Genomic DNA, 72089 nt, shown 5'->3' on the forward strand with positions numbered 1-72089 from the left:
CCTGAGAAGGTATGGCAAGGGGTGGGGAGTGGTTCCGGGCAGCAAAACACAGCCTCCATTTCAACAAATGTAATTGTATCTCTGTTGGCTATCTTTTATCTATTACTTTTATCGATCTTTAGTATATATATTTTTAAAATTCTGTTTATCTTCATTTCTCTCGTTACCAGTTTCTAGTGTCGTGTATTCCTTCCAAGTTAATCTTCATTTGTTTTTTTTATTATTATTTCCTTAGTCCTGTCAGTTTTTGTTTCATAGCCTTCTGTTATTTCCGTGTTCTTTTTCTGATTTATACTGTTTCAAAGGTTTAAATGTTTTCTTTCAGCTCATTTAGAAATACTAGGTCAGAGTTTTTATCTGCTTTGTGTATGCATGTTTCTGTGCGTTCACATCCTATGGGTCTTGTCTCTCAAGGTGTTACACTCACCTTTTGATGTTTATTTTGCTATCATACTTTCTGGGATTTGATTTCTCTGGATTCTTCCTCCATCTGCTACTATCTGAACTTTCCTTTTCCCTTACCCACAATCTCTCTTCCCTGTTCAATTTGATTTCTGAAATAAGCAGTTTTCTTTCTGTATGTGGAATTTTTTCTTCTGGAAGAAAACATATGGTGGATAGTTGTGAAATCCTTAAGGGATGAGTTCACCACAGCTCTCTCTGATCTCTTGATGATTCTGTGCAGTTTTCTTTACTTATCTGTAATTCAGAACCTGTGATCACTTCTTCCAATGTTTCAATTGCTCTCAAACCTATTTTCCCAGTTTGGTCAAGAAATAATGATATCTCAGAGTAGGGTGATGACAGTAAAGATGAAGAGAACTGAACATTAAGAGAAACATTTTGGTGATATAATCAAGAGGAATTGCTTATGGTCTAATGTAGGAGAGAAGAGATGCTCAAAAATGGTTTTTGGCTTAGGCAATTAGATGGTTTTACAGAAATAAGGGAAACTAGATGAACAATTGGTAATGACAGAAGGCAGCATTCTATTTGGCTATATTAAGTTTGCAGCGCCTATTAGATAACCATGTATATATATCAAATAAATAAATCTTTGAACTGAGAGAAAATGGTCTGCTTAGATGTCCTTCGGGAAGCCTTTTCTGAATGCCCTCTTCCCATCCCATTAAGCTCATTACCTTTGCTACCCACAGCGTCCTTCATCACTTTGATTGAAGCCTTTATAAAACTTATTTTGTAACTGCCTATTTATTGGTCCATTTCCTCTGTTGGACTGTGAGCTTTTTGAAAAACAATGTGTGTTCATTCTTTTTTCAAGTTCCTTCCTGGCACAATGCTGACAGTCAGCTCTTATTTGTTCAATGCATGCACACAAGACAGTAAATTCTATTTTTCTACAGCTCCAGTTTTTGAAAACTATTTTCCAGATTTGCCCAGTACTTGCCTCCCTGTATCTTCTACCCAGTTCAGGATTTATCTCTGAAGTTAGATACTTTTAACTTATTCCAAATATTCTCTTATATATTTGACTTAGACCATATGTGATTTTCATGTCTGGGTGAGCATATTAGTCTTTCAAACCAAGTACGTAATGAAATCCTCAACATTGTTTTCACATATAATATCTTAAATTATGCTTCCTCAAATATGTTTTTGTATTGAAATACCCAAATGTAGGATTTACTATTTATATCATTAAATTTCATCTTAGTGAGTTCAACACTTAATTCCAGAAGTGGAGATCATTTGGGATCCTGCACATAAACATCTTGACTTACATATACTCTTACCTCTAAATGCTCAGAGGCAGAAGTTGGGAGCATAACAAATGTGCCAAAGTTGGGCTCCAGACCCTTTCCCCATTTTCAACCAGAACATTATGTATTTAGGTTAATGTAAAATTTGTTTTATGGTGAGGTTAACGTAAAATTTATTTTTGGCAAAAAATTGTCTTAAAATTTTTGAAAACCACTTTTCTAGAGCAAGTCACTGGTGCATGTCCCAAGACCGTAATCAATACTACATCCTTTTTGGTCTACTCAACACATCACCAATTTAAATGGTTTTGGTTTTTAAAGTTTGCATGACTTATCCACTATAGATTAAAAATGGGTGGATAATTTTTATGAATCATTGTATCTATTTTTAAAAGATGAGAGTAATTTTGTATCTTAGGGAATATTTTTATAATATATAGTTTTGAGTCCTCTCCAACTTTAAATACAAGCTTCTATGAAAGAATTCGTCAATTTAACAGATGCTGGCAATTCAACTGATCTTATCTTGCACTTTGTGAAAAGGTGCTGCAGTTCTTGGTGTGCTCAAAAAAGATCACTGGCCAATTTGTGCTTGGTGATTCGCAGTCTATGTATTCTACTCTAGTTCTTCTTTCCCCTCTCCTTTCACCAATACACCAAATGTATTTAAAAGGGGGGATGATATTGTAGCATAAAATAATCTTACAACAACAGTCTCATGGAAGAAAAGTGGATTTGGGAAGCATCTAATTCCATTTAGGACTATTTACTCAACTAGGTATAAACCCAATCAATAATATTATGCTTCAGCTTACATTTACTATTTTATTTAAATTGCAAAGAACAGCTATTAAATGCCTTGCCCAAATGCAGACATGTCACCTATTAAATACTTTGCCTAAATGTAGATATGTCACCATCTAAATTTATTTTGTTATCTTTAAAAAATAGAGACAGGATCTCACTATGTTGCCCAGGCAGTTCTTAAACTCATGGACTCAGGTGATTCTCCTGCCCCAGCCACCCAAAGTGCTGGGATTACAGGCATGAGCCACTGTGTGGAGCATAAATTTGTTTTTTGATAGGATTAACACATGAAGAGAACACAAAGCCTACTTCTCATATTCCTAGTGATTCCAAGTTGGATTCTAATGGTATTCTCACAAGGTCACAGAGCAACTTGATGGTGCAACTGAGACCAGAATCCTGGAATTTAGATTCACAGGCCATTATTACACTGTCTGCTATCCCATTGTGATCCTCAAATACTTAGTGGTACTGCTCATAAATAAAGGGAGCACCAGCGTAAAAAATTTGTCAAAATCAAACAATTCAAAGGTAACACCCTCTGGTCCTCTACCACTTACCAATTCTTCCTTCTTCGGTTTCAACCATTTAATTGGTCATATTTTCCTAACCTTAAACTGAGTTTGAGACTCAGTATCAGCCTCTGTGAGATAAGATATAGAAAATATAAAATTATTACAACTTCACAGTGTGATCTCCTCAGAGGTATTAAGTGCCAACTGTTTAATTATTGCCCCTCCAACTCCCAAAATAATAATTTTGGATGGGAAATGATCATTTACATAAAACAATATGTAGAAATTAAAACACTTTAATATAAACATTTCCAGAATATAGACTGATCTTATATCAGTACTTTTTGAGACCGTTTTAAAACTATATATCATCTAAGTTTATTATAGACTGTTTCATTTTCCACTTTCAGAACTAGAAAATGCAAAAATACACTGCAAATTAGATTTAACAAAGAAAAAATCAGTTTAAGTTATTTCATACATATTCCTTAGAGAAAGCTGAGACACATAAACACAGAAAAACAACAATAAAATACCACCAACACTAACACAAAACCAAGCAAAGAACTGATTTTGTAATGCTTGGTAATTCTGTCCTTTAAAATAAATTATCTCCCATGAATAAATAATTCACTATCACAGCAATTTGATGAGCAGAAGTAGAGACAACTTCATTTAGGGAAATTACATTATATGTGAGATATGTGAGAAACATTTAATAATTTTTTTTCTTTTTTAAGAAAATGAAGGAAAGTAACTTGAGGAAAAGGCATACTGAATACTTTTACTTCACTTGGCTTTTTTAGAGATTAAAGTAGCCATCCACCTAGAAAAATTACAATAACATGAATTTTATAAAACCAAACTTTTTTTCCTTCAACTTTGAAGGAACAGAACTAAAAAGTTGAAAATCCTAGAGTAGACTCATCCCAAATCACTGTCTCTTCTGTCTTTTCTTGAGTAGGTTTCTTTTTCTCTTAAGTTCTTGTGTTCTCATGTTAGTGTTGTTCAGAGGCTAGGTTTAGGCTTTTGTTGTTGTTTCTTCTTTCAATTAAATTTCAAGTTTTTTTAAATAGCTTTCCTGAAGTGACACTGACTGTATCTACCTCTCCTTTTCTTCATCTGATCCTCTTGCTTTTGTCTAAAGTCCATTTTCTTAGCTGATTTCCTCAATTAATCCTTGGGCAAACAAAACTAAAAGTTCAATACCCAAGAATAGACTCATTCCAAAACACAGATTCTTGTCTTTTCTGTAACAGGTTTCCTTTTCTCTTATGTTCTCCTTGAGTTCTTATGTTCTTTCTCAGAGGTTAAGTTTGGGCTTTTTTTCCCCTTCTTTTAATTCAATTTAAATTTTTATACAAAAAAAACCTAAGTGTCCTGAAGTGACACTGACTGTATCTACCTCTCCTTTTCTTCATCAGGTGTTCCTTTTTCTAAATCCATATTGACTGTGTTTTTTTTTTTTCAATTCAACCTTGGGTAAACAAAACTAAACATTCAAAATCCAAGAATAGACTCATCCCAAAGCATTTCCTCTTCTGTCCTTTCTTCAACAGATTTCTTTTTCTCTTTCCTGTGCTTACGTTCTTCTTTCTCGGAGGGTACATCATGGCTTTTTTTCTTTTTTCGATGCTTAAGCTTTCCTGAACTGACCTTGACTCTATCCTCCTCTCTTTTCCTTTGTCTGATGCTCTTGTCTTTGTCTAAATCTGTATCTTCGTAACTCTTTTTCCTTTTATGCTTGGACTGCTCTTTCTCTGGCCTTTCTTTGCCTTCTTCTAGGTGTCGTTTTCTCTTCTGATGTTTCCGTTTATGACCTGCTTGATGGTCAGCAGTATTGTTTTCTGAAGAGAGGTGCTTGTAAACTTCAGATTCTACACTGTATGAGCCAGAGTTATTTTCTTGCTGATTAAGGCTCAAGGGTACTGGTTTTTCTGGGAAACAGTCTCTGGTGAGTTGACAGTAGCTAATAGAATCTAGTCTCTGTTTGCTATCATGAGCTGGTAAGCAATGAGGTAACTGGTTTTCCACTACTTGTGAAATACTATATGGTCCTGAATAGGTCTGGAAAGTCTCACATGGGAGCTTTTGCTCCAACATTCTATGTCTGGGTCTGACATCAACCATTTCTCTGTTCCTGTGTGTTTCTACAGAGCTATCTCCTATCTTTCTGAAACAAGTTTTTGGCTCTAGTCCTCTGGCTTTCTGCACTTTTATGTAATCTTCAAGTTCATCTTGGAAAGAATCATATGTCCTCTTTGAATGGGTTGGTAGCCACTGAGGTAACTGGCTTTCCACTGGTGAAATATGGTATGGTCGTTGGTAGGTCTGGGAAGCCTCATGTGAAAATCTTTGCTCACACATTCTTGATCTGGGTCCAGAATCAACCATTTCTCTGTACCCATGAGTATCCACAGAGTTCTCTCTCATCTTTCTGAAACAAGTCTTTGGATCTAGTCCTCTGGCTTTCTGTACTTTGATGTAATCTTCAAGTTCATCTTGGAAAGAGTCATATGTCTTCTTTGAATGAGGTAACTGCTTTTCCATTGCTTGTGAAATATTGTATGGTGCTGGGTATGTCCGGAAAGTCTCAAATGGGAGTCTTTGTTCAAATATTCTATGTCTGGGTCTGGAATCGACCACTTCTCTGTATCTACGGGTTTCCAAAGAACTCTCTTCCATCTTTCTGAAACAAGTCTTGGCCTCTAGTCCTCTGACTTTCTGCACATTGATGTAATCTGCACACTCATTTTGGTAAGAGTCTTGTGTCTTCCTTGAATTCTTCACTAGATTGATAACAATGGATTCTCTGTAAAGAAGACAGTAGAAAATTCTTGTTATTAGATTATTTTATTCTAAATATTTTATTTGTTCTTAAAAGTATTAGTCTGAAAAAACAAAAACAACAAATTTAAAAACCCAAACAGATTTTAAAAACCTACTTCATTATAAAAGCTATAAATTGTGAATTTTTATGTCAAAAAAGCACATTGGACAGTGAGAACCTACCTCATTATAAAGCCATAAATCATGACTTTCTATGCCCCCCAAAAAGGAGCATGGAAAATGATATATCTCCTAGGCACCTCACAATTTTTATGCAAAAAAGAAAAGGAAATTTCCTTTGGCCCGGGATGAAAGGGAAGACGGGTCTAAAGTAGCAGATATATCTGATGTTGTTGTAGCACTAAAAATGTTAAGGCATGTTGGAATGTATGGGTGGGGACAAATAATATTTAATGTCCTGACAGATGCTCTGATTTGAATGTCATATCATTTTTAAAGTTTTCATTAGTTCCTTATATACATCTTATAAATGTGATATGTGTTTATTCTGTAATCTTGAGATTTTTAAAAATCTGAATTATAAATCTAGCCAGGTGTGGTGTGTGTGCCTGTATTCCCAGCTACTGAGGCTGAAGCAGGAGGATCTCTTGAGCCCAGGAGTTAGAGGCTGTACTGCACTATGATGGAACCTGTGAATAGCCACTGGACTCCACCCTGGGCCACAGAGCAAGAACCCATCTCTGAAAAAAAGGAATGTAAATGTAGGTTAATTGGGTAAGTCAGACAATTTAGCTTCTAAGTATTCGGATACAAATAATAGAAATATTTTCTACTAGAACAAAACAATGTAACAGAAAGAATAGGTCTTGATTTTATTTTATTCATTTTATTTTATTTATTTTCTTGAGACAGGGTCTCACTCTGTTGCCCAGGTTAGAGTGCAGTGGTGTGATCATGGTTCACTGCAGCCTCAACACCCTGGACTCAAGCGATCCTCCTACCTTAGCTACCCAAGTAGCTGTGACCATGGGTACATGCCACTAAACCTGGCTAATTTTTCTTTTTTCTCAGGTAGAGATAAGGTCTCACTATGTTGCCCTGGCTTGACCTCAAACTCCTTGGCTCTTCCTCCCACAGTGCTGGGATTACAGGCATAAGCCACCAGGCCTGGCTCTATGTCTTGACTTTAAAAGCATCAATACAAAGATAAATAGTCAAATACCCTTTGCTACCTGAACTAACCAATCTCCAACTGTCCATTCAATTCTCCTCTCCTTGAAATAACAGAATAAAATGGACTAAATATTTATTGAACTCCTACTATGTGCCAGGGCAGGCACCTTACACATATTATATTTCATCATAACAATCTTATATAAGAACTGACAAAAGTTATACACTTGGTAGAAAAATGGATCTGGTATTCTAATCCAGGTCCATCTAATAGCAAGACCTCTGTTCTTAACCACTATACATCACTGGAAAAATGGTGACTGGGTCACTGAATCCCTGGAACCAAGCAAACCTTCCAGAAATTCTCTGCATTTGTGTGGTTAGTGTGAGAGTGATCCTTTAGCATCTCTCCAAAGAACACTGCTCTCTAGTCAGGAGGGGTGCCAGTTAGCCAGGTTTGCCAGTACACTATCATTACTAGAACTAAAACTAGAACCCCTGAGGGACACTAGTATGCAATATGTTACAAATATTGCCAACCATACCCAGGTTAAACCCATAGGGACATGAATGCCTAAGAAGTTTGTAAAATACATCAAAGAGTGCTTGACTAGAAGCTCTGGTCTTTGGCATCATAGGAAAATTTTGGCAAAAATACTTACTTAATTTGATGTTCACTTCCTTGCATGTGGGACCGGAACATATCTAAAGATGTAAAAGCAATACTACAAATATGGCAAACATAGGTTCTCATACTAAATGCTGAAAAAACAAAGAGTTCAAGTTAAGAAGGTCAGTATAAATACATTTAGAATCACATGATGTTAGAACTGGACAAGAATTTATTAGAGACCATCTACTTGACATTTTCCAATAAAGATGGGGCCCAGAGAGGTCAAATGACTTGGTCAAAGTCACAGAGCAAGTTAGTAGTAGTGTTAGCCTCTCAGAGCCCACACCTCTTAATTGAATGCCCAGAATTCTTTACACCACACCACACTGCTTCTCTAGCTTAACTTCTTCCCTAAGAATCTGCTATCTGTCTACTTACTGTTGCTACATGGAGGTGCAACAGGCACCTGAAATTTAGCATGGCCAACCAACCTTTGCCTCTGAATCTCTTAACCAGCCTCTTTTTGTTTGCCCCAACTCTGTTTCCACCCAACCAAAACCTGAAACGTCCCAAAACATTAAAAACAAATAAAGGCAAATTTTTTACTCTCTTACCTGAGATCACTGCAGTGCCTTAGTTACCAAAAGTAATTTCCACAGATTTTAGAAAGGAGAGAGGTTCAGTGAGCCCCACTCTCAGGATAAAAGCTGAAAGCAAAATTCTAAAACAAAACTACTAGTTACCACTTCAAAAGAGTCAAAAGCTATACACTAGGAACTATATAGTAACTAGCACACTATTCCGCTTTGTAGGTAGAATTAGAAGCAAGGGATACATTAATTTTTTAAAAATCTCATCATCCTTCCACTTTATCTTTGACCAGAAGAAGGAAATTCATACATTTCATAAGCCAAATATAAAATCATTCTGACCCTAGGGAGGAGGAAATAAATTGGTACGTGCAAAGATTTTAGGGACAACCACGGTAATCTTTTAAACCAAAAAGTGACCTAATCATTTCAAAGAAGCTAAATTAATTATTATCAAGTATATTGGCCTTGTCTGAGCAAAGACTATTCATAGAAACAGGAGACTGCTTGCAAGGGGAAAGAAAGATGCTGACTCTGAAGAAAATGAGGCTGCGCACTACTGGCTATTGCGGGCCCAGGAAAACTCAGCAGGTTATGTCAAAATATGAATGAAATGTTCCCTCAAAACTATCCTTTTCTATGCTCTAATTTCATGCATACTAAGTCACTTTCTGATTATAATTGGTTTTTCATATTCTTTGATACCAAGAAAAGGATACCCTGGATGACAGACATCAAGAAAAACTAGGAAATGGAAATATGTATCTCCTCTTACCATAAATCAATACCAGAATGACAATACAATAACTTAAAGTACAATGTTTCCCAGACTTCTTTGATAAAAATCAACTGGGGTGTCAGTTAAAAATATAGATTCCCAGGCTCTCCCCTGGAGAACATGATTCAATGTTTCTAGGGCAGGGACAAGAAATTTCTATGATCACAAATATGGCAAATGATTATCACAGGCTTTGTGAGAAACATATTAAAGTAATATCTTTCCAGTTAGTTATCAGCCACTTTCAAGTTTGTTTGCGGTTAGTGAGTCCCTGATTTGAGGCTGATCATCTTGAAGATTTTGGACTTCTTGCAAAGCTAAGGACTAAACCCAGGAGAGTACATATTCACAACCTCTTTTAGGAAATTCGTACCATCTTTTACAGGTGCTGGAACTTAGGCTCAGATTAACTTTGCCAATACGATATATTTTGAGGGTACCCAAGTTGTGCAAGATAAGCAGGAGTCCTGGTTTCCTCTGGATTAGTGGTTCTCAATGCTGGTTACACATTAGAATCATACGGAAAAATTTAAAAATATTGATGTTACAGCTCCATGTCAGACCAATTAAATCAGAATCTCTAGGAGTGGAATTAGGCACCCTTACTTTTTGAAAGCTTTACACACGATTTAACTGTGCAGCCACTGTTGAGCACTTGCCCTAGATCAAGCTTGTCCAACTTGCAGCCCACAGGCCACATGTGGCCCAATGTGTCTTTGAATGTGACTTAACACAAATTCACAAATGTTCTTAAAACATTATGAGATTTTTATGTGACTTTTTTAACTCATCAGTTATTGTTAGTGTTAGTGTATTTTATGTGTGGCCCAAGGTAATTCTTCTTCCAACGTGGCCCATGGAAGCCGAAAGATTGGACACCTCTACCCTAGATTATTGAGCTAATAATCTTCATTATGACTATAAACTCAGATTATATTTCAGAGTTTTTACATATTTATTTAGTGCTTATAAAGTATACTGTATACAGTGTTCTCCTCCATTCCTGCTTTGTTTCTCCACAAACTACATCAGAAATAATATTCTAATAGAGGTAACATAGAGGTTTAGAAGAGCTGCCAGTCATGTATTAAAGATCCAGAGGCATTTCTAGAACTGTAGTCTGATTACCATTACCTTAGCCCTTGGATTTTTCACATACTGATGTTCTTTATCTTTTTCTAGGATTCAGACATCTCAGAAAATGATATACAAAAGTTGTGTAAACCCTTTCTGTGAAGATATGAAACCTATTTATGGCCCCAAGGTCAGAATTCCTGAATGAATCCTCCTGGGGCCTGCCTCCATTCTGTTTCTTATACTCTCCACTCTTTTATTTCAGAGACTATTCCGAGGTTCTGTTCTGTTCTTGGCTGTTCTGCTCTCAGCCCTTCTAGGATTCCTTGTTTCTGAGTTCACCCAGAAACTCAGGCTCCTTTATCGCTTGTACCCTTCAGAATCTTCACTAACCTGAAACTTGTGGGGCCTACTCTTCCCCTAATCATAACCCTATCTCATAAGTCTCTGAACTAAGGTCTTTGTTTTCAAAGCATAAATTGGGAAAGTGCGTGTCTAACACTGTTTTCAATCTTGGCTCCATATAAAAATCACTTAGGGAGTCAAAAAAGAGAAAACAAAACACAAATGTGTAAGTCCCAGAGATGGTAATTTAATTGATTGGAGGGTTGGCATGAGCAATGGGAGTTCTAAAAGCTCCTCACATGATTCTAATTAGTCAAGGCTGAGAACCACTGGTCTAACATCTTAAACGGGGAAAAGCCAATTGAGAGCTGCACATAATCAAAACTGCAGCTGTCAGGAAGAATTGCTAATGGACGCTGGGCTTAATACCTAGGTGATGGGATGATCTGTGCAGCAAAACCACCATGGCACACATTTACTTATATAACGAACCTTCACATCTGCACATGCACCCATGAACTTAAAATAAAAGTTGGAAAAAAACTGCATGTGAATATCGGATTTATGTTATAAAGAAAAACAGAAAATGTCCAATTTACCTATTTTAAAATTATGACAGGACAAAACATTTTTACAAACCTAACATTTGTTACAAACCTATTCTGCGATGGGTACTATATATACTACTTCAGTTAATTATTATTCAATCCTGTAGAGTCACATTATTTTCATTTTATACCAGAGGAATCTGCGGTGCAACTTGGCAAGTGACTGTATCTCCAAATCTATGTTTATCCCTCTATACAACACTGACTCTCAATAAACAATTTGCAAATATGAATTGAGAAAAAATTATGCCCTCATTACCATATAAAGCACTAAGAAGGATACTGCAGAATAAAATATAATCCTTTGTCTCAGAGAAGCTAATTCCCTTGAGGGGCTATAATTGTATCAATTGTCAATGAACAGTAAAGCCTATGAGAAATCAGAGAAAGGGGAGAACACAAAGAACTAGAACAGTAAGAGAAGTTGTGATGGATCTTTGAGGACAGAAAAGATTTGAATTTGTAAGAAAGCAGGTAAGGGCATTCCAGGGGATGAAAATAATATCAAGTATGGCAGAGACAGAAATCAGCACAATGTGTTGAATCCAAATAATTGGTTTAACAAATACTGAATACCTATGTGGCACCAAGCATCAGGTTAGATGCCAGGGATACAAGATGAATGAAACAGCCAAGTTGTTCACAAATCCAGTGTGAGAAAGATACATGAACAAAAAATTTCCGTCTCACTTGGTAAAAGTAAGAGAGGTATGTTTAAGAGGTATGCGAGCACAAAGAAGCAGGGGCACTTAGCATAATACGGGGGTCTGAAAAAGGCTACTGGAAGAGATAATGTCTTAGCTAAACTTGGAGGGATGATGAATAGTTAACCTGAAAAGAGTTGAGAAGAGTGTTTTAGGTACAAAAATTCATGAAAAAAGCATAGACGTGCTTACAGGAACTTCTTAAAATTTGGAATTGTTGTAGAGTAAAACATAAGAGAAAGAGATGGGAAGAGGCAAAATGGGTCAGATCAAAGAAATACTTATATGTTATGCTAAGGAGCCTAAATTTTTTATTCTGTGCTTTGGGAAACCTTGAAGTGGTTTATGTATTAAGTGACGTGGTTGGTCAATTGTGTGTTTTAGATGAGTCTCTTCTGTGGCTGCAATACAAAGGATTAATTAAAGAAGAGTAAGCCTAGAAGTAAGGAGATCAAGCAAGACATAATGAGGACATGGACTAGATGGGTCTCAGTAGGGGTAGAAAGAAGCAGGGAGATTGGTGTAACATTTAACTTTAAAACTGGCAAAAGTTAGCGACAGAATGACTGTGATGGATTGGGGAGAGGAAAGAATCTAGAGAAGTCTAAAATAATTCCCAGAAACCTAATTTGGTAAGTGGTTGGGTGGTGATCCCATTAACTGAAATTGGAACTTCAGATGTATGTGTTGTTTTAATGGGTGGGAGAGTAGGCAATGGTGAATAGTGTAAGTTTGAACACAGGGTCTAAGATAGCTACAAAACTTTCATGTAAAGGCATCCAACAGGCAGTTATATACAGGAGTATGAAAGGCAGAAGATAGGTCAGAGAGATTTTGGAGATGTCAGAACACGGGGGTGGATAGTCAAAATAATCAGAGTGGATGAAATCTCCTGAAGATAATGTATGGGTGGGCACAGGAATAGCAACACACTGATAAAACCCTGGAGAATGCCATTCTTTAAAGAAAGATGGTAGAGAAAGATGAGCCTATGAAAAGTCCACCAAAGCAAAGGACAGCAAATTATAAGAATGAACAGGAGAGAGTGATGTCAAAGGAGCTAAATAAAGATGTTCATTGGACTTACAAATTTAGAAGTCACTTTGCCACTGTGAGTAGTAGTTACAGTGAGGTGGTAGACTGGTGGTGTGAAGGCTGAGGGAATAAGCACCAAAGAACGGCAGTGAGTTGAGTAAATAATAAGTGGAGACAGTAAGAGTGTACTACATTTTAAAAATAACTTGGTTAAGAAGGGAAGGGGAGAATGTAGTAGTTAAAGGAGAACTAAGGGTTACAGGAGGATTTAGTTAAACCAAGATACTTGGTAGTAATCCACATCTGATGGCCAAATTTTTCTTGATGAAATCACAAAGGAGCTTGTCTGAGAAGTGTGAAGAGAAGGAGTGTAGCGGGGGAAGAGAGTCTTGAAGAATGATATAGGTTTAAAATTGTCGCTAAGGGGAAAGTGAAGGAAAAGGAAACAGATTAAGTAGGACTAAAGGTCCAAAGAGGTTACGTACCAAGACTCTGAAAACATACCCAATCTCTATAGTTTATAATTTTCCACAGCATCACTCAGTAGGCTTTATGCAGAAGTAGAAAATGTATAGGGTGGAACTGATCCAGGGTTGAAATCCTGCTACTAGGGAGTGAGAGAATAACAATGAGGTATAAGTAAGCTTTCCAGAAGGTTGTTACAGCATTAAGGTGTGAGGTGATGGTAGTAGAAATGTAATGAATGGCTACAGAAAGGAGAAATAGTTCTAAGATTTGATAAGATTTGCTAATGGATAGGATATAGATAATTAAGTAGTCAAAGACAGCCTCAAAGATTCAAGTGTAGGTGACTAATAAACATTGGAACTACTAGCAAAGACAGAAAACTTGAGAAATTCAAGTTGACTGTAGAGATTATTAATTCCGTTTTAGGTATGTTGAGTTATAGGTGAAGGTGAGGCATCTGAGTGCAATAATGGGGCCAAAAATTAGTAAGATAAACAAAACAAATATAATAAATAAAAAATACATACATACTTTAGTTCCATATCGTTATGGTAGCCATTCCTGTGCTAATAAGATCTGAGCTGGATGAGGGACATGAAGAAAGCAGTGAGAATGATGAAGAAAAAGAGAAAGATTAGATATGAGAGAAACATATATAAACAATAGCAGATGGAGAGGAAGGCAGACAGAAGAAAATGGGTGATGAGTGAAACAGTTAAGGTGGCATATGTTAAATTATTACCACTTACTCACTTGTAATGAGGGCATCTGCTGTTACTGTTCTTTGAAATTGTCATTAGCTAGTTAAAATTCTCCAGGTATTTTTTAATGTTCAAATGTTTACTGCTCTCAAAATGAAAGAGCCAAGGTAGGGTTGAAAAATCTATTGAGCTCTAGCTTCAGAGGCTAATGTAAAGTGATTCCAATGACTGGATTAAATTATGCTGATGATCATCCCCTCTCCTCCACCATCAGATGATAATTTCACCAAAATCCTTCTTTCATCATTCTAATAACATTAAAACTTCAGGGTGCCAAAATGGCCCCCCCATTTAGAAGTGACAGGAGTGCACACACTTCTCATAGTTAACTCAGTTCAAATTTACCTAATGCTAGAAAATTAGAAGCCCCTTATTTCAGATACACTCAACCTAGCAACAGGAAAAATACCTTAACAAGTGAAAGTTGTCATTTCTCTGAACATATACTCCTACTTTCAGAAGCCCTAGCACTTGTATTTCTACACTTGCCTAAATCAACATTCTTCATAATCCTAGATAAAAACACGTATCTCTATGTAACTTTCTGGGATATGCTGAATCACACTAAGTAGAAACCTGAAAGACCAGAAAACAGGAGAAGCACTCAACAAATAAAGATAATTAATAGTTATCTGATGCATGTATTAAGCTAATCTTTATTGAAGTGGTCCTATTTCTGTGCGAGTTTCTATCTATAGCACTGGAAATATAGATGAATTAGATGAAGTCCCTTGCCTCAAAGACCTTACATTCTAATTGGAGACAGACACATGCAGAGATACTTAGAAATGCAGGTTAAGGAAGCACATAAGATTAACCCTGAAGTAACTGAATGAGGGGGAGTTAGCCAGGGGAAGTGTTATAGGGATATTCCAGACAAAGTGGCAGCATGAACGAGGGCACAGACACAAAAAACAGGGTAATAGTTTCTGGCAACCATATGTAGTTTGCAGGTACTGACCCACATAGATCATGCCAGGAAGTAGCAGGGGATAAGCCTGGAGAAGGCAGGCAGAAACAAGATGGTGGAGAGCTATGAAGCTTAGATTTTATATTTAGAAGATGAAGGAACAATGAAGGGTTTTAAAGAAGGGGAATGACATGGAAATACTTACACTTTAAGTCAAACACTCTAGTGGTTAAATTGGGGGTGGGTTTGGGGAAACAAAACTGGAGGCAGAAAGAGTAGTTAGGAGGTTGTGGCAATCACTTCTCAAAACTTATTCAGTACAAATCACCTACAGATCTTGTTAAAATGCAGATTCTGATTCCGTAGGTCTGCAGTGGGGCCTGAGAGTCCTTGTTCTAACAAGTTCCCAGGTGATGCCAATGGTGTTGATCCACAACCCACACACTGAGTAGCAAACCTCTAGGAAAGATCTTGAGGACCTGAACTAATGTGTGAAGCGCAGGGCTGGAGATAAGGGGAGAGTAGTATTCAGGAGGTAGAAGAGTCACAGCTTGGTGCTTCATTAAATATATGAAGTTAAGAAGGTGGTGTTTGGGGGTTCATAGTTACCTGTGGGTTTCTACTTTGAATGACTAGGTGGATTTGAAATGGCTATGAGGCATCCAGGTGAAGCAGTAGCTGCCATTTGGATATGTGAATCTAATACTTGACAGAAAGGTCATAAGCATACAGATGAGAAATGAAATCAGGGAAATAGAAATCGTGTTTGTAGAGTAAGGTCAAGGATGAAACCATGGGAATACCTACATTTAGGTAATGAATAAAAAAAGAGCCCATAGAGAAAACAAAAAAGAAACAGAAATAGAGGAGAAGAACCAGAGCATAAAGAGTTACATATGACAAAGAATAGAGCTTCAAGGAGGAGAGAAGAATGAATGTTTTCACATGAAGGAGAAAGGCTGGGTAAAGAAAGAACTGAAAAATAATAGTGAGTGGAGGAAAAGAAGTGGGTGGAAGAGAGAATATGAAAGGGGAATAAAATACACTAGTAGTGAGAAGGTGCCTGTGGGGGGAAAAATGAAAAAAAAATATGGTTAGAAGAGCAAGTGGATCACTCCAGTCAGGATCAGTCTCTTTACTGTGCCTGAATTCTTGCCACTCTTAGCTCCAAGCCCTTTGGTTCATCCTTTCTTCTTCCCACTTCTATCCACTGAAAATCATCTAAATATATGAAGATTTTTCTGGACCATTATGCTTCACTTATCTAGTTACCAAAAATATGTACACAAAAATGCGCCTGTCGGCTCTTGCAATGAAGTATTATTATTAACCTAACTAGTTTACACGCTCGCTCCTTTAGGGAACTGTATTCCCAAGAATGACTAGCCTAGCACCAAAGAGACACTTAAAACATACTTAGTAAAAATGATATAACCACATGATATTAATTTAAAATGCTTCCTTATGTATATACCTAAGGATCCTTATTTACCTAAAATAACATGAAACCATGAGAATTCCTATGTTTGATTCTAAAATTAAGAGGGGTCATCTAAACCATTCAGGTTCTCATTTCCTAGGAAATGAACAGATCGAGTTAGATGGACTTGTAAGTCCTTATAAAATTCTATGATTCCATGAATACTATCAACCTCTCACTCAAGAAGAGTAAAATGGTATGTAAATAAGCTAGTATGTTTTATAAAACACAAACTTCCTATGAAAAAGTTTTGGGATAATTTTATGTTTACCATTTACATTTGATTTTGCTGGAAGAGATTTCTCTCTTATTTTGTCTAAAAATGTCTCCCAGGCTTCATTTCTTTTGTGTTTTTTTTTTCCCAACATAATGTTGTTGAGTCATTACTGGACTATTAAAGGAAGCAGGATAGAGCTTGCAAAATTTGCTCTGATTATTCAAACCCAAATCACTGCTGGGAGAGGAAGGCATAGTCTTGTCTTTAATCCCACCTGGAGGAGGCTTGACAGGAAGGGGCTTCAGGAATGTTGACTCTGCAGAAGTAGTAAGAGGCACTCCTGCTGAAATAGTTGTAATAAGAAGTGATAAACACATTTTCAGATATTAGAACTGCATTTATTGTAAAGTACTAGGGAAATTTATAATTCTCTAAAAACCCACTCCCTGGACTTTTTTTTTTCAACAGACAGCTGCTGGATAAAGCTTCTAAAGTAAAAAAGAATTTCCTTCTGTGAGAATGGAAGTGTGAATATGAATTTGTCACCAAGTTTGATATGAGAAGGAAGTAGTATTCTGTATTAGGCATTGCCTGATTATATTCATACAAAAATCAATGAAAGTATGATAGCCATCTTATGATTCTTTAAAATTAGTGAGGATAAAACATATGATATTAACTTCTAAGTTAGTCTTTCTTGAGTAACAAAGTAAGGCATCTATTCATTCTACATTTGTGATGTCTGCATCAGAATAAAATCTATGCAGTTGTTTAAGACTATAAAACTATACATGTTCCTACAATTCCAGTATTTCATAGCTCTTTTATTTATCCTCCTCTCTGAGCCCAAGTTGATAAATTTTGGGACTGAAGATAAAGCTTTTATAAGATGTTTTTTCTTTTAGGGCACACTGATTCTGTCTATCTTTTGAATGACAGGCAGAAAAAATGTATAAAAATTAGAGACTAAATTAAAAAAAATAATTCTGGCTTCATTTATTAAGAAAATAAAAGTTTTAATAACATATCTTGTGGCATTGACTTTGCTGGGTGACTATGAGTTCAAAATTGATGAGTTCAAATTATACTATGAGTTCAAAATTGATGTTGGTGAATTTTCCATGGCAGGCATGCCTTAGTCCTAAAGTGTTGAAGCTACAAAGAATGTGGTAAATTATTTACTACAGAGGATTAATCATCTTTTCTTGTTCTAGCACATCCATTTATAAAAATACAAGTTGGGTTTTCCGGGGTATACTCTGCCATCTTGGGCAACTTTGAGTCAGTTTTCTCATATGTGCTGGTGACCCAACATCACCAGGAGAAGGAAAGACGCAATGTTTTTATAATTCCCTGTATTTTCAGGATTTAACATAAAATAAGTACTCAGTAACTAACTGATGATGCTGGTAGTACTTCTTATTTATAGGAAGAAAGAAATAGGCTGTCATAATAGAAAGAGAGTCAGTAACTTTTTTTTTTTGCCTACAGTTAGTAGGAAACACATAACTACATTATGGTGAAGACATTGATTTGAACACTCATATGAGATAATGTTTTGGAAAATACTAACGCAAAAAAGACGCCAAGGGGAAGAAGTAAAAAGTGAAGATTTTATTATTTGATTAAAAAATGATGAGTTCATGTCCTTTGTAGGGACATGGATGAAATTGGAAATCATCATTGCCAGTAAACTATCGCAAGAACAAAAAACCAAACACCGCATATTCTCACTCATAGGTGGGAATTGAACAATGAGATCACATGGACACAGGAAGGGGAATATCACACTCTGGGGACTGTTGTGGGGTGGGGGGAGGGGGGAGGGATAGTATTGGGAGATATACCTAATGCTAGATGACGAGTTAGTGGGTGCAGCGCACCAGCATGGCACATGTATACATATGTAACTAACCTGCACAATGTGCACATGTACCCTAGAACTTAAAGTATAATAATAAAAAAAAGACATTATAAAAAAAAAAGAGTAAAGGTGGAACAAAGTGTCTACCTAAAAAAAAAAAAAAAAAAAAAAAGAAACTGACAAAGCTCCAGCTGCTTACTGTTGTTTCTTTATAGCAGTATAGCAAATCACTTGCTTTTGTTTGAATTTGGTGAACTGAAAAGGAGAGGTCACAACATTTCTTAAAAATCAAGTAGCAATTAAAATCTCCATGTTAAATGACAAAGACAGACACAGAGATTAACTGGGAAGAAGAATAATAATCAAGTTATTTCAACTGGGGTGAAAGTCTCCCCCACTAAAAAGGATATGGCAGAGTTAGACAAAACATGATAGGTAGATCCTGCATTGAAGATCAAGAGGTGAATGGAACCTTACCCATCTCTGGTTGAAATCCTGATGGAGATGCCTGATCATGTTCCTCCATTAATTGCTTCAGTTTTTTAGCATGGACCTTTCCCACATAGTGAGACTGAGCAATAAGTGGAGAGCTAAACATCATGTTGCAGAGATCACAAAATTTGTTTTTGTCCACTCCTTCATACCTATGCACCTGAAATAGGCACAATCTTGTTGGAAAGATTCAATAACTCAAAGTTTGGATTACAATACCAACACACATCACTCACCTGAAAATTCTCAACATGCATCTTCATTTTCTTACCAGGCACTTCATTTTGTTCCCCATGCATTTGAAAATAAAAACTAACATTTTGAGCATGTTTTTCACCCTGAAAAAAGATATAATATGACTTTGTTTATTCAATAAAAGAGTCATTCAAAATTTACACCTTTCTGAATTTGAGGATGGCACTCACGTGTGTTAATATATTTAGTCAAACTTGGTACAGACTCACATGATTTCAAATCTCTAAATGTCAGTTAAAATGAAAATAATGCTAAATTTAGAAGCCAATAACTTTTAGATTCTTGTTTTTGAAATGGATTCCTAATTGCTGCCCAATATCAAATATCTTCTTTTTACTTAGTTACAGATCTTGAGCAATGTACCCAGTTAAAAGACTATGTTTTTCAGCCTTCCTTTCAGCAAGATGTATCCATGTAACTAGATTCTGGTCAATAAGATATAATTTGAAGTGTTATGTAGAACCTCTGGGAAGCCTCCTTAAATGACTGGGCCATAAGCCCTTATTCTACTCTTCTTCCTTACTGATTTTGGAATTAAGATACAAAGGATGGAGTTTCAACAGTCATCTTTGGACCATGGTGACATTGAGGAGGAAAACCAGTTCATCAGAGCAGAAAGACAGAAAATGCCCGCCAGACGTGGTGGCTCACGCCTGTAATCCCAGCACTTTGGGAGGCTGAGGTGGGCGGATCACAAGGTCAGGAGTTCGAGACCAGCCTGACCAACATGTGAGACCCTGTCTCTACTAAAAATACAAAAATTAGCTGGGCGTGGTGGTGTGCGCCTGTAATCTCAGCTACTCAGGAGGCTGAGGCAGGAGAATCACTTGAACCCGGGAGGTGGAGGTTGCAGCGAGCCGAGATTGCGCCACTGCACTCCAGCCTAGGCGACAGAGACTCTGTCTCAAAAAAAAAAAAGCCTAGGTCCCTGATAATGTTATAAAGCTGTCATATCAGCCCTCTACTACCTCCCTTGCAAATTCTTTTATGTGAGAAAAGAAATCCTTCTGGGTTTAAGAGACATTAGAAATAATCACTAACAAATATATAACCAAATATGTAAGAATAACTAAGATGTTGGTGTAGGGGGAAGGGAAACTAACATTTCCTGAGCACATAATGTGAGATAATCACTCTCTCTACAGAATTTTATTTATTTTTAAAATTTAATTTAATTATACTTTTCCATAAGTTATTAGGGTACAGGTGGCATTTGGTTACATGAGTAAGTTCTTTAGTGGTGATTTGTGAGATTTTAGTGCACCCAGCACCCGAGCAGTATACACTGTGTCATATTTGTAGTCTTTTATTCCTCGCCTCCCTTCCACTCTTCCCCCCAAGTCCCCAAAGTCCATTGTATCATTCTTATGCCTTGCATCCTCGTAACTTAGCTCCCACATATCAGAGAGAACATACGATGTTTGATTTTCCATTCCTGAGTTACTTCACTTAGAATAATAGTCTCCAATCTCATCCAGATAACTGAAAATGCTGCTAATTCATTCCTTTTTATGGCTGAGTGGTATTCCAGTGTATATATACCACAGTTTCTTTATCCACTCAGTGATTGATGGGCATTTGCTTTGGTTCCACGATTTTGCAGTTGTGAATTGTGCTGCTATAAATATGCGTGTGCAAGCATCTTTTTTGAATAATGACTTCTTTTTCTCTGGGTAGATAGCCAGTAGTGGGATTGCTGGATGAAATGATAGTTCTACTCTTAGTTATTTAAGGAATCTCCACAATGTTTTCCATAGTGGCCGTACTAGTTTATATTACCACCAGCAGTGTAGAAGTGTTCCCTGTTCACCACATCCACGCCAACACTACTGTTATTTGATTTTTTTGATTATGGCCATTCTTGCAGGAGTAAGGTGGTATCGCATTGTGGTTTTGATTTGCATTTCCCTGATCATTAGTGACGTGGAGCATTTTTTCTTGTGTTTGTTGGCCATTTGCATATCTTCTTTTGAGAATCGTCTATTCATGTCCTTAGCCCACTTTTTGATGGGATTGCTTGTTTCTTACTGATTTGTTTGAGTTTGTTGTAGATTCTGGATATTAGTCCTTTGTCAGATGTATAGATTGTGAAGATCTTCTCCCACTCTGTAGGTTGTCTGTTTACTCTGCTGACTGTTCCTTTTGGTGTGCAAAAGCTCTTTAGTTTAATTAGGTCCCAGCTATTTATCTTTGTTCTTATTGCATTTGCTTTTGGGTTCTTGGTCATGAAATCCTTGCCTAAGCCAGTATCTAGAAGGGTTTTTCCATTGTTATCATCCAGAATTTTTATAATTTCAAGTCTTAGGTTTAAGTCTTTAATCCATGTTGAGTTGATTTTTGTATAAGGTGAGAGATGAAGATCCGGTTTCATTCTCCTACATGTGGCTAGCCAATTATCCCAGCACCATTTGTTGAATAGGGTGTCCTTTCCCCAATTGATATTTTTGTTTGCTTTGTTGAAGATCAGTTGGCTTTAAGTATTAGGGTTTATTTCTGAGTTCTCTATTATGTTCCATTGGTCTATGTGCCTATTTTTATACCAGTACCATTCTATTTTGGTGACTATGGCCTTATAGTATAGTTGGAAATCAGGTAGTGTGATGCCTCTAGATTTGTTCTTTTTGCTTAGTCTTGCTTTGGCTATGTGGGCTCTTTTTAGGTTCCATATGAAGTTTAGAATTGTTTTTTATAATTCCGTGAAGAATGATGGTGGTATTTTGATGGGGATTGCACTGAATTTGTAGATTGCTTTTGGCACAGAATTTGTAGATTGCATTTTCACAGTATTGATTCTACCCATCCATGAGCATGGAATATGTTTCCATTTGTTTGTGTCATCTATGATTTCTTTCAGCAGTGTTTTGTAGTTTTCCTTACAGAGATCTTTCGACTCCTTGGTTAGGTATATTCCTAATTTTTTTTTCTTTGCAGCTATTGTAAAAGGGGTTGGGTTCTTGATTTGATTCTCTGCTTGGTCGCTGTTGGTGTATAGAAGAGCTACTGATTTGTGTACATTAATCTTGTATCCAGAAACTTTGCTGAATTCTTTTATCAGTTCTAGGGGCTTTCTGGAGGAGTCTTTAGGGTTTTCAAGGTAAACGATCATATCATCGGCAAACAGTGACAGTTTGACTTCCTCTTTACAGATTTGGATGCCCTTTATTTCTTTCTTTGTCTGATTGCTCTGGTTAGGAATTCCAGTACTATGTTGAAGAGGAGTGGTGAGAGTGGGCATCCTTGTCTTGTTCCATTCCTCAGAGGGAATGCCTTTCAACTTTTCCCTATTCAGTATTATATTAGCTGTGGGTTTGTCATAGATGGTCTACATAATTTTAAAATGTGAAATATACCCATTGTATAGGAAAGAACAGGAAACAATATAATCGAAACCCATACCCACTATTCAGTTTTAACACTTTGTTGCATTTCTCTCAAATTTCCTTTAAAAGAGGTAAAATTTTACAGATACAATCCTATACCCTCATGCTCACAATCCTTTCTTCCTCTCTCTCTCTTAAAGTTGGTGTACCTGATTTCCTTTCATGCTTTTATTCCTTTACTACACATACATATCCATAAATAGTTTTATATATTACTATCTTGTAAAAATTGATTATAAAAAGTGGAATCATTTGATACATATTCTTTCCAAATTGCTTTTTAAAACTCAGTATTTTATTTATGAGATTTATTGATATTGATACATATAGCTCTAGTTCATTCATGCTATAATATTCTACTCCATATGCTACCTATCCAGTTCCCTGTTTAGGACAATTATGTTTCAGTTTATTTTGCTAACACAAGCATTGCTGCAATTAACATATATAAATAGATCTCCCAATATACATGTTCAAAAGTTCCTTTAGAATAGATACCTAGAAGTGGAATTCTTGGCCTTTAAGGAGTGTGGATTTTCAACTTTACCAGGTATAAAATTTTGAAGCAGTTTACATCTCCAAATGCAGCGATGAGAGTGTTTCCCTATATTATCTTGAAGTGTTAAGTGTTATTAGATTTTAATTTTTGCCAGTATTATGGTTCTTATATGATAGTTTATTATTTTAACTTGCATGTCCTGTGTGATCACTAGTGAAGCTGAGTATCTATTCTATGGACTGTTCACATCACTTTCCCATTTTTCTATTTGCTTCTTGTTCTAATTGATTTGTAGTCCTTTCTATATTCTAGACACGAATCCTTCGTTAGTTATATAGGTTATAAGTATCAACTAATGTGTGGCATATATTTTTAATTTAGTTTATGATTTAAAAATTTTTAATGTCATATAAATTTCTTCTACAGATATTGTGACTCATTTGAAAGCTATGACTTATTTTAAAGGTGAAATTGTTGTAGATATAGGAAACCAGGCTAATACAATAAAACAGGATAAAAGTCTCAAAACAAACCAATATATATGTGGAAATTAGCATACAATAGAGGTGCCACTACAAATCAATGAGGTAAGGCTGGACTATACAATAAATAGTGCTGGAACAACTGGCTATCCATATGAAAAACCTGTTGTCACCCTCCATACACGAAAATCAATACCAGATGAATTATAACATAAGAAGTAAATCTTCAAAGTTTTAGAAGAAAATAGAGGAAAGTATATGACAAAAGTGTATAGAATGGTTTATTAAACACATAAGCGCAGACACAAAAGAAATATTAATAAATACAACCTCATTAAACTTCAAAACTTCTGCAATACTGTTATATTTTACAATACTATACTGAGAGTCTGTATATCTTTTTTGTAAAAATGCATGTGTATATGTGTGTGTGTGTGTGTGCAGAAATCATATTGGAATCACAGAAGCAAAAGAGAAATTCAATAATGGTTAACTACAAGTGATAGAATTATAATTTATATCTATTTTCTTGTATTTTTGCCTGTTTTCTAGACTGAATAGTGCTTTATGATTCCATAAAAAGCTGTTTTTCCAATATAAATTAAAATGGTCCAAATGGATAAATTGTAGTTATCACAGAGCCCCTTGACTGTCTGTCTCTGTTACTAATTCTAAATCTTTGATCTATGGAGTCTAAAGATGTTCTAGGCACTCTCACACATTTGATTTCACTTAATTCTCACAAGTATAGTAAGAGGTTTTTACCACTCTCACTTTACAGGTCCAAGAAACATGCTCAGAAAGGTAAAGTGACTTGCCAAAGCTTATGTAACTAGTCAATGGTGGAATTAAGACTTAACCCTACCTCCTCTCAATCCACAGTCACACAATTTCCCTATCTGTAATTATAGTAAATTAATTTCAACCAACATTAGGACTAAAATATAATTACCAATAAGATTAGCAATGGGAAGAACAAGATGAGATGTTTAAAAAAGTAGAACTGGCATTACATTAGTTTTAAATGAATGTATCTAGTATTTTTGGTAACCTAGATACCAGATATGAAAGAAATCCAACAGCTCATCAGATAATGTAGAAACATGAAGCAACACCAAATGAAGGGAAAGAACACTGGATATGAAATAAGAAGAAATCATTTTTAGGCTTAGTCATACCAGTGATTAGCCATGGAGAAGTATTAATCCTCTTGGTCTCAGTTTTCTAATCTATAAACTAAGAGAGTAAGGACATTAAACATTCTCTATTTTAGCTCTAGGATTCTACATTCCTGTGTCTAAAAACATGTGGTTCAATCAAGTGCAAGACTGGTTCGTTTTGTTTTTATAGTCTTCATTTGCTGTTAAGGAAGACTCTGGGAGTTCTACATAATATCCCTTGATTCACATTAATAGTTTCCTATGCAAGCTTCATAATGCCTCACTTATATTTAATACAAGGGTGGATGGCTTGATGGATGCAAAGGGAGTGGTGTGAAGAGAAGAAAACAAGCTTTGGAGTAAAAGACTGAGTTTAAATCTGAATTCCCCAAACTTAAAGTAGTATATTACCATCCCTTTCTGAGCCAATCTCCTCATCCATCAAAGGAAAATACTACTACCTTTTTCACAGGATTCTCATAAGAATCAAGTAAGATGACTTACAGGAAGTTTACTTGCTACATTTAAAAACCTGCTTTAGACCCTACTTCCATTATTTTTAACCTACCTCATAATGTGAAATTCTTTGTGATTCAAACTGTAGCATCACTCCACATACTTGACAAAACTTATCTGTAAAAAGTTCAGCCTTTTCCTGTTCATTCCAAATGGCGTCTGTGAATAAAAAAGGGAAGACAAATATATCACATTAATAAATATTTAGAGGTATCATTTTTCATTCCTCAACTATATATGATTTCATATGATACTTCAAATTTGAGTGCTTGTGAGGCTACAGTAACAGCTTTTTGTTCGAGTGTACAATTTAATATGCACATACTAAGTATCCCTCTAATGTCAGATATGGCAAGAGTTATTTATTTAGTATGATAAGTCTAGGCAATGGCATTCTAAAGGAATCATTATGGGGGCACCAGTAACTTAATGAGCTTCATGGAATGACTTGGGACACCAGTAATTAAAGGCTGGATTTAAAAACCCAGCCTTGGCCAGGTGCGGTGGCTCATGCCTGTAATCCCAGCACTTTGGGAGACTGAGGTAGGAGGACCACTTGAGGTCAGGAGTTTGAGAACAGCCTGGGCAACATAGCAAGACACAATCTCTAAAAAAAAAAATTAGAAATAAAAATTAGCTGGGCATGGTGGCATGCGCCTGTGGTCCTAGCTACTCCGGAGGCTGAGATGATCACTTGAGCCCAGGAGGTCGAGGCTGCAGTGAGCTATGATTGTGCCTTCCAGCCTGAGCGACAGCAAGACACTGTTTCAAACAAACAAACAAAAAACAAACCTGAAAACCAACCAAACAAACAAAAAACAGCCTTGATATTTTATGTTTAACAGCAGACAATCCTAAGAAATGCTTTGTTTTAGGACTGTCATTTGTCACAGGATTCTCGTTAAGAATCAAGAGATTTTTACCACTCTCATTTTACAGGTCCAAGAAACATGAAGCTATGCCTTCAATGTTATCTAGAAATCACAAGGAACCACAAACTATCTTTGCCCATAGTGGGCAAACATCCTTCATCATTGTACAAACACTAGCCTACTAATGTGGCCAAACAAGTCTCACACAAGCCTCTCAAAGCTATAATGTAATGTTCGTATACATATCTAGAAATGTATGCTATAGTGTTTCTCACTGTAATAAATAAGGGGACATGCCAAAACTTTCTGCATTTACACTTGAGGTCTATAGTGTCATCTAAAATTCTTAAGAACTACAATGTATTCTGCTAAAGTTTATCCATTTTTTATACAGTATGAGTCACAAACATCAAAATTCTCATTGCTATTTGGCTATCAAAGTGAATAAGTTGGTACACATGCTTTCACAGAGAGATGTCAATTGCTTATTAAATGAATAAAAAGCTGTAGAACAAATACAATACATCCAATTCCCAATACTAACAAAAATTAAATATATGCACATATATGCACAGAAAAATCTGGAATAAAATAAACCGAATTTAAAAATGGTTAACTCTGGTAAGTAGGCCTAGAAAAGGAACAAGGAGAGACAACTTAATGTTTAACTTTCTGTACAACTGTCTTAATTTTTGCAGAAAAGAATGCAGGACTTTCTAATTAAAAAACTATTAGGACGGACATCATCAAGATGGTGGAATAGGGCTCTTCAGCACTCATCTCTCTACAGAAACATCAATTAAAATAACTATCCACAAATGAAAATATCTTCACAAGAGCCAAAAAACCAAAAAAAAAAAACAAAACAAATATGTAGGAGATTATATCAGCACCTGGGTGTAGCACAGAAATAAGGTGCATTCAAGAAGGTAGGAAAGAGAGTTTTACACTATCAGCATCAGCCCCCTACCAAGCCCAGCACAGAGTGGAGAGAGATACCCTCTGTGTGAGAGAAGGAGAGGGAAGTGAGCACTGAACTTTAATTCCAACTCCAAAACTGGACCCACCCCAGTAATATCCAGTGCTAGGAAGGCCCCCACAGCCCCAGACTTCAGGACAGTACCAGTGGACTCAGCCTCCAGGCCTGCTCCAGTGCCAAGCCGAATCATTCAACCCCAAGCTCCAGGCCTGCACAGTGGACTTGGTCTCCAGGTTACCCCAACATCAGGCCAACCTCAGCAGTACCATGCCCTCGACCATCTCCAGCACTGGACTAGCTCCCAAGGCTCCTGGCTTCAGGCCAGGGTCAGCTCCAGCACCCGGCCAACTCCCACAGCCCTAGTCATAAGGCTGGCACCTGCAGACTCAGCCTCCAGGCCAGCCCCTGGAGGGAGCTAATATAGGCCCCAAGAGGCTGGTACCCACAGACTGAGCCTCCAGTCCCACCCCAGAACCAGGCAGGATCCCACAGCCCTGCCCTCCAGGCTGGCTCCTGTAGCTCTTGCTGGAGCTCCTGCATCTCAGTGTTCCAGCAGACCCAGGGCCCACCCAGGCCAGTTCCAGTAGACCACAGTGCTCGGCTTGCCCCCGTGGACCCAGGTGCCAGGACCATCCCTGTGTGCCCAGGTCCCAGGCTGGCCCTGTGGCTCCAAGACCCACATTAGCCCCCAGGGACCTAGCCTCTAAGCTAGCCCTTGCACACCCAGCCTCCAGGCTTGCTTCTGCAGACTCAGGCTCCAGGCCAGCCCAAGTAGCTCCAGGCATTGGGCTAGCATCCACAATCCTGGACTCCAGATGAGACTCTGGTTACAAGTTCCACACTGGTCTCAGCACCAGGCCCCAGGCTCCAGAGGACCCAGGCTCCAGGCTTATTCTAGAAGACCCAGGGTCCATGCCCACTCCTGTAGACCCCAGTACCAGGCAGGACCCCTTGGACTGAGGCTCCAAGACCACCCCTGCAGACTCAGGCTCCAGGTCTATCTCAGTGATCCCAGGAACCAGGCACCTCAGTGATCATTTCAATAATCCAAGACACCCCAGTGCTAGGCTAGCCTCCATGGACTCAAGCTCCAGGCCCATGCCAGTGGACCTAGGTGTCAGGCCCATCCAGTGTTCAGCCATCTCCTATAGACTCAGGTTCAAGGCCTACCCCAGCACCAGGTGAGCCCCTGTGGACCAGGCTTCAGGTTGGCAGGTTGGCTCCTGTGGATACAGGCTCCAGGCCTGCCCTCGTCGACACAGGCTGTAGGTCCATTCCTCAAGACCCAATCAACAGGTCCACCCCAGTGGATTCAGGCTTCAGGCCCAACCCTGAAGACCCAGATACCAGGCCCAACAAGCGCATCAGGGATCATACCAGATGGCCTGCCTGGGAATCTCTGGATGGGCTGACTGGTGAAGGGCTTTCCCAGAAAAATTAAGTCTGCAAAAATTGGAATAAGTCCTTACGTTTCTTTAAATGTGCAGACATTAATGTAAGGCAATGAGAAACATGAAAAACCAAGAGACATACCACCACCACAAGAACACAATTTCTTAGTAGCTAACCTCTATACAAACGGTCTGACAAAGATTCAAAATAACTGTTTTTAGAAATCTCAATGAACTTCAAAAAAATAGAGAATTTAATGAAATCAAGAAAATAAATGATCAAATTAGACATTTAACAGAGGGACTGAAATTATATTTTAAAAGTATCAAATAAATTCTGGAGCTTAAAAATACAATGAATGAAATGAAAAATGTAATAGCATCAACCTCAGAATTGATCAGGCAAAAGAAATAATCTATGAACTCAAAGATAAGCTATTTGAAAATATACTGTAAGAGGAAAAAAAAAGAAAAGAATGAAAAGGAAAAACTAAAACAGAGCAGGAGTACCTATACCTATACCTATATTAGATAGAAACCGTTGAAGATATTTATTTTAAAAGTTATGTTAGATATCTTCACCTAAGTTAATTTTCAATATCATTACATGGACTAAAAAGGCTTACTTTTAAAAGTGCATACTCAAGAATAAATGTAACTAGAAACGTGTAAAAAATAACAATGAATAGTTACAAATTTATCTCTACTACATATAGTATCACCTCAATTATTTTTGAGATTGTTTTAGAATATGTGATTTATCTAACTTCGATTCTAACATCAGCAGTGTAAATAAGTTAATTAAAATGCATTTCATGACTTCCCTTTTTCAGGATTAACTACTATGTGCAAATTGAGCATAGTGGTATAATCTTGAACTTCCCATCCATTAAAATCTTTAATACGAATAAGTAAATATAGAAGGCAAAGCAAGATGGCAGAACAGAAAGCTCTACTGATTGTCCCCCAACCCCACAAGGACACCAAGTTAACAACTATCTACACAGAAAAAAATACCTTCACAAGAACCAAAAATCAGGTGAGAGCTCAAAGCACCCAATTTTAACTTCAGATCACTGAAAGAGGCACTTAAGAGATAGAAAAAAAAAGGTCCTGAATAGCTGATGCCACCCCTCCCCCATCCCTGCAGCTGCAGCCTGGTGCAGAGAGCATTTCTGGATGCTGGAAGGGAGAACACAGCAATTCTTAGGCAGTGAACTCAGTGCTATCCTGTTAGAGCAGAAAGGAAAAGCAGACCAAACTCAGCTGGTACCCAACCAGGGAAGGATCATTTAAACCAGCCCTAGCCAGAGAGGAGTTGTTCATCCCAGTGGTTCAAAGTTGAGTGCCTGCAAACCTTACCTCTGAGGGCCAAAGTGCTCTCAGTCTCTAAGTAAACCTGAAAGGCAGTCTAGGCAATAGGTACCGCAATTCGTAGGCGAGTCCTAGGGCTGAACTAGGCCCAGAGACAGTGGACTGGGGTGAGGGGGCAGGGCACATGACATACTGAGACACCAGCTGGGGCAGCCAAGGAAGGACTGAAATCACCCCTCCCTTAATCCCAGGCTACATGGTTTGAGGCTCCAAAAGAGACCTCTTCCTTCTGCTTGAGGAGAGGAGAGGTAAGATAGGAGAGGACTTTGCCTTGCATCTTGGTTACCAGCTCAGCCACACAAGGATAGAGCACCAGTCAGAGCTGTGAGGACCCTGTTCCAGGCCATAGCTCCCAGATGACATTTCAAGACACACTCTGAGCCAGAAAGGTATTCCCTGACTTGAAGGAAAGGACCCAATCCTTACAGCGTTCATCATCTGCTAACTGAAGAGCCCTTGGGACCTGAATAACCAGCAGTGATACCCAGGAACTACCTTGAGGGCCTTGTTGAGCCTCTGACACTTGCTGGCTTCAGGTGGGGCTCAGCAAATTACCAGCTGTGGTGCTATGGGGCAAAACTCCTTCTCCTTTAGAAAAGCAGAGGGAAAAGTAAAGAGGACTTTGTCTTACCCCTTAGGTACCAACACCACCACAGTGGGGTAGAGCATCAAGCGGGCTCCTGGGGTCCCTGATTCTAGAGTTGACTGTTGGACAGCATTTCTGGGACTGCCCTGGGCCAGAGGCGAGCTCACAGCGCTGAAATGTGAGTCCCAAGCCAGGCAGCATTCACAAGTGCACTTAAGAGCCCCTGTGCCTTAAGGGAACACCAGTGGTAATCTGGCAGTACACCTTGCCTTGTGGCCAGGGGTGGCCGTGGCTATGGGGTGAGGCTACTCTGCCTTTGGAAAGTGAAGGAAGGATAAGAAAGACTGAGTCTTGTGGTTTGAGTACCAGCTCAGCTGCAATACAATAGAATACCAGGTAGACTTCTAAGGTTTTTTTAACTCTAGTCGCTGACTCCCAGACAACACTTCTAGACTCACCCAGAGATTAGGGGACCTCGCCACCCTGAAAGGAAGGGCACAGGCCTGGCTGGCTTTGCTACTTGTGGATTGTAGAGCCCCAGGGCCTTGAGAAAACATAGGCAGTAGTAAGGGAGTGGTTACAATGGGCCTTAGGCAAGACTCAGCTCTGTGCTGGCTTCAGATGTGACCCAGCATAGTCACAGTGGTGGTGGCCACAGGGATGCTTCTGTCAATCCATCCCCTGATTTAGGTGACTCAGAACAGACAGAGACTCTAAGTTTGGGAGAAAGTAAGGGAAGAGAAAAAGAGTATCTGCCTGGTCATACAGAGAATTCTCCCAGATCATGTTCAAGACCATCAGGGCAGCACCTCTATGAGTCTGCGAGAACCACAGTGTTACAGGGCCTGGGTGCCCCAGAAAGAAGACACAGCTTAGATCACAACACCCAGGTCCTTTCAAATATCTGGTAAGCCTTCCCAAGAAGGACAGCTACAAATAAGCCCAGACAGTGAAGACTACATTAAATGCCTAACTCTTTGATGCCCAGACACCAAAGAACATCTACTAGCATCAACACCATTCCGAAAAACATGACCTCACCAAATAAACTTAAAAAGGCACCAGGGACCAATCCTGGAGAAACAGAAACATGTGGACTTTCACAGAGAGAATTCAAAGTAGCTGTGTTGAGGAAACTCAAAGAAATTCAAGATAACAGAAGGAATTCAGAATTGTATCAGATAAATTTAACAAAGAGATTGAAATAATTAAAAAGAATCAGGCAGAAATACTGGAGCTGAAAAATCAACTGGCATACTGAAGAATGAATCAGAGTCCTTTAATAGCAGAACAGATAAAGCAGAAGAAAGAATTAGTGAGCTTGAAGATAGGCTACTTGAAAATACAGAGGAGACAAAAGAAAAAAGAATAAAAAACAATGACACACACCTACAGGAACTAGAAAATAGATTGAAAAAGGCAAATCTATGAGTTGTTGGCCTGAAAGAGGAGGTAGAGAAAGAAATAAGGTAGAAAGCTTATTCAAAGGGATAATAATGAGAACTTCTGAAATCTAGATAAAGGTATCAATATCCAAGTACAAGAACATTATAGAACACCAAGCAGATTTAATTCAAAGAAGACTACCCCAAGGCATTTAATAATCAAGTACCCAAAGGTCAAGAATAAAGAAAGGATCCTAAAAACAGCAAGAGAAAAGAAACAAATAACATACAATGGAGCTCCAATATGTCAGGCAGCAGACTTTTCAATGGAAACCTTACAGGATAGAAGAGAGTGGCATCACATATTTAAATGCTAAAGAAAAAAAAAGCCCTTTTACCCTAGAATAGTATATTCAGTGAAAATATCCCTTAAACATGAAGGAGAAGTACTTTCCAAGACAAACAAATGCTGACGGATTTCATCAATACCAGACCTGTGCTAAAAGAAATGCTAAAGGGAGTACTTCAACCAGAAAGAAACGGACATTAATGAGCAATAAATAATCACCTGAAGGTACAAAACTCACTAGTAATAGTAAATACATAGAAAACCACAGAATATTATAATACTATAACAGAGGTGTATAAACTACTCTTATCCTAAGTAGAAAGACTGAATAATGAACCAATCAAAAAGAATAACTACAACTTTTCAAGACATAGTACAGTAAGATATAAGTAAAAACAACAAAAAGTTAAAAAGTCACCTCACCCAACACCAGCGAATCCACACAGGGGAGAAGCCCTATGAATGCAATGACTGTAGCAAGGCATTCAGTCACAGCTTGTCCCTCACCAAACATCAGCGAATCCACGCTGGGGAGAAGCCAGCCCTACGAATGCAACCAGTGTGGCAGAGCCTTCAGCCAGCTTGCTCCCCTCATTCAGCATCAGAGGATCCACACAGGAGAGAAACCCTATGAATGTAACCAGTGTGGCAGAGCCTTCGGCCAGAGCTCCTGTCTCATCGAACACCAGAGGATTCACACCAAGAAAAAGTCCTATCGGTGCAATGAGTGTGGGAAATCCTTCAGCCACAGCTCCTTGCTCAGCCAGCATGAAAGGATGCACACTGGGGAAAAGCCCCATGGGTGTCACGATTGCGGAAAGTCCTTTAGGCAGAGCACCCACCTCACTCAGCACCGGAGGATCCACACAGGAGAGAAGCCATATGTGTGCAGGGACTGTGGAAAGGCCCTTACACACAGCTCCTCCCTTACCAAGCACCAGAGAATTCACACTGGATAAACCCACTCCACATGTGCTGGGGACATAGGAAGACCTTAAGCCATAGCTCATCCTTTTCTAGATTTGACCCAATCATACACATGAGAAACGTATATTCATACACAAGCCTTTTCACACAGCACTCCCCTCAGACACCCTCAGAGAATTCACACTGATGGGAAATGACCATGGGACCACCAAGCTCTAGGTCATCCATCCCTGCATCCAAATAGTAGGGAAATGTGGAAATAATCAACACTCATGACCTTCAGCCTCGAACACCCATTAGTGCTACATTATAGAACGTACAAAAAAGAAATGGAACAAGTGTAGTGGATCCAGGGAAAGCTTTTGTCCAAGGATTCACCGTATTCCAAACCAGAGATGTTCAAATTGGTGAGAAATCCAACAAATGCCTTTCATATATACAAGAACCAAATGAAGTCAGAATTTGCCATTATTGCACATTACATTTTTGGGTGGGGGGGGAAGTGCTTATGAATGGTGCAGGTTGACTCTGATATTCATTCCCAAATGACAATATGGCAGAGTGTTCCAGAAATGAGAGTGGCATCTTTATGGAATCACTATGGATACTGACTGTCTCAGTAAAAAGCTGTCTGGTTTGTGTGTATATTGTTTGATCAGGGTACATGGCAGCCAGTTACAGATTGGAATTCCATATGACAAAGTATCAGTGTACTATAAACAGGTTTTTAGCTATCCCTGCATTATTTTTGCAATTAATCTTTATATGCAATGAGACTGAAAAGCTTTGTATGGGAAGACTCAAAATGTAAAGCTGCTTCCATAGAGTCTCACTGACTTTGAGATGGCTTTTGCTGCTCTGTTCTCCCTCTACATTTCTCTGCAGAACTCGCATTAGCAACACAGATATTTGTTTTACAAAAAGGGAGATTTTTCCTTTGTTAAACCATCATCTTATAAGCAATAGCAAATTCATGTTAGAAAAAAAAAGTGGGGGGATGAAGGTGAGTTTTTATTAGTTTTCTTTTTGCTTGTTTATGTAAATAGTGTTAAGTTGTTAGCAGTTTAAAATAATGGGTTGTAAGTTATAAGAAGGTATCTGCAAGCCTCATGGGAACCTCAAACCAAAAAATATACAATAGATACACTAAAAATAAAGAGCAAGAAATTAAATCATATTATTAGAGAAAATCATCTTCACTAGAGGAAGACAGAAATGAAAGAAAGAAGGAAGAGAAGACCACAAAACAACCAGGAAACAAAAATCAAAAGGGAAGAACTAAGTCCTTACTTATCAATAATAATACTGAAGGTAAATGGACTAAACTTCCCCATCAAAAGACACTGACTCACTGAGTGGATGAAAAAACAAGACCCACTGATCTGTTGCCTAGAGGAAACGTACTTCACCTATACAGACACACAGACTGAAAATGAAAGGATAGAAATAGACATTCCATGCCAATGAAACTAAAACAGAACAGGAGTCACTATACTTAGATCAGACAAAATAGATTTCAAGACCAAAACTGTAAGAAGAGACAAAGAAGGACACTATATGATGATAAAGGGGTCAGTTCAGCCAGAGGGAGGACATAACAATTTTAAATAGATATGCACCCAACACTGCAGTGCCCAGATATATAAAGGAAATATTACTCAAGTGAAAGAGAGAGATAGGCCCCAATACAATAACAGCTGGAGACTTCAACACCCCACTTTCAGCTTTAGAAAGATCTTCCAGACAGAAAGTCAACAAAGAAACAGCAGATGTAATCTGCACTATGGACGAAATGGATCTAACAGATATTTACAGAACATGTCATGCAACAACCGCAGAATACACATTCTTTTCCTTAGCACATAGGTCTTTCTCAAGAATAGACCATATGTTAGGTCACAAAACAACTCTTAAAACTCTCAAAAAACTGAAATAATATCAAGCATCTTCTCAAACCACAATGGAATAAAACTAGAAATCAATAATAATAGGAATTTTGAAAACTATACAAATACATGGAAATTAAACAATATGCTCCTCAATAACCAGTGGCTCAATGAAGAAATTAAGAAGGATATTGAAAAATTTCTTGAAACAAATAACAATAGAAACACAACATGCCAAAACCTATGGAATACAGCAAAAGTAGTACTCAGAGGGAAGTTTATAGCTATAAGTCTCTACATTTAAAAAGAGTTTAGAAAAACTTCAAGTAAATAATCAAATGATGGATCTTAAAGAACTAGAAAAAAACAGCAAAACAACCCCCAAATTAGTAGAACAAAAGAAATAATAAATATCAAGCAGAAATAAATGAAATTGAAATTAAAAATACAATACAAAAGACCAATGAAACAAAAATCTGGGTTTTTTTTGAAAAGTTCAACAAAATTGACAAACCATTAGCCAGACTACTAAGAAAAAAAAGCAAGAAGATCCAAATATATCAAATCAGAAATGAAAAAGGAGACATTACAACTGATACTGCAGAAATTCAAAGGATCATTAGTGTCTACTCTGAGCAACTATATGCCAGTAATTTGGAAAATCTAGAGGAAATGGACAAATTCCTTGATACATACAGCTTACTGAAATTGAACCAGGAAGAAATCCAGAACCATTCAGGCCAATAACAAGTAATGAGATAGAAGCCATAATAAAAAAAATTATCAGTAAAGAAAAGCCCGGGACCTAATTGCTAAATTCTAGCAAACATTTAAAGAACTACGACCAATCCTACTAAAACTATTCTGAAAAACAGAGGAGGAAGCAATACTTCCAAACTCATTCTATGATGCCAGTATTACCCTGATACCAAAAACAGACAAAGAGACATCCAAAAAAGAAAACTACAGGCCAAGATCTCTGATGAATATTGATGCAAAAATCCTCAACAAAATATAGCAAACAGAATTCAACACTACATTAGAACGATCATTCATCATGACCTAGTAGGATGTTTTTCCTGGGATGCAAGGATGGTTCAACATATACAAATTAATCAATGAGATACATCATAATAATAAAGGATTAAAAACCATATGATCATTTCAATTGATGCTGACAAAGCATTTGATATAATTCAACATTCCTTTGTGATAAAAATCCTCAAAAAACTGGGGATAGATGGAACATACTTCAACATAATAAAAGCCTTATACTACAGACCCACAGCTAGTATTGCAATGAATGGGCAAAAACTGAAAGGTTTTACTCTAAGATCTGGAACTTGACAAGGATGCCCAGTGTCAAAACTGTTATTCAGCATAGTACTAGAAGTCCTAGCTAGAGCAATCAGACAAAAAAAAAAAAAAATATATATATATATATATATAAAGGGCATCCAAATGGGAAAGGAAGAAGTCAAATTATCCTTGTTTGCAGATGATGATATGACCTTATACTTGGGAAAACCTATAGACTCCACAAGTAAACTATTAGAACTGATAAACAAAATCAGTAAATTTTCAGGAAACAAAATCAACATACAAAAAGGACTAGCATTTCTATATGCCAACAATGAACAATCTGAAAAAGAAATTAAAAAATAACTCAAATGCTTACTTCAGCAGCACATATACTAAAACTGGAATGATACAGAGAAAATTAGCATGGCCCCTGCACATGGATGACACACAAATTCATGAAGCATTCCATAGTTTTCATCTCATGCCAGTCATAATGGTGATTACTAAAAAGTCAAGAAACAACAGATGGTGGCAAGGCTGTGGAGAAATAGGAACACTATTACACTATTGGTGGGAATGCAAATTATTTCAACCATTGTGGAAGACAGTGCAGTGATTCTTAAGGATCTAGAACGAGAAATATCATTTGACCCAGAAATCCCATTACTGGATATATAGCCAAAGGATTATAAATCATTCTGCTGTAAAGACACATGCACATGTATGTTTATTGCAGCACTATTTACAACATCAAAGACATGGAACCAACCCAAATGTCCATCAATGATAGACTGGATAAAGAAAATGTGGTACATATACACCATGGAATACTATGCAGCCACATAAAGGAATGAGATCATGTTCTTTGCAGGGACATGGATGAAGCTGGAAGCCATAATCCTCAGCAAACTAACACATGAACAGAAAACCAAACACCGCATTTCTCACTCATAAGTGGGAGTTGAATAATGAGAACACACGGACACAGTGAGGGGAATAACACACATTGGGGCCAGTTGGGGGGTGGGGGCGAAAGGAGGGAGAGCATTAGGGCAAATAGCTAATACATGCAGGGCTTAAAACCTAGATGATGGGTTGATAGGTCCAGCAAACCACGGCACATATATACCTATGTAACAAACCTACATGTTCTGCACTTGTATTCTGGAATTTAAAGTAAAATTTAAAAAATTTAAAAAAGTAATCAAATTTACAATAGTCACACATAAAATTAAATACCTAGGCATTAACTTAAGCAAAGAAATGTAAGATCTCTGTAATGAAAACTGTAAAACACTGATGAATTATATTGAAGAGCACACCAAAAAATAGAAAAATATTCCATGTTCATGGATTGGAAGAATCAATATTGTTAAAATCTCCATAGGACCCAAAGCAATCTACAGATTCAAAGCAATCCCTATCAAAACACCAATGACATTCTTCACAGAGATAGAAAAAAAATCTCAAAATTTATATGGAACTACAGAAGACCCAGAATAGCCAAAGTTATCCTAAGTAAAAAGAACAAAACTGGAGGAATTGTTCCTCCATTGCCTGACTTCAAATTATACTACAGAGCTAAAGTAACCCAAACAGTGTGGTACTGGCATAAAAGCAGACACATAGACCAATGGAACAGAATAGAGAACCCAGAAACAAATCCACACACCTACAGTGACCTCATTTTTGAGAAAGGTGCCAAGGACATAATCTGGGGAAAAGATAATCTCATCAATAAACAGTGCTGGGAAAATTGGATATCCATATGCAGAAAAATGCAGCTAGACCCCTATCTCTATATACAAAATTCAAATCAAAATGCATTAAAGACTCAAATGTAAGACCTCAAACCATAAAATTACTACAAGAAAACATTGAGGAAAATCTCCAGGACACTGGTCTTGGCAAAGATTTCTTGAGCAATACCCCACAAGCACAGGCAACAACATAAAAACGGACAAATGGGATCATATCAAGTTAAAAAGCTTCTGCACAGCAAAGGATATAATCAACAAAGTGAAGAGACAATTCACAGAATGGGAGAAAATATTTTCAAACCACCCATCTGACAAAAGATTAGTAACCAGAATATAGAAGGAACTCAAAGAACTCCAATGGAAAAAATATCTAATAATCCAATCAAAACATGGGCAAATGATTTGCATAGACAGTACTCAAAACAAGACATACAAATGGCAAACATGCATATGAAAAGGTGTTCAACATAATTAATCATCAGCAAAATGCAACTCAAAGCTACAACGAAATAACATCTCACCCCTGTTAAAATGGCTTATATCTAAAAGACAGGCAATAGCAAATGCTGGCAAGGATGTGGAGAAAAGGGAATCCTCATACACTGTTGGTGGGAATGTAAATTAGTACAACTACTAAGGAGACCAGTTTGGAGGTTCCTCAAAAAACTAAATTGAGCTACCATATGATTCAGCAATCTCACCGCTGGGTATTTACCCCAAAGAAAGGAAATCAGTATATCAAAGAGATATCTGCACTGCTATATTTGTTGCAGCACTGTTTACAATAACTAAAATTTGGAAGCAACCGAAGTGTCCACCAACAGATGAATGGATAAAGAAAATGTGGTACATATACACAATGGAGTACTATTCAGCCATAAAATGAATGAGATTCAGTCATTTGCAACATCATGAATGGAACTGGAGATCATGTTAAGTGAAATAAACCAGGCACAGAAAGACAAACATTGCATATTCTCACTTATTTGTGGGATCTAAAAATCAAAACAACTGAATTCATGGACATACAGATTAGAAGGATAGTTACCAGAGGCTGGGAATGGTAGTGGGGGGTTGGTGGTGAGGTAGAGATGGTTAATGGGCACAAAATAAACAGAATGAATAAGCCTAGTATTTGATAGCACAACAAGGTGCTTATTGTCAGTAATAACCATATATTTTTAAATAATGCAAACAGTAATTGGGTTGTTTGAAACTCAATGGATAAATTAGGGGATGGATACCCCATTCTTCATGATGTGCTTATTTCACACTGCATGCCTGTATCAAAACATCTCATGTATCCTACAAATATATACACCTACTATGTACCCATGAAAAGTAAAGGCCGGGCATGGTGGCTCATGCCTGTGATCCCAGCACTTTGGGAAGCCAAGGTGGGTGGATCACAAGGTCAAGAGATTGACCCATCTTGGCCAACATGGTGAAACCCCATCTCTACTAAAATACACACACACACACACACACACACACACACACACACACACACACCCCCCACAATTAGCTGGGCGTGGTGGTGCGCGCCTGTAGTCTCAGCTATTTGGGAGGCTGAGGCAGGGGAATCGCTTGAACCCGGGAGGTGGAGGCTGCAGTGAGCCGAGATTGCGCCACTGCACTCCAGCCTGGTGACAGGGCAAGACTCCATCTCAAAAAAAAGAGTAAAAATTAAAAAGAAAGTAAATAAATATTATTTTTTGATTACAATATAACTTATTACAGAAGAACCATTTCTTTTAAGGAAACAAAAGGAAACTATTAAAGGTTCAAGAATTCCTAAAATTTAACACTTATTTCTCTCCTAGATCAACCCTTAATTCCAGACTTCTCCACTATTAACAGTCAAAGTTTGAAACTGACACTCAAGTTCATAAATATCAATGCTTTTTTTTTAAACACACCCTTTCATGACTGGGGCTCCAGATCATTTCCATGAAGCCTATGAAAATACTAGTGCTCCTATAACTTTTCGTTTAGAATGGTGTTGCCTAGACTTACTTCCTTTGACTCATTTCCTCAAACAAGTTCTTGGTCTCTCTTTTTTTTTAATCAAATGGCATAATATTCCTAGGATTAAAATCTCAGTCATTCTTCTCCCCAGAAAATTATTGACTCATATCAATTCTAGCTTATAACATTTTTCAACATCTACCTTTTCCTTTTAATTCATAACACTACCTAGTTCAGGCCCTCAGTGTCTTGGGTATCATATAGCTTTATTGTTATGTATTGAGCTTAGTTTCAAAGTATTATGGTAGATATTTTTGAGAGATAAGAAAGAACAAACATTTAATGAGGGCCTCTATATGTCAAAAATGATAGATTATCCCTTTAGACCTTAAGACAAATGTGCAAGGTAAGTGGCACATTTGTCTGAATGTTCAAAAATTTTGAAGAATAGAAAATTAGGATTCAGTGAAATCAAAATAACTTGTCACGTCATTTGGGTTTAGCTGGAACTTAACTTTGCGTTATCTTGACTCTTTTCATTATGCATACATAACGGTTCCACATGTTGGAGATGACAAACTACGTGATGCAATTCCTAATTTCATGAAATTGACAATTTAGTAAGGAAGATGAGATGTGTACCGAAAGAACTATGATCCCAACACCAACATGGTCTAAGTGTTATAAGACACAAGAAGGTACAGTGTGCTCCTGCTGAGGAATTTGGGGGAAAAAAAGGTTTCTGGAGTAGAACTGATTTTGAGCGAAACTTTAAAAGATATGTAAAATTCAAACAAAAAGAGTGGAATAAAAGTATTTCAGGGGAGGCAAGAGTATGAAGGATAATAACAGAAAGCTTAGAATAAAGCCAAGTCATGATGGGCTTCACAAGGGCATATGGACTTAACTCTGCATTCAACAGGTGGAAAGGAGTGACTTAAAGTGGGTATATCAGGGGTCAGTTTCAGGCTTCAGGATTGAACCAGAAGAAGGGTAGTGGGCACAGAATGGAAGGAAAGAATAGAAGAGGTATATCAAAACTAGAGGGTATTAAAGCTTGAGTTTAGAGCTTGCTATGAATACAACAATCCTTTAGATTTATTACACTTTTTTTTTTTTTTTTTTGAAACAAGGTCCTACCCTTTACTCGGGCTGGAGTGCAGTGGCGCAATCATGGCTCACTGCAGCCTCCACCTCCTGGGCTAAGCGATTATCCCACCTCAGCCTCCCATGTAGCTGGGACTACAGGCACACACCACCATGCTCAGCTAATTTTTTTATTTTTTGTAGAGACGGGGTTTCACCATGTTGCCTAGGCTGGTCTCAAACTCCTGGGCTGAAATAATCTGCCTGCCTCTGCCTCTGCCTCCCAATGTACTGGGACTACAGGTGGGAGCCACTGTGCCCAGCCTAGATCTATTACATTTAAGCTTAAGTAATGTTGTTCCTGATGCAGGAGATGGAGCTTTGACTTTACATGAAACAAATTCGTCTACAATTGTCAATGCCAAATTCTCTTTGTGGGTGTAATAAAATAAATGTGTTGATGCTCTGATTTCAGTAATTGAAAATTAAAATACATGAAAATATGAAATTATAAAAGATACTGGAGTGATGATTCACATTTACAATGTACTTAAAAGGTAGACTGTGAGTTCTGCAAGGAGAAAATAATGGAAAAAAAGAAAAATTAAAATGTACTTAAACGGATTTATCCAAATTTTTTCTAAGTAGCATGCTTTCCTAATTCAGTCAAATGGTTTATATCTACTCATATATTCAGGAACAAATCCTAATGTAAAAATAATTAATCAATCAGGGTTTTCTATCACATCCAAACACATAGCTTTTCAAAATCATACATGCTGAATTAAAATCAAAGTATCTGTGGGTGGTTCAATTCATCCATAAGTGATTCTTATGATCAGTTAGGATGGGAATCGTTGCCCTACAGGACAGGCTTAGACTCTTACAGATAACAGCTGTCCAACATCTATTTGGTGACTAAGCTGATTGATATAAAAGTCTTGCCATCTAGAATGGTACTTATCAAGCTAAATTATGCTTTAGTCTAACATGAAGAGATTTTTGAAAAAAAAAAAGGATATATAAATGTACATCTTTTTTGCACTACTTCAAATCTACTTAATTCTCCGAAGTTGAGGCTAAATAATCTCTGCTTTTGGCCTATATTTGGCCGTAATCTCTTAGTCAAACTAGTCATTTCGTTCAACCTTCCACCACGGTTGTTTTCAAGCCTAGCTGCACAGCAGAATCACCAATTAAAACATACCAGTGCCCAGGATCCACTCCAGACTAATTAGAATCTCTGAGAGCGGTTCCCAGTCATATTTTACTATTTGTTTTGTTTCTTAAAGCTTCCCAGGTGATACAACAAGGGTAAGTATAAACCTTCTTCTAAAATGACAATCCTTCAATATTTTAAGACAGCATTATTTATTTAGGACATATTTATTCTTCCCTCCCTCTCTGCCCTATTTGTGAATTAATCCCAGTATGTCATAATTTCTAATCCTTTTTTAGTGTTATTAGTTTGCCTAAATCCCTGCCACTCATAAGGTATAACCTAAACACAATCACTTTAATACTGTAATAACAACAAATAAGTAAAATGGGACCACCTTTTTCACCCTGCTATTAACTAGCTGTGTGACTAAGAACATATCACAGCCTTTCAGATTTCTGTTTCTACCTGACTTTATATGGGTTGATGGAGATCAATGAAAAAATATATTTTAGATGGGAATATATACGGAAGCAAAATTTTGGTGGGGTACTTATTTTTTTTAATTGTGGTAAAATCCATGTAAAATTTACTATCTCAACCATTTTAAGTGTACAGTTCAGTAGTATTAAGTATATTTAACTCCTTATTTTGAGTATTTATCTTCTATTAATACAGTCTACAATAGCTTCACCATTTTTTGGTGGTCATATCATACTGTTGACTCATGCTCAGCTAACTTTCGATTAAATACGTGGTTCTTTTTGATCTAGAACTGGTTAAAATATATCCCTCTAGGACATAGTTAGATAGAAATTCTTCTGGATCCCAAAACAGATCTAATATATACTTATATTTTTTATTTTAAGTTTCACCTTCTTAGAGTCAAACAACCATTTCCAGGCTTTCAAGATCTTTTTGGATCTTCTAGAATCTGCCACCAGGAGGCTCATGGAAGGGGGGGTTTCCACTGAGAACAAACTTATAAAATGGGTGTTGTTTTCCAGAGGCTACTGTACACTGCCACATTCTCCTCAGGTTGCATTTCCTCTAAATTTGACATGAATTTGATGATGTCCACTTTCTAAAAGTCATACCTAAGACTTGGAGAGGTTAAACAGTTTGCCCAAAGTCACACAGTTGGTAAGTGTCAAAGCCAGGATTCAAATCTAAGTCTGCCCAAGATTTCCCTGAGCTCACTCTTAGAAAGGCTAGGCCTTTTTTTTTTTTTTTCTGAGATGGAATCTTGCTATGTCATCCAGGCTGGAGTGTAGTGGTGTGATCTTGGCTCACTGCAACCTCTGCCTCCGGGGTTCAAGTGATTCTTCTGCCTCAGCCTCCCAAGTAGCTGGACTACAGGCGTGCACCACCATGCCCGACTAATTTTTGTATTTTTAGTAGAGACGGGATTTCATTATGTTGGCCAGGCTGGTCTTAAACTTCTGACCTCAGGTGATCCGCCTGCCTTGGCCTGCCAAAGTGCTGGGATTACAGGCAAGGCTAATCTTAAAAAGAGACTTGATCTCCAGGCTTGACATATGTAAGAAACATATGTCTGATTCACAAGAGATGCTAAATGTTTCTTTCGATCCACCCGACCCCCAACCCCCACTATTTGAGACATGATTTTTGGACTCCCAGAAAAAAATGACCAATAGCCAATTCTGGAAGTCAAGAGGAAACTGGTGACAATATAGATGTCTTTCAGCCTGTTTCAGGGTGACAGCTTAGAGGAAAGGCCAGCCTCAGGGAGCAGATGTTCAATTAGAGGATAGGTGAGCAGATAATGTTGACTGTGAGGAAGATGACTGGGACAGGAACTAATGTTTACTGAGAACTCACTACCTGCCAGGAATAAAACTGTTCTGGCATAGAATTGGGACTTAGGAGCTGATTCTAGTAGAAATGGGAACCAAGGGATAGCTGAAGAAACTTGGGGGCATCTTCCTCTCTTTTCTTCTTTATACTCTCACCATGTCTTTTCTCTTCCTTAACTGATTAGAATATGAAATAAATCTATTTTTATTGGTTGGTTGTTAAGTGTGGGTTTATACTGATTCTTAATTCCAATAGTAAGAGTTATAAAAAGCATTAGGATGAGAGAGACTGCATTAGTTTTCACCCTGCTATTAACTAGCTGTGTGACTAAGAACATATCACAGCCTTTCAGATTTCTGTTTCTACCTGACTTTATATGGGTTGATGGTGATCAATGAAAAAATATATTTTAGATGGGAATATATACGGAAGCAAAATTTTGGTGGGGTACTTACAGAGGACCCAAACACCTAGCTGCTTCCAAATACGAAGCACAGAAGATGATTTAAAGTTTTAAGCAGCTATACAGTTAACACAAACCTTTAAGGGCCTAAAAAATCAAAGGGTCTCAATATTTCTTCTCTTACTCTTCCATTATCTTTATTTTCTTGTCTATGTCCTAACCCTAAAGCTGGTTCTCTCCAAAATATCTCTTTGTAAAGATCTATGAGGCATTTCTATTACCAAGTGTAATATTTTAATGATTGCAACTAGAATTAAAAAGAAATTTTTCTGCAAAATTAGTATTTTGGTTATGATTTAGGTACAACAGTTGAGTTTTCCCCAATGATAAATGTACAAAATTCATGGCAGATGGTCTTTTATCTTTCAATCTAATTAAGAAAGAAATTAGGAGAGCTAGGGTTAAAAATATAAACAGATTACACATTAGAATATCAAATGACAATATACTGAATATTGTGAAGTATGATTTCAAGTCTCATCTGGAAAAAATACATGTCTTTGAAAATGGTATGGTAAATACTTCCTGGTTAATTTTAGGCATATTTTTTCAATATTTCTAGCCTAGAATTTTTCAACTGTTCTTCATTCCCTGGTACATTTGAATTTTTTTATGCTACTATAAACTTGGAAAAGAGATAAGGATAGAGGAGCAAGTTTTTTTTTGTTTTTTGAGATGAAGTCTCACTCTGCCGCCCAGGCTGGAGTGCAGTGGTGAGATCTTGGCTCACTGCGACCTCTGCCTCCCGAGTTCAAGTGATTCTCCTGCCTCAGCCTCCCAAGTAGCCAGGATTACAGGCATGTACCACTGTGACCGGCTAATTTTTGTAATTTTAGTAGAGATGGGGTTTCACCATGTTGGCCAGGCTGGTATCGAACTCTTGACCGCAGGTGATCCACTCATCTCGGCCTCCCAAAGTGCTGGGATTACAGGCGTGAGCCACCGTGCCCGGCCAAGGAGCCTACTTTAGTGAAACTTGGTATTGAGATCTTAATGACACAAAGGCATGCTCTCAAATATGAAGTGGAATATACCATCTTTAAAATATACAGGAATTTCTGATGCTGATATCATTTATTTCCATTTTAACATGAAACAAAAGCAATGGGGAATAAGAAAGTACTATCAAAACCTAGGTTCAAAATGGGAAGATAACCTATATCTGATAATGAAGTAAGGGTTTAAAAATAATAAGATGTGGAAAAGATAAGACCAATGTTTACTAGATGGTCCCATTTATACTCAGGGTATAAGAGGGTAAAATTGCTTTGCAATGCTGTGCTTTGTGGTAATAAGAAACTATTCAAGTTGCCAACTGTTAACAAATTAAGCATGACTTTTAAATATATATTACTTTCCATAAATACATCAGAAAGTTCTTCAGAGTGGAGAAATATGGTCATATAACAAAACTATGACCTATACGTACAGAGTTTCAATTTGGGATGATGAAAAAGTTCTGGAGATGGACAGTGGTGAAGCTTGCTTGGCAATGTAAATGTAGTTAATGCCACTGAATTTCACACTTAAAATGGCAAAGTTTATGGTGTGCATATTTTACAATAAAACATAAAATAAAATATTGAAAAAAATAAAAGATAAAAGCATCTGAATCACTGCATGAAGGACAGCTGCCCTGTAGAGTCAACCTGCTGCTCAGAGGAAACTGCATGAGCAAGTGATGGTTGTTTTGCTACCATGACATAAACAATCCACTTCTGAATAACATTTATGATGGTTATTTGAAATGAAATGGTAGTTTTGTGACAAATTATAAATGGGATCTGATCAGAGAGCTCATATATTCCAGTAATGTATTTGATTACATTTAAGTGTGGCTTCAGCATTTGGTGGGAGAAATGAATAAACTCCAATTTTCTATAAATAAGAGTGTTTTACCTCTTCATTTCCCTCTTACAAGAAATGTTTTCATGACCTAAGAAAATAAATCTTTCATAATAATTTGTAATGGGGAGAAAAACTATGACCTACAGTACTGGGATGTTGGAAAAAAATAAATAAGATTCTGAGTTGGTCAAACAGATTCAAATCCCATCTTTACCCACAACTATATAGCCTTCAGCAAATTATGTAACCACTATGGACCGTTTTTTATTTCACCTAAAAGGTACAGAAATACAATGTGTAATTTTTAATTCTAGGATTTGGTGAATGTTAAATGAAATAATTTTTAAAATGTTCAACACATGTAGGCACTTGATAAAGTATGCTTGTTCACTAATCCAGAAGCTTTGCATTTTTTACTTAATATTATACATAATCATTTTATTTAGACCAGAGTTATTTTAGAGGTCATCTAGTTCATGGTTTCTGAAACTTGGCACTATTGTCACTTTGGGCTGGATAACTGATTGTGGTGAGGAGCCTGTCCTACGCATTATAGGATATTTGGCAGCATCTTTGGCCTCTGCCAATCAGATGCCGGTAGCATTCCATAGTTGTGACAACCAAAAATATCTCCAGACAACGTCAAATATCCCGTGAGGCAAAACTGCCTCCAGTTTAGAACCAATCCAATGTCCTCATTTCATAAATGAGGAAGCTAAGGCCCAGAGAGGTAATAGGAATTAAAGAATTGAGGGAGGTAAAATGTAAAACATGATTCTAGACTCAGGTGGATTCGGTCTATCAAAAAATTCTAGTAGTCTGGGAAGAGACAATAGTAATAGAGGGATGTTCTTAAGTCAGTAAGATGCAATTAGGAGTACTAATAGGTCACATTCTATGGACTTGGGCATTACTAAAATTCCTTATGTTGATATAAAATACTCAATTCAGTTTGTACCAGAATATCTGCCTTCAATGATATAAAAAGCAAAGAGATTGCCTTGACAGAAACTTACTTTTTAGCTACTTTTGTTGGATTGTGCCTACTCCAAATAGCAGCACTATTATGTGAAAGTAAAGTAACATTAACTTCTGCATTCAAAAGTGCAGCTGAGTGTGAAATCCAAATTATCATATTTGAAACTTTCTAATTAATGCTACTACATAACAACAGGCAATTTAAGATGAAATGCATTTTTATGACAAAAATAAAACATTTATGGCTTGAGTGAGAATAATGAATTTGGTCCACCCGTGCTTATGGAATTGTAAACCATGCAGGATCTCTGAGGAAAGGAACCAGAAAATTACCATATTTCTTCAGTTCCGGGCAAGATAATTCTCTGTTCATTCCAATTAAATGTTCTTTGTTAACCCCAAAGTTTAAGCTATTCAAATTAGGTGACTCTATTTTAGATATAACTGGTTATATTTAATAAAGTGAATCTCACTTGCATTTGTTAAATGACAATTAGGTTGAGTTGCACAAAACCCCAAATTTCCTCCTCAGGATAACCCGTCAGATGTTTATGGGAAAAACTTGCTATTAGATGTCTTAATGCTTTGCTGAAGTGGGAAGTTCACAGGCCAACTGATCTTGATGCAAAAACATCTAGCATTATAAAGGATTCGTTGTATACCCTATTTTAATAAAGTAACAAAAATGGAGCAAACTTCAGGACTGGCTGCAATATCATAAACATAAATCTCATTCTCAGTCACAGATTTAAAGTCAGGCATTACAAAATCTGAGAAATAATCATTTTAATTGTGCAAAGAGCACATGTGCTATATTTTCCATGATTACACTTTTAAACTCCCTCAAGCATTCTTGATTAAATAGAATTAAAAAAAACTGACTTGACCTTTGCAATCTTTTAACACCATCACAATCTTAGAAAAGAATGAGCAGAGCACAGCACTAAGTTATAGGATACTGGGGAACTGAGTTAACCTACACAAAATGTTTTAACTCTTTTTCCCCTAAAGGTCACACTCTGTTTAAGGAATTTTCATGAATAATAGCTGTGGTAGAAATGCAGATCTGTACCTCTCAGCATGATGACCACTCACAGCTATAACGCTATCTAGTGTCCTTAGCTTTTCAGTTTATAAGACTAACACCTGACTTATGAGTTTGCCAAGTTTTAGCTACTTTACACAGTTATCACAATCAAAGAAATAATGAAGGGTTTCCCATGGCATGTTAACAATTACATATTACAACAGAATTAACAAAATAATTGGGAGTACTAGTTATATGTTTAACATTTACATTGTCTTTATTTAAACCAAGTCCTTTACCTTCATAATCATAAGCACTTTGTAGCTAGCCAGCTCAGGGTTCATGCTTGTGAAGTCAGAAACTGAATTAAGGTACTGTGTAAATCCATTAATACACCTGATCCCATGACAGCTACTTTGCATCAGAAAGCCACCAAATACATGGCATTCATTCCAACAGGTTAGTAAATGTGAATGAATCTGCAAGGCTGGTTTCAGATGAGAAAGAATCAAAGTTTTTATCCTAACTGATATGTAATAAATATAGTAGGGGGTATGCTTTAGTCTTTACAACAAGCTTAGTTAGTATTTTCACACACTGAAATCTAATAGAGAGGATCACAAACGAACAAATAATAATTTACCTCTCTCCAGATATCTCCACCTGCCAAATGCAGATAATTAAAAACTAATTCTGTAACAGTTTACTATTCTTCCGTCACACCAACATTAGATTTACAGTATAATTTGCTTTACTGTGCCTGTAGTATATAAAATACTATGAGCTACAGAGTACAGATTTATAATAAACAATGGAATGGTCCTGTGGCTCAGGATTCTGACTAGTAACATTTAAAACTGCATTCCTTCCCTTATTTAAATATTTTATAATTTTACTATCAAGCACTATTATTGAGTTGTTTAGTATAGCTGTGTTTAATTTGTCCGTATATCCTTAACACTAAGCATAGTGCCTGGCACACACACATAGAAGTGTTCAATAAATGATTCCTGAATACATGAAAGGTTACCCACTAGATTTTCTTTTTCTTTCTTTTTTTGTTTGAGATGGGGCATCGCTCTGTTGCCCAGACTGGAGTGCAGTGGCACTATCTCCGGTCACTGCAACCTCCCACTCCCAGGTTCAAGTGATTCTTCTGCCTCAGCCTCCTGAGCAGCTGTGACTATAGGCATGTGCCACCACGCCCAGCTAATTTTTTGTATTTTTAGTACAGACAGGGTTTCACCGTGTTAGCCAGGATGGTCTCCATCTCCTGACCTCGCGATCTGCCCGCCTCCGCCTTCCAAAGTGTTGGGATTACAGGCGTGAGCCTCCGCGCCCAGCCTACCCACTAGATTTTCTTATGGTGGTCTTACTATCATTTGACTTGAAACTTTACTGAATAATATGGAGACAAATGATAGTCTTGTTAGGGCATTGCTACACAAACGGATTAATAGCTAAATAAAAAGCCAGAAGGTCTTCCAATCTAAAACAGGATAAATTTGATATATTTTTTCTTAAAAGGAAGAGGTAAATAAGCAATATTTTTTTTTACTATGAATATATCAGAACATTATTCCTGGGTGAAAATTCACTTTTGAGCCATTAAACATTTTTGAAAAATGAAATATGAAGTGTCCTACAAAAATCTCATAATTCCCTTTACTGTGAATTCTGAGTGTATATGTGTCTTTTCAGATGGCATTTCTTTTCTTTCTTTGTTCTATTTCTAGGTTTACTGCTCAATGTCCCATTTGTAATCTTTGAAAGCTTCTAATATTCCCTGCTTGCTAGTTTCTAATCTCCATTGACATTTGTTCATTATCCACCCCAAGACAGATGAAATCCTCAAGAATAACAGCTACAGTTCAAAATGGATCAGCAAATGCTTTTCCAAACCACTTTTAATGATCCTATAAGGAGTGGATTTGCAATAACTGAATCTTGACAATTCTTTGACATCTTTTAGGGCAATCTCTTTAACTAGGACTTAAACAAGCAAAAGATACTGGCACACCACCAAGTAACATTTTCCTTTCTTCTCCTTTATCTGCCATCATAATTGACAACCATTTATGGCATATATATATATATTCTATATATAGAGAGAGATTATATATATATATACAGAGAGAGAGAGAGAGAGAGAGAGAAACAAAAATATTTTGAGGCCTAATAGTGTTTCGAACAGTGCAATATATAAAATGTTTGCCATTTGTTAAGTGAAAAGGTGAGAGAATTTTAGTTTGGACTGAATAGTGAATGAAGGATATATAGCTAAAATGAAATGGTAAGAGAGAATTTTTAGGTTAACAATTATATTTGGTTTTTCATATGCTAGTAAATTGTCTCATCACTAACTCAACATAGATCTCATTATTCATTGAATGTCAGGTGATAACTATCAGAAAAGGTTTCTTACGATTTATGAGTTATTGTTCTAGTGCACAGCCATGGAAATGTGATTGAAAGACTATCAATCAGAACAGCAAAATCATAGTTGATATTTTCAGATCTGAAATCAACCCTCGGAGTGTGGGTAGTTTTACTCCCTTATTTCAAAAATGTCAAAACCCAAATCGAGAGGGCATGGGGCCTGTTCAGGGTCACAAAGTCCAGTGAATTAATTAGCAGGTGAACCTATGTTAACTGCATCACACTCCTATGCCAGGGTGCTCCTCATTTTACTGCCTACAGCAATAATGTAAGTAAGGTATTGCTCCTACTTTATGAAATTAGCTCTCTGAAAGCCTTTAATATTTGCATATATTAAAAGATACTGCAAACAAACCAGTTACATCTCCAGGCAAAAAGCCATATTTTTTTTTCCCACGAGATACTGGTCTTAAACCTTACTGTGAACAGACGATGAGAGCCAAATTGAATTGTGATCTTGATGCCTATAAAACTGCTCTTGCCTACTAGCTGGTTATGGACATAAAGGTTGATATATTTTTAAAATCCAGATTTCATGTTTCCATCCATTAAGGCTGATTGAAGACACTAAATGGAGTCTTTCAAAGGTTGACTTTAGTAAGAGAGTTGATAAATAAAACATTACAGTGTATTTCTAACTTCCATATTTAATAAGTGGCATTTATGTAATGTGCCTATACAAATATTGTAAGGGATTTTTTTTCTACTTTGCCATTCCTCCAAAGTGAAAGGTGTGAAAGGTTATGGAATAGCACCCAGGGATATATCATTTAAGAATGTGAAGAAGAGATTATTTTTATGCGATAATTTTAATGGAGTATCTTCCTAAGAAAAAGGAACTTTCCTCTATTTTGGTGTCCACAATCTTTCACTTTTGAGGCAAGTTAGCAACATAAGGTAACACAGCAAATTCTGGAAATTAATTACGAAATTTACATGGCAAAATGCTTTACTGGGATGCTCTGCAGTGGAATGGTCTCCACCAGCTAAGAACATTTCCCAAACTGCTTTAAAACACATTTCAATGGCAAATTTTACAGTTTGCTATTAGTAGGCTGTTTACAACTATACAGAACTTTGTGTGAATACCGCTTATATTGATACAGTCAAGAAATACCTTTTTATGTTAGGAGTAATATGTGTTGGTAGGTACAACAGAACTTATTAAAGCCAAACCACCTTAAAGATGGACCTGTAAATCTTGCTTTACTAGGTCACATCCTCAAATAGCCAAAGAAAACTCTCCAAAGTGATTCCTAAAATCTGTACTTCTGCCACACTCTCTTCCTCTTTCCCTAGTAGAGTCCCCTCCACCAGACCTTACCTTCCTAAAATCCGACAGATCCTACTTTAAAGCTCAAGTATACACTTGTAACCTGCCCAAATTTCTAACGCCATCTCTCTGTAAATATTCTACTTCGAGTTTCTACACTGCAGGACGTTGAACACCAAAGGGGGTTTACTCCCCCTTATTTCTTCGGTATTTCCTCTTTTATCTCCGCCCCTTTCTCCATCGGTCCCCCTTCCCTTATCCTTGACCCTCTTGGCCCACAGCATTTCTATCTTGCCTCCTCTCTCTTCCAAATCACACCTCAGCTTCCTACAGCACACTAAGGTGTCCTGGCTGGGAGAGAAATTATGTGGTATTTTTTTTTCCCTTCAAACTCCTGCCTCATGAGTACCTGCAATTCTTTTGCCTGGGGGCCCCCATCCTTTACAGGTGGGAGAGGTAGGGAAGGCCCTCTCTGCTTCAGTCCATCTTGCACACTCGGGGCTAATACGGCGGGGCGGGGCGGGGCGAGCTTGGCCTTTACTGCGCCACGGCAGGTGGGGGGTGGGGCAGTGGCGAACCGCGCCCAGCCCAATCTCGGACGGGCTGAAGAGAGGCAGCGAAGGAGATGGGGCCGCCCCCGCACCCCGGGACGGGAACTCACCTTCTCTGAGGCAAGGGCGGGTGTCTACTTTAAAACTACTGCCCCCCCTCCCCGCCGCCGCCATAGTGGAGCCGCCGCCGCCGCCGCCGCCGCCGCCGCCGTCGCCACAGCCACCGGCAGGCGGGCAGGCAGGGGCGGAGGTGGCGGAGGAGGCAGGAACAATTACTGCCGCCGCCGCCGCCGCCGCCGCGCAGGCGGTGTAGGAGGAGGAGGAGGCGGCAGAGACGGTAGCTTCCTGAGGGGAAGACTCCGCCGCCAGCGGGGTGACTGTGCTCGGCGCCGCCGCCATCGCAGCGAGGCGCGCGGACAATTGCACTTGCGTCTCGATTCCGTAAAGCTCCTTTAGCCCCGCCTTCCGTTAGCCCCACCCCCTTTGTTCCTCTTTTCAACGCTTCAGCTCGAGCCTCGTTCTCGCTCCTCAGTCCACCAATCGGAGAGCTTTAAGCCCGCCGGCCGTTTCCCCCTCCCCCACTGCCTTGCGTCACCCCACCTCCCTTTGGAGGGGAAGCAACGACGGCCAAGGGCAAAGGGCAAAAAGCGCGGGATGTGAAAGCACGTGCGCCTCGCACAGTGAGGCTTCTTTGGCGAGCTAATCTAAAACCAATTTAAGAGGAAAAAATGTCTGGAAACCTATTGATCTCACCTCCAAAATATCTCTGAAATATATCTTCACCTGGTTTTTTTTTCTCTTTCTTTCTTTTTTTTTTTTTTTTTTGAGGGAGAGTCTCGCCCTGTAGCCCAGGCTGGAGTGCAGTGGTGCGATCTCACTCACTGCTACCTCTGCCTCCCGGGTCCTGGTTCAAGCAATTTTGCCTCAGTGTCCCGAGTAGCTGGGATTACAGGCATGTGCCACCATGCCCAGCTAATTTTTGTTTTTTAATAGAGATGGGGTTTCACTATGTTAGCCAGGCTAGTCTTGAATTCCTGACCTCATGATCCACCTGTCTCGGCCTCCCAAAGTGCTAGGATTACAGGCGTGAGCCACCACGCCTGGCCCCTGGCTTTCTTAAAGCACTTAGTACAGAGAATAGAACAGAAGCTTTCATTCTGACACATTGTTTTCGTGGCCTCTTAAAGGACTGCCTATCTATCGATCTGCCCATCTTAATTACAATAACTTCCTGTGAATTCAGCACCCAATAGAAGTACTAGAATATTACTGATCACTTAAATCTCATCTTGTCCCCCCAACCTCTCCTCTCAAAGAGACCAATATCCTGATTTATATTTATTATTTCTTTGCATTTTAACATATATTCTTATCACATAGATATGTGCCTAAATAGTGTTGTTTAGTTTTGATTGTTTTCAATTTTCACAAATATTTATATCTTTTTCTAGGTAGCATTCTGGGACTTGTTTCTGCTTTTTTTTCCCTCAAGCAATACTCCCACGTCAGCCTCTGGAGTAGCTGGGATTACAGGAAGGAGCCACCATGCTTGGCCTGGGACTTGTTTCTTTCACGCAACATTCTAAGATTCATCTATGTTGTTGCTTGTAGCTGTAGTTATGCACTGTCGATGCTGTAGGATATCTCACCCTTTTCCTTATTGATGGGCACACCTCCTGGTGCCTTTGTGCAAGTCTCTCTTAAGTATTCTCTCCTTTCCAGTCTTAGATCCATTGCTGTATTTCAAGTCCTCATGATATATGGTCAGAAGTATGGCATCTACCCCACTGGTCTTCTTTCCTCTGATCTCAATCCCTCCAATCTATTACCAAGTTGTTGCCAGTCGTCACTGGCTGTCCAGTGCTTATTGGACAAAGTCAAAAGACACAGTTTTGCCCTGTTAGTCTCCCCATTCACCTCTTTGACCTCATCTCTTTCCACTGTCCCCATCTCTCCCCTCTGCTTTTACTTTGATTTAGCAATCCCTAAATCTTCTTAGATTCCTGTGAAGACCGCCAGGCGCGGTGGTTCACGCCTGTAATCCCAGCACTTTGGGAGGCCGAGGCGGGTGGATCACGAGGTCAGGAGATCGAGACCATCCTGGCTAACACAATGAAACCCTGTCTCTACTAAAAATACAAAAAAATTAGCTGGGCGTGGTGGGGGGCGCCTGTAGTCCCAGCTACTCAGGAGGCTGAGGCAGGAGAATGGCTTGAACCCGGGAGGCGGAGCTTGCAGTAAGTCGAGATTGTGCCACTGCACTCCAGCCTGGGCGACAAAGCGAGACTCCATCTCAAAAAAAAAAAAAAAAAGATTCCTGTGAAGACCATGTTATTTCATGATGTAATGTTACTATATATGTTCTTCTCTCTTCCTGAAACACCTTTTCCCCCACATTAGGCACTTGCCTAATGAAATCCTATACACCCTTAGAAACCCAGACAACACATCACCTCACCAAGTAACCTGTTCTGTCTCTCCTTAGAGTTATTTTCACCTTCTTCTGTGCTACATCTATATCTGGTGTGTATTTTTATTGTAATGAATTATATACTTTGTACTTCTCAAGAACCTGGGACCATTTGAGACAAAAGACAGCGTCTTATTTTCCATGACTCATGCTCCAGCCCAGTAAAGTCCTAGGACAGAAGTTGAAAGGCAGGGATCCCTAGGCCCAGGTCTCTAAGTCCCTAGATCTGGCTTATGATATGTTTTCTTCTATGTACACAATTGTTTATTCAGGTCCTCATCAACATTTGAAAGGGGTATTTCATGCAAAATAAAAGTCTCTTAACAACATGAAGATTTGGCAGTACTGGCTGTGCATTCCTGAATGGCTACAGTTGGCTAGAGCTGAATAACCAGTTAGAGAGACTTGGAGTTCCGGGCTTTTAAGCACTTATCTTTATGTTGTTTTTTGTGGTTCAATAATTTACCCAAGATTACCTGAGTCAATGGGTAGCTTCTCTAGACTTCTACCTTGTCCTTATGTAAGTTAGATCAAATTTTACTCGTTAAGGAAATTACTGGATAGGCCAGACACAAGAAATAATCTGCTCAAGTAGCTAGTAGGACAAGGCAAGCATACAAATGGGGTGTGATTTTATTCCTTCTTATATGGAGGGATCTCTCAAAAACATTGTTTTTTGAAATATGAATCACAATCCACTTATGTAAGAAATATTCAATCAGAATCTCTGGAGGAGTGGGCATCACTCAAGATTCAGTCAGCAAAAAAGAAACTACACTAGGTATTTCAAACAGAAAATATTTAATGTAGAATATCAGGTACTTAAAAGAATCAGAAAGGTTAAAGAAGTAAAATCCAGGAGACTTACGCAGATAAGGTCATCTGGCAGTTGGAAGCTTTTTCATCCTCGTCTATGTTCTCTCCTTTGTTGCAGAAGCTGGAATCCTATGAATTACATTTCCTAAACTTCTTGCCAGCAGGATTCTGAATATGGTTTAGGTATCACCAATGCTATGTATTTGTATGATATTTTTTAAATAGAAAGGAAATAAAAACTGTTCTTTATGTGGAATCTGGCAGATATAAAACAAATTTTTTTCAGACCCTAGCATTCTTCTGTAAGTCTTGTACTCAAAGGCTTTGGAGGATCTGTGAGATTAGCAGTGGTTTTCTGCAGTTCCCTGACCTCTGTCTGACAGTAACAACTATATCAGTCAACAAATATATATTAAATTATGGAATTACTTTGTCCTTCTTAGGATCCACGGAAAATTCTGTCTCTGCCACTTTAACAGTAAAAAGAAGTGGTAGGATAATGCACAAAATAAAATAAAATTATTAGTTAATTTTCTCCCCATCCTTCAACTGCATTTGGTGACATGCCATAACATGAAAATGCCACCAAACCTCAGTCATGCACTGTGACAATAAGCACACACTTCCCTTTTCCTCCTCTTATACTTATCATTGCTCTCAATGACAGTAATGTTATTAAGTGAATGCCAATGTAATTTATCTCACAGGAAAGAGGAGGTGGAATATAGCACAGAGTAGCAATTAAGGAAAGCCTGCTATGGGCCAGACGTTTCCTAGAATTTGCCAGTCTTCTCACAAAAGTGATGTTATATTGGGCTCATTAATTCCATTTAAAAACGCAAAACTCAGTCTCATGAGTGTAAATAACTTCTCCATGGTTCTTTACTTATTGATTAAAATGGTCTGTTTATATCATTGACCCACAGGGAGGAGACTGTATTAATTGAAATGAATTTCAACTACCAATCTCCCAAATCATAGAAAGGAAACAAGGGTGGGATTAGGGGAGGGAAGTTGTGTGTAAGGTAGGGGTAGAGGTGCTAAAAAGAAATGAGAGAATATTTTTGCATATGTGAGAAATCAGCAAAAAACAAAAAGCATACCAGTGGTCATTTCACTATGTTTGCAGTGAAATATAATATACCTCATTTGGAATAATATGGGGAAATTGAAAAGCCATTATCAACAAACACAATACATTTAAAGGCATCAGAAAATGGGAGAAATAATCCAAACAGAATTTAATAGCATATAAGTAATATGACTGACATAGGAATGAATCTGACTAGGTATAATAGTAATGTTTAATTTTATTAACAAATGATTCAAAAGTGAGAAGCAATGGCAAACATCCAAAGTTGTTTAACAATACTAAAATTAAAGACAAATAAAAAGATACATTGAGATATACAAATAATCACCTCCCAAAGGCACTACCACTTAACACTATTACATTGACAATTAAGTTTCAACGTATGAATTTTGGGGAACATTCAGACAATAGCAGTATGTATAATGTGACTCAATTTTGAACAAAAATGTATTTGCACATATGAACATATAGCCTTTGAATTATATATAAACACACATAAAATATATCTGGAAAGTATATATGAAAATACTATGAGTAGATAGCCTGTGGTAAGTCAGGCTTAAGATGAAACTATATGCTAATTAATGCATATATTTCCCCATTGTTTCAGGATTAATAGTGATAGATAAAATTACAATAGTATAGGATGTACCTGGTAGGGAATGGAAGTTATAGAAATTTATCTTTATTGATATGAAATGTTGTCAAATATATATACATACATATATTTAAATGAAAAAGAAGTTATACAGAACTTTTATAAAAATAGATCTGTGTATGCCTAATGTATTTGTCTCATAGTGTACACTTTCATATATTCTCATTCTTGTTCTCTGCTCCCTACCCTCATCACAGACACACGCACATGTTGTCAGCCTAGAGAGGGTCTGAAGGAAATATCCTAGCATGTGATTTCATATCCAGATCTATGCCAGAATCACTCTTAATGTTTCCTTTCCTATGTAAACATCTAGAAAGTTCCAGAACATTCTCACTGTTTGACTTTAACCATAGGGAAGTGTTTTCCTTTAACCTAAGCTTCTTTATAATTGGTTAAAGGAAGAACGTAGTTAGGCATTGGTCACTTAATCATTCTGTGGAGTATGGAGTCGGTGAACGATTTCATCCATTTTCGTTTGTTTCATGTGCCTTTCTGATCTCTGATTTTTATATTTTATGTTATTCATCCTCTTTATATCGCCATGCAGGTCTTGCTTTAAAAGGCATCAACTTTCCTTCCAGGTGGTGTCTAGAGTTGTTCTTTTGGATAAAAACTGTTCTCCGCATTCAAGTGACAATGAAGATAAATAAAAGTAATTTGACATGTAATAGTGTATATTAGATTTTTAAAATTTAAGACTGATCCTAAACCTAGCTAATAATCATCTTCTGGATGTAAAGAACATCAGAATAAATGTCATTGTAGCCAATTTTTTTGTTATTGATAAAGGGTGTATTTCAGGTAGGCATTCTGAAAGAATTTAAGACAATTATAGAATGTGAAATTTTGTGCTAAGGGAAGAGGCTGAGAATTTAGCTTGATGATATATGGTGTGTGTGTGTGTGTGTGTGTGTGCATGTGTGTGTGTGTGTGTGTACTTAAACCAAATCTAGGTGTTTGAACTCTTCTTCAACAGAGCCACTCACCACAAGTCTTTTCTTCAGGAAAGAATGATTTTAAAATAACTCTATTCCAGGAGTGTTTGGGTGAGGGTCTGAACATTTTTACTGGGCCTCGTATTCCAAAACTACTCAAAAGCACCACAGTATACTTAACTAATTATAACAGTTGGCATTTACTGAGTGCTGAGTATGATAAGAGAGAGAGTGGCCTACTTTAGGTGCTGCAAAGACTGATGGCTCTGATTATGGGATACACATCTGCTGATTCTCACTTTAGTGCTCAATCCAATAGACCTACTCCCCTGAGTATTGTGTCTTTTCAGCCTCCAGGGATAGCACAGAAATGAGGTTCCAAGAAGGGAAAACCTTGCAACTTTATAGCAAGTTTATATAGTAATGATTCTGATAGTCCTTCCCCAAAGGGACCTATGACCATTTACTTAGCTAATTGTACACTGAGGGAAATTACTTATACATTTTTTAGGCCTTTGGACACAGGATTCTAGCTGACCCTATGCCAACTAGATGCCTGAAGACCTGAAGCATCATCATGGCCCTCTATTGGAGGCCCTCACTGTGTTTCTACTGAGTCTGCTCAGGTCCGGTTCACTGTCATTCTAATGAATCCACAGACTAATCTGCTTGTTGTTTCCCTGATCCACAAATATATAATTAGAATGGATATACATGACAGATGATAGAATCTCCACATTTGTTCCTTAGCCTGTGAGGAGAAAGCTATCATTCTGGGGAAATTCAGTAGTAGCAGCTTCAGAGCTGCTACTATTCCAGCCAGAACAATAAATAAAACAACCATAAAAAATCCTGTGTGGGCCAGGTGTGGTGGCTCATGCCTGTAATCCCAACACGTTGGGAGGCTAAGGTGGGCAGATCACCTAAGGTCAGGAGTTCAAGACCAGCCTGGCCAACATGGGGAAACCCCGTCTCTACTAAAAATACCAAAAAACAAACAAACAAAAACAAAACAACAACAACAAAAAAAACCGAGTGTGGTGGCACACACCTCTAGCCCCAGCTACTCAGGAGGATGAGGCAGGAGAATCGCTTGAACTAGGGAGCTGGAGGTTGCAGTGTGTGGAGTTTGCACCACTGCACTCCAGCCTGAGTGACAGAGTGAGACTCTATGTCAAAAATAAATACATAAATAAATAAGTAAATAAAAATCCTGTGGGGAGTGGCAGAAATTTGTGCCACTCTTAATGAATTAAATGATGTAAGGGTAGTGATGTCTATCATTTTCCCATTTAATTCACTAGTCCAGAGAGATTATATAGAGGAGGAGAGTGAACTACCATAAACACAAACAAGTATTAGCCCCGATGCAACTACTGTACTGGATGTGGTATTTTTGTCAGAACAGATGAACATGGTTTTAGGTACATTGTGTGTGGCCGCTAATCTAGCAATGAATTATTTCCCATTACTGTCATGAAGAATGACCAAGTGCAGTTCACGTTCACATGCTTTGAAAAACAGAATCAATTTAGGGCTTTGCCCCAGAGATATGGTAACACTGCCACTGTTATAATGTAGTCTGAAGAGATATGGACTGTGTGGACATTCTGCAGAACATTGCTTTGATCCACTATATCGATAACACCACATCAATTGGATCAAATGAGAAAGAATTGGCAGGTACATTGAAGTCATCAGTAAAACACATGTGCTTCATAGGGTGAGGAATAAAATCATTGCAGATTCATGTCAGTAGAGTTTATAGGGGTCCAGTGGTTTTGGGCATATTGGCACAATCCTACAGAAACACTACACACATTGTAGTATTTTGTGTTGTCCACCAATAAGTAGGAAACACCACACCTGATACACTGCTTCAGATTGCGCAGGCAATATATTCTAACTTGGGAATACTGCACTGATCCACTTACTGAGTGGCATGCAAGACTACCAACTTTGACTGGGGCTGAAAGCAGGAAAAGACTCTAAAGCAGGTCCAAGTTGGAGTGCAAGTAGCCCTGCTTCTTGGGCCATATGACCCAACAGATCTTATACTATTAGAAGTGCATTTGGAGGAAATAGATTCCATGTGGAATTTATGGCAAGCTTCAACAGGAGACTTACAAATAATCTCTGATGTTCTGAATCAGGGCCATGCTATCTGCAGTGAAGAATTAGCATTCAAAAAAGATTCCCTGTCATGTTATTAGGCCTTAAAATACACAGAGCACCTGATTCTTCAACATCAAGTGAACATATAGCCAGAATTTCCCATCATAAACTGGATATTGTCAGACTCACAAGATCATAAACTTTATTATTATTATTATTATTATACTTTAAGTTTTAGGGTACATGTGCACAATGTGCAGGTTAGTTACCTATGTATACATGTGCCATGCTGGTGTGCTGCACCCATTAACTCGTCATTTAGCATTAGGTATATCTCCTAATGCAATCCCTCCCCCTTCCCCCGACCCCACAACAGTCCCCAGAGTGTGATGTTCCCTTTCCTGTGTGCATGTGTTCTCATTGTTCAATTCCCACCTATGAGTGAGAACATGCGGTGTTTGGTTTTTTGTCCTTGCGATAGTTTACTGAGAATGATGATTTCCAATTTCATCCATGTCCCTACAAAGGACGTGAGCTCATCATTTTTTATGGCTGCATAGTATTCCATGGTGTATATGTGCCACATTTTCTTAATCTGGTCTCTCATTGTTGGACATTTGGGTTGGTTCCAAGTCTTTGCTATTGTGAGTAGTGCCACAATAAACATACGTGTGCATGTGTCTTTATAGCAGCATGATTTATAGTCCTTTGGGTATATACCCAGTAATGGGATGGCTGGGTCAAATGGTATTTCTAGTTCTAGATCCCTGAGGAATCGCCACACTGACTTCCACAATGGTTGAACTAGTTTACAGTCCCACCAACAGTGTAAAAGTGTTCCTATTTCTCCACATCCTCTCCAGCACCTGTTGTTTCCTGACTTTTTAATGATTGCCATTCTAACTGGTGTGAGATGGTATCTCATTGTGGTTTTGATTTGCACTTCTCTGATGGCCAGTGATGGTGAGCATTTTTTATGAGTTTTTTGGCTGCATAAATGTTCTACCAGAGGTACAAGGAGGAACTGGTACCATTCCTTCTGAAACTATTCCAATCAATAGAAAAAGAGGGAATCCTCCCTCACTCATTTGATGAGGCCAGCATCATCCTGATACCAAAGCCGGGCAGAGACACAACAAAAAAAAGAGAATTTTAGACCAATATCCTTGATGAACATTGATGCAAAAATCCTCAATAAAATACTGGCAAACCGAATCCAGCAGCACATCAAAAAGCTTATCCACCATGATCAAGTGGGCTTCATCCCTGCAATGCAAGGCTGGTTCAATATACGCAAATCAATAAATGTAATCCAGCATATAAACAGAACCAAAGACAAAAACCACATGATTATCTCAATAGTTGCAGAAAAGGCCTTTGACAAAATTCAACAACCCTTCATGCTAAAAACTCTCAATAAATTACATATTGATGGGACGTATCTCAAAATAATAAGAGCTATCTATGACAAACCCACAGCCAATATCATACTGAATGGGCAAAAGCTGGAAGCATTCCCTTTGAAAACTGGCACAAGACAGGGATGCCCTCTCTCACCACTCCTATTCAACATAGTGTTGGAAGTTCTGGCCAGGGCAATCAGGCAGGAAAAGGAAATAAAGGGTATTCAATTAGGAAAAGAGGAAGTCAAATTGTCCCTGTTTGCAGATGACATGATTGTATATCTAGAAAACCCCATCGTCTCAGCCCAAAATCTCCTTAAGCTGATAAGCAACTTCAGCAAAGTCTCAGGATACAAAATCAATGTACAAAAATCACAAGCGTTCTTATACACCAATAACAGACAAACAGAGAGCCAAATCATGAGTGAACTCCCATTCACAATTGCTTCAAAGAGAATAAAATACCTAGGAATCCAACTTACAAGGGACATGAAGGACCTCTTCAAGGAGAACTACAAACCACTGCTCAATGAAATAAAAGAGGATACAAACAAATGGAAGAACATTCCATGCTCATGGGTAGGAAGAATCAATATCGTGAAAATGGCCATACTGCCCAAGGTAATTTATAGATTCAATGCCACCCCCATCAAGCTACCAATGACTTTCTTCACAGAATTGGAAAAATCTACTTTAAAGTTCATATGGAACCAAAAAAGAGCCTGCATCGCCAAGTCAATCCTATGCCAAAAGAACAAAACTGAAGGCATCATGCCACCTGACTTCAAACTATACTACAAGGCTACAGTAACCAAAACAGCATGGTACTGGTACCAAAACAGAGATATAGATCAATGGAACAGAACAGAGCCCTCAGAAATAATGCCGCATATCTACAACTATCTGATCTTTGACAAACCTGAGAAAAACAAGCAATGGGGAAAGGATTCCCTATTTAATAAATGGTGCTGGGAAAACTGGCTAGCCATATGCAGAAAGCTGAAACTGGATCCCTTCCTTACACCTTATACAAAAATTAATTCAAGATGCATTAAAGACTTAAATGTTAGACCTAAAACCATAAAAACCCTAGAAGAAAACCTAGGCATTACTATTCAGGACATAGGCATGGGCGAGGACTTCATGTCTAAAATACCAAAAGCAATGGCAACAGAAGCCAAAATTGACAAATGGGATCTAATTAAACTAAAGAGCTTCTGCACAGCAAAAGAAACTACCATCAGAGTGAACAGGCAACCTACAAAATGGGAGAAAATTTTTGCAACCTACTCATCTGACAAAGGGCTAATATCCAGAATCTACAATGAACTCAAACAAATTTACAAGAAAAATACAAACAACCCCATCAAAAAGTGGGCGAAGGACATGAACAGACAGTTCTCAAAAGGGGATCATAAACTTGAGTGGTCCAGCAACAATTCTTTGTAAATTGGTAGTGGTACGGCTGCGATTGGGCATAGGCAGGTCCAGAAAGCACAGTGAAATGATTGGAGAGGGGATCCAGACTTCCAATTCATCAACACTGTTGCATCAGAGCCTCAGGTCTCAGCTCACATTTACAGCCATGGGAGATCCCTTATGACTAGCTGATGGAGAAGGAAAATGACAGAGCCTGATTCATGGAGGGGTTGGCTCAATATGCGGGTACAAGCTGAAAATGGAATGCTGCTGCACTAAGCCTCACTCAAAGGTAACTGAAAGACATCCATTTTAAGGGCAAAGCTTCCCAATATGCATAGGGAATACCAGGGCAGAGCATCTGGTAATTTATCTTGGTTCAAGGAGAATTGGCTGGAGGTAGGTATATATATATATACTCACAGGCAGTGGAAAATGACTTGTCAGGTTGGTCAGCGTCCTGGAAGGAGAAATATTTGAATATCAAATACAGTAAAGTCTGGGGAGAAGGCAGGCATGTGGATGGACTAATGGGAATAGGCAGAAAGTGAAAATCTTTGTATTGCCCATTAATGTCCACTAGAGAGCATCTACCACAGAAAAGATAATAAACACTTAAGTAGACAGGATAACCCAGCCAGTTACCTTCAGCCAGTCTCTATTAGCAGTCTATTATGGTGCTAGCAAAATGGGTACCTGAAGGGAGTAACCCCTAATGACAATGATGAATACTATGCATGGGGCCAACAGCATGGGTTTCCTGAATCCATTTTTCTATCAAGTGATCCCACTATTATGCTGTGTCCCTCTGTACCATCTTTTGGAACTCAATGGGAAATTTTCTCCTAAATCACACTATATGATAAAATCGGTGATTAGGCAAATACATGAAATAAAAGAAAATGATAAAATTATTCTTTTCTTCTTTACTAATTCCATAAGGTAATTCATCCTATAACCACTGAATATTGAAAATAATGTGATAAGTCTCTTTCCCTCCCCCCGCCGCAAACACACACACACACACACACACACACACACACACACACACACACACAACTTTCCTTGAAAAATGAGATACTACTTATCAAGGAACAAATTCAGTACTTTGGCTGCTGGAAGGGCCACTGGACTGAATTCAGGAAACCTCTCTGGGTTCCAGTGAGAGATCTAACCCAGTAACTCTGCAACAACCTTGTGTAAATCCCTTCACCTCTCTTTTTTAGCTTACCTGTCAGCCTGAATTTTATCTATCCTGCTTCTCGAATATCCAGAAGTGTGCAGGAGAATAATGTGAGGATTAGATAAATTACTTTATTTAAACATCTTCTGGGTCATCACATTGAGGCATGATGGCATCAAAAGGCACACTGGGGCTAATTACTAGCAAGAGCAGAAGTCTTGGATTCAGTAGCCCTAGGTACTGGTTCCAGCTTTATGGTAAGGATGTGGAAGTGGTTTAAAGCACCCTGAATTAAAGTTATTGGTTATCATTTTACTACAAAATAGAATCCAGTTTAACATAGTATGCAATGAGAGTCCACCCAAGTACCCATCAAACCAAAGTGTCCATTGCCTTAAAGGACCAGTTCCCCTCCTAGGTTATATATGATGTCTTCTTTCTCATAACTGGAAGCCCCTTTTCTATACTCAAGTAACAATTGGGTAATGAGGTGCATTTTTGTCCTTTCTCAGGAATACCAGACTTTAAAATGCAAACCAAGATTGTTCTTTCAAATAGAACTTCATTCCCATAAGACCACACACCTACACAACAGGGTTATCATTGATCAAGACATTGATCACAAGATACCCAATGTACAATTCTCACAAGAGTACCAGGATCACAAGACCACAGCCAGTACACTCAGCCTTTTTTTGATACACAAAATCAAGCCATATTTTCCATTTTTTTTTTTTGATTCGGAGTCTTACTCTGTTGCCCAGGCTGGAGTGCAGTGGCATGATCTCGGCTCACTGCAACCTCTGCCTGCCAGGTTCAAGTGAGTCTCCTGCCTCAGCCTCCTGAGTAGCTAGGATTACAGGTGCGTGACATTACACTTGGATTTTTTTTTTTTTTTTGTATTTTTAGGAGAGACGGGGTTTCACTGTGTTAGCCAGGATGGTCTCAATCTCCTGACCTCGTGATCCACCTGCCTCGGCATCCCAAAGTGCTGGCATTACAGGCATAAGCCACCACGCCTGGCCCACATTTTCCATTTCTAGAACCCATATGATTTATAGAACACTTGCAATGTCTCTCAATAGCTCTTTTTCTATTAATATGTCTTCACATTAGACATTCAAATATATAATACAGATGACTTATCAAGTCAATTCTCATATTTTTGTTGATCTTACCTTAGGTTCTTTTCAATAATGACTCTAATGCTAAAGGCAATAACATTGAATATAATGTCATAGGAACATGAGTTACAATGTAATTTTTTCTATACAGTGACTGTGTTACCCAAGATTTCATCTGGTGAATAGAAATGATAACACTCCGGATCATAGTTATGCTGAAGGAAATAATTGGGTAATTTGTGTCAAGGAGCAAGCATAGTACCTGGCACACAGCAGTCATGGAGTTCCTGGGGTTCCCAGAGTACAAGGACAGTGTAAACTTTCTTCAATCCTTCCCAAAACCAGTGAGCACATATTTGGTGATAACAGCAACAATAACAACAACAAAAAACAGTTTTTAAAGTTTCTTCTTAATGTAGAAAAAGATGAAAAAACAAGTTTAAAACAATATCACTTGTTGATATTTGTTGTGAAAAGTTGGTAGGATAAAATGAAGGAAGTTAATAGGATAAAAAAGAAGCATGGGGTTGATAGGTGCAGCAAACTACCGTGGCACATGTATACCTATGTAACAAATCTTCACGTTCTGCACATGTATGCCAGAACTTAAAGTAAAATAAAAAAATGGAAAGCTGGTGATTTTAAATCATGTCCACAAAATTTTTGACAGTTGCTATGGTCTGAATGTTTGTGTCCCTCTCAAATTCATATGTTGAAATCAATTTCCCAATGTGTTAATATTAAGAGGCGAGGTCTTTGGGAAATGACTAGGTCATAAGGGCAGAGGCCTTGTGAATAGGATTAGTTTCCTTATAAAAGAAGCCTGCAAGAGCTTGTTTGCCCCTTTTGCCCTTCTGGCATGTGAGGGTACAGCTAAAGGGAGTCATCTTTGTAGCAGGGAGCAGGCACTCACTAGACATCAAATCTGCTGGCAACTTGATCTTGGACTTCTCAGGCTCCAGAACTGTGAGCCATAAATTTCTCTTGTTTGTTGATTACCCAGTCTAGGGTATTTTGTTATAGCAACCCGAATGGACTAAGACAGAAACTGGTACCAAAAAGTGGATTGCTGCTGCAACTAGTATCTAAAAATATAGAAGTGGCTTTAGAACTAGGTAATGGGTAGAAGCTGAAAGAATTTGGAGGCACATGCTAGAAGAAGACTACGTTGCCATGAGTGGAGCATTAAGAGTGATGCTGGTGAAGGCTCAGAAGAAGAGGAGTGCTGTAGAGAAAGCTTCAGTCTTCTTAGAGATTACCTAAGTGGTCATAAGCAGATGCCAAGGTGTTAACTGCTTACACCCAGAGCCGACCAGTTGCACTTCAACAGTCCTAGGAACTGCCCAGACCACCCATTTTCCAGCCTAGGGTCTATATGGGTCTATTCAGATTACTGCACCAGAGGGAGGGTACTGGACTAAACAAAATGCATTAAACTTCCTCTATCTCCACTAATCTTCATTCTCCTTCTGGTTGGCTGGTAGGATTACAAATTATGATATATTCAGCTAACATACATTGAGAATATAAGTGTCAGGAACAATACCACTTAAGATATGTGCACTCCTTCTTTTATTCTTTCCAACACTTTTATGTTGTGTGTACTTTTATTTTTATTTCATAGATGAGGAAATAAGTTCTTAGGGAAAACACATAACTATGGTTAATTATCATGCAAACAACAATAAGTTAAACTCAGGCTTTCATTAAATATATCTATATATTAGATCTCTTTATGAACTTGCCATTTTGTTCCTTAAACATTCATTATCATGTTTCTAGCCATAAAATGGGCACTTCTCACTTACGACTCTAGATATAGGATACCCAAATATAATATCACCTTCCACTTAATGACACCTTCCCATTTTACTACCTCTTTTCTATTTTGGCATAAATTATGCCAGATTGATGCCTGGATTTAAGGAAGATAACAGAATGGGGATCAATAAAATCCAGAACCTCCCCCACCCCAAAAGTTTATTCCATATGCCACAAAAAGGCATTCTGCCAAAGTCTGCCGTCATTCTCCATTATAATGGTTTTTAAGTTTGGTTAACTAACTGTAGGTTCTTAACAGGGAATAGAGATCTCTGCAACTGATCCCACACTTACAACTGTGTAGATCTTCCAATGAAGAATAAAAGATCTGAAATTAGTATTCAGAGCCAATATTATTAAGTAGGATACCAGCTCTGGCTCCAACCCATCACAGTGATGTTGAATGAGGAGCCACTACAGGATTCAAGATGACAATACCCATGAATCTCATCATAATAAACAAACACCCTGAGCATACCAGGGACTATATGCCAAAAGCCTGAAAATGTTGTAGAGCATTTATTCTGGTTATGCTTGTCCTGGCCAAGACTTAATTTAGTTCATGGTTTGGATGTGGACTTTGCCACTTCTGCTCAATGCCAAAGTCCTTGGGCTTCTTTTCCTCCTTCTTGTTTGGAGTATTCAATTAGTTCACAGTTTTTCTATAAGAAGTGACTCTGTAACTGCTAGGGCAAAAGACAAATCTCTGGACACTTTCATAGTAACTTTTCAAAGGTACTTTACCTCAAGGTCTTAAAGGTAGCTCCAGACTCACATCAGGAGCCCTGACCTCCCACCACACTAGGTTCTTTACAGTTAACATCCACAAGCAGTAATGAACAACACAGGCCAACAATCATCACCTCAAGAATGATGACCTCAGACCGTCAATCCAACTTTTCCAAGATGATGACCTCTGCCAAAGAGACCAACTCTTTCCAAATGATGATCTCAGCACAACTGACAGTCCCAGCATTAACAATGATACCCTAGGATGTCCTGCCCCCAAAATTCCATGCCCAAACCCACCAAACAAAGATTTTGATCTCCTCCTTGCTTCCAAAAACAACCCCTGGCTCTTCCACTCCACCTGTAAACCCACCTGGATCCCCTATAATTTCCCCAACTGCTCTTTCTTATTTCTCACCTCCTGCCTTATACCCCAAGTTTCAATCTATGCAGATATTTGTTTCCTACCTACCAGATGCCAACACCACCATGGTTACTGTGAACTGCTTAACTAAAGATCCCACCCATCCTGCTTATATATGCCTTTGTGATTTCATATACTTCTTATTTATGCAATGTTAAGGATACCTTACCAAGAAGTAAAGCTTATTGGCAGGTCCTTACTTGCCTAGACCATACCTAAACCCTGTTGAATGACACCATGGAGAGATCTCACAAATACAATCCCATTGGGGATTATGGTTTAAACATATTAATTTTGAGGGGACACATACATGCAGCCCACAACGACCTCTCTCATTTAGCCTCCCCACAGAAAGAAGCACCAACCTATCTTTTTCTATCATATTGGACCTTATGACAATCTCTGGTATAACAGGAACACATTTAGTTATTTTCAATTCTGTAACACAGACTGAATTCATAAGGCCACTCAGACATTGTCACAGTCCTGGCAGACCATATACAGTAAGCATCTTAAGCCTTAGAAGCCCTTAATGAGGCACAAAGCCCTCTAGTTGCTGTGGTAGCTGACAAAAGATTAGCATTGGACTACCTACTGCCATGTCAAGGTAAAGTTTCTGCCTTAAAGAGGACCTCCTGCTGCATGTAGGTTAATAAGACAGAACAAGTCTCCAGAATATTTAAACAAATAGAACAAACCAAAATAATTAATAATACTACAAGAGTACTCTAAGAGATTCTCCAGACCCCAGTTGATACCTTCTCTTGGCCGTCTCCTGCATGCAGTGACTGGCTCTGCCCTATCTTTCAGGGAGCTATAATAGTTGCTGGTCAAATTATTGTGAATTGACTTTGCAAATTTGATCTCTCTCAGACAAAGTATATGTTTATTTACAGGAAACCTGAGCAGTTGCTGTGCTTACTCAGATTTAGGCATAATTGAGAAGACCACAGGAAAAAAAATCTTGTATCTCCACTGATACTTGATTGAGTGTCAGCAACCCCTAAGCCACATTCCTACTGTGTCTTTTGCCTTCCTTTAGCGTTAGTATCCTGATAACCGTCACTCTGCCCCCACACACATACCACAAGCTAATGCACCCTCTTGATTCCTCTTTTAAACTTCTTGCTGGCAACTTCCTCTTTTATAAAATGCCTGTGTACTTGCCAGTCTCTCTCTCTCTCTCTCTCTCTCTCTCTGTCTCTCCCTCCTCACCTGCCCCTAGGCTCTCTCCCAGAGGGCTAACCTTTCATCCTCTTGCCTTGAGATTTCCCTGCCTGTGTAATACATCTTCCTTTGATCATACCAAAGGATGACTGTTACAAGTTTCAATATCAGAAACAAATATTTTCAGGCCGGGAGATTTCCAGTGTCCCAGTACAGTTGCTATACCAAGAGGGTTTATTCACCATCCATCACAACAAAAGCGATTGGGATAGGTCATCCTTCCTCCAATTGGTCTGAGTCTGCTTAGGTGAACCGATGCATGTGCCCAGCTGAATAATTTCATAGGCTTCTGCTTCCATCTACTATATTCAGGCTCCTTTCTATGTCATTCAGTGTGACAATGTTGAAAAGAGAGACCACTATAATTCCATGTACACACTCATTTAAGCAATAGAGGAAGAGGATGAATAAGGGGAGATAAGAACCCTGACACATAATGAATGAACATGTATATTCTGGAAAATCTGTCTTTTTTGGAGGGGAAAACCAAATAAGGGGAAAATTCCATCTTTTTGGAGTGAACAGCCAAAACAGGAGAAAGGCTTTGCTTTGATTTAAGCAAATTTATCCACTCATTCAATACGTATTTACTAAATACCTACTATGTTCCAGGAGTTGTACTAGATACTGTAAATAAAAAGATGAATAAGAGGGCATAGTCCCTGACCTCTGAGAGCTTACAATTTGATGAAGTATACAGACAAGTAATCAAGCTTACAGCACATGTAAGAAGTGTTACTGGAGGGATGGGGGCTGTAGTCTGCTGTAGGTTGAAGAAGGAATTGAAGGTGAAAAACTGCAGAAATATAAGAGATAAGAAAGAATATAAGAAATAATTCTGGAGTTTGGCTGGCAAGATGGCTGAACAGGAACAGCTCTGGTCTGCAGCTCCTAGGAAGACCAATGCAGAAGGCAGGTGACTTCTGCATTTCCAATTGACGTACCCTGTTCATCTCATTGGGACTGGTTAGACAGTGGGTGCATCCCATGGAGGGCAAGCAGAAGCAGGGTGGGACGTCGCTTCACAAGGGAAGTGCAAGGAGCAGGGGAGCCTCCCTTTCCCAGCCAAGGGAAGCCATGAAGGACTGTGCTATCCGGCCCAGATACTATACTTTTCCCACGGTTTTGGCAATCCACAGACCAGGAGATCCCCTTGTGTGCCTACACCACCAGGGTCCTGGGTTCCAAGCACAAAACTGGGCCATTGTTCAGGCAGATACTGAGCTAGCCTCAGGAGTTTTTGTTTTTGTTTTTGTTTTTTTTTCTTTCTCTATCCCAGTGGCACCTGGAACTCCAGCGAGACAGAGCCATTTACTCCCCTGGAAAGGGGGTTGAAGCCAGGGAGCCAAGTGGTCTCATTCAGCGGGTCCCACTCCCACTGAGCCCAGCAAGCTAAGAACCACTGGCTTGAAATTCTCGCTGCCAGCACAGCAGTCTGAAGTTAACCTGGTACAATCCAGCTTGGTGGTGGGAGGGGCGTCCACCATTACTGAGGCTTCAGTAGGAGGTCTTCCCCTGACCACGCTGAAAAGGCCTGGAAGTTCGGACTGGGTGGAACTCGCCACAGCATGGCAAAGTGGCTGTGGGCAGACTGCCCCTCTAGATTCCTCTTCACTGGTCAGGGCATCTCTGAAAGAAAAACAGCAGCCCAAGTCAGGGACTTATAGATTAAACTCCCATCTCCCTGAGACAGAGCACCTGGGGGAAGGGGCAGCTGTGGGCGTAGCTCCAGCAGACATAAACATTCCTACATACCAGCTGTGAAGAGAGCAGCGGATCCTGAAAAGGAGGGTTCTCCCAGCACAGCGCTTGAGCTCTGCTAAGGGACAGACTGCCTCCTCAAGTGGGTCCCTGACCCCTGCGCATCCTGACTGGGAGAGACCTCCCAACAGGGGTTGACGAATACCTCATACAGGAGAGCTCTGGCTGGCATCAGACCAGTGCCCCTCTGGGATGAAGCTTCCAGAGGAAGAAGCAGGCAGCAATCTTTGCTGTTCTGCAGCTTCTGCTG

The 72089-nt window shown here is 38.4% G+C and overlaps 1 protein-coding gene, 1 non-coding gene and 1 pseudogene across 9 annotated transcripts; 2 read left to right on the forward strand and 1 right to left on the reverse strand.

The window, feature by feature from the left end:
- Nucleotides 1-3323: 3323 nt before the first annotated feature.
- On the reverse strand, nt 3324-53722 carry ZMAT1 (zinc finger matrin-type 1). 8 transcript variants are annotated; one of them, XM_034949483.3, is made up of 7 exons: nt 52517-53722; nt 25290-25396; nt 19182-19283; nt 18931-19105; nt 16864-16929; nt 7669-7768; nt 3324-5855 (listed from the first exon to the last, which is right to left on the reverse strand). In XM_034949483.3, the coding sequence occupies exons 1-7, from the start codon at nt 53055-53057 to the stop codon at nt 4544-4546; spliced, it is 2403 nt and encodes an 800-aa protein (XP_034805374.2). In that variant the 5' UTR covers nt 53058-53722; the 3' UTR covers nt 3324-4543. The 8 variants fall into 8 exon arrangements, with proteins under 8 accessions (XP_034805374.2, XP_034805373.2, XP_054962240.1 ...); XM_034949482.3 differs by having other exon boundaries at nt 16864-16932; XM_055106265.2 differs by having other exon boundaries at nt 52769-53690.
- LOC134729828 (zinc finger protein 844-like) lies at nt 28166-33292 on the forward strand (annotated as a pseudogene).
- Nucleotides 36657-36763, forward strand: LOC112438514 (U6 spliceosomal RNA). Its single transcript, XR_003026930.1, has one exon. It is a non-coding gene; the product is annotated as a U6 spliceosomal RNA (small nuclear RNA).
- Nucleotides 53723-72089: the final 18367 nt, after the last annotated feature.

Source organism: Pan paniscus, chromosome X (assembly GCF_029289425.2).
Source record: "Pan paniscus chromosome X, NHGRI_mPanPan1-v2.0_pri, whole genome shotgun sequence".
In the NCBI taxonomy this organism is placed as follows: domain Eukaryota; kingdom Metazoa; phylum Chordata; class Mammalia; order Primates; family Hominidae; genus Pan; species Pan paniscus.

What these genes read in the sequence shown, in the direction of transcription:
- ZMAT1 (XM_034949482.3), bottom strand. Translation starts at nt 53,057, where the DNA reads ATGGCGGCGGCGCCGAGCACAGTCACCCCGCTGGCGGCGGAGTCTTCC. An exon ending in AAAGAATTTCACATTATGAG is followed by an intron (nt 19,284 to 25,289) that starts GTAGGTTAAAAA and finishes ATCTTTTTTCAG; the next exon opens with GGTGAAAAACATGCTCAAAA. An exon ending in TGCATGTTGAGAATTTTCAG is followed by an intron (nt 19,106 to 19,181) that starts GTGAGTGATGTG and finishes TGCCTATTTCAG; the next exon opens with GTGCATAGGTATGAAGGAGT.